Source organism: Ictidomys tridecemlineatus, unplaced genomic scaffold (genome assembly GCF_052094955.1).
Source record: "Ictidomys tridecemlineatus isolate mIctTri1 unplaced genomic scaffold, mIctTri1.hap1 Scaffold_54, whole genome shotgun sequence".
Classification (NCBI taxonomy): Eukaryota; Metazoa; Chordata; class Mammalia; order Rodentia; family Sciuridae; genus Ictidomys; species Ictidomys tridecemlineatus.
This window is the reverse complement of record NW_027523576.1, coordinates 1,185,839-1,257,927: the sequence shown is the minus strand read 5'-3', so window position 1 is coordinate 1,257,927 and position 72,089 is coordinate 1,185,839. Positions and strand designations below refer to the sequence as shown.

Here is a 72,089-nt window from a genome sequence, read left to right as displayed (position 1 = left end):
AATATGTTTTTGGCATCTTTGTCAAGAATCAGATGAGTGTTAACTGTGTTGGATCTTTTTCTGTGTCTTCTCTTCTTTCCCATTGGTCTATGTATCTGGTTTTATGACAGAGCCATGCAGTGGTTATTTCCATAGCTTTGTAGTACAATTTGAAGTCAGGTATTGTGATGATGCCTCCAGCTTGCTTTATTGACTTAGAATTGTTTTGGCTATTCTGAATATTTTATTCTTCCAAATGGATTTCAGGACTGTTTGTTCTAGTTCTGGAAAAATGACATTTATTATTATTATTATTATTTTAAATTTATATATGACAACAGAATGCTTTACAATTCATATTACATATATAGAGCACAATTTTTCATATCTCTCATTGTATACTAAGTATATTCACACCAATTCATGGGTATTTTGATGGGAATTGCATCAAATCTGTATGTTGCTCCTAAAACCAATTTCAAACATATACAATCATATTAGTAGTGATTTTAGTGTCCAAAAAGAGATCTACTAAACAATAATTACTGGGCTGGTTTGGTGACTTGTAGTCCTAACTACTCAGAAGGCCAAGCCAGGAGGATTGCTTGAGTCCAGGTGTTGGAGATCAGGTTAGGCAACATAGCAAGACCCCCATCTTAAAAATAATAATAATTACTGATGTCAAAACACATCTCAATCATTATGCTAGTCACTAACTCTTCATTGTTTTCCTTGAAACTCTAATATACAATTAGTGAATGTCAATTTAGGACTAATTGTGCTGTTTTATAGAGGAGAAAGCTGATTATAATAGTAAGTGAAATCATCTGTCATGAACTGATTTGTGTTTATTTAATCACAATTATCATGCTGATGACTCTACATATTAAGTCTCCACCTATAGTCCCCTAGGTGCTAATTTTAAAAAACGTGAGTTTTCATTAAAAATAAGAAAAGAAACCCCTCCATATGCATTTCAATAATTCAAATTGTATCATAATTTGACTATTAACACAAGGGAAAATCAATGCAACTAATTCAGATTTAAATTCAAGATTACACAGTGCAAAAGAGGGAATAGTCTTGGAAAAGGAAGTAGAAAAATGTAAGATCCCTCTTAGAGGTCAGAAAAAATAAAATAAAATTTCCTTCAGAATAACAACTGGACATAAAGCTTTCAAGAAATGTTAGCTACTAGCTTTCTTCTCTGACAATCGGTTTTGTCAGTTGGTTCCCACTAAGTTGTGGACTTTTTCCGACCAGGACCAGATATCTTGTCTTTTGATTTTCATCCACTCCCGCACCATGCTAGGGCTTTGGTAGCACAAAATGAGAATTAAAAATATGCTTTTGAATTAAATAATTTCTTCCCTTACGGATAAAGATAAGAATCTCAAGATCTTAGCCTGAAGACTAATGTCCATCTCTCTGCCCCCACCTGTCCCCGCCTTAAAAAAAAAGCAGGCCACTGTCTCCAGTTTACACCCTCACTCACAGTTCTATTCACCTTCCCCTTTCCTAATCAGAGGGATCTTGGGGTGGGGCTTCAAGGAACCTCAAAGAGATTGAAGGGGAGGGAGCCTGGAACCATAGACTAGCTGTGACAAGTCATGGGTGGGATTTGGTAGTTCAGAAAAGGAGGTACCAGACCAGGAATGGGGGATGGGAGTGATGGTGAAGTGGAGTGGGCTAGTTTAGGATGGACCAGAAATGAGACATTAAGGAAAGCCAGAAAGGACCAGTTGGCAGGGGGGGGGGGGATGGGTGGGTGACTACTAGAATCATGTGGAGGGTCGCTTGTGAGGTCACAGGAGCAAAGGCAGGTGATTGGACGAGAAGGAGAGTTCTAGTTGCCAAGGCAGCGACTAGAGGAGAAGGTCTTCAGTCCATGAGAAGGTCTTGACTAGAGAAGGACGGAGCTCCAGCTCCGTGTGTTCTCCAGTAGAGTCTGTGGATTGACCCCCAGATATCCCTGCTGAGGTGTCACCCAGGAAAGGCTTAAGCCTTCCCGGGCGCCACCCCTCTGTGCTTTGCTACCCACCCCACCCGCCCCCCTGAGCCCCGCCTCCGCCCCCTGACGCCCGCCACAGCCTACTCCACCCTGTCACCGACTCCCCAAGGTGACCACAACATGGCTGCAGCGCCAGTGCTGCTCTTCTTGCTGTTCGTGCTGTGGCTGACCTGGCGAGTGCCGGGCCAACTGGACCCGAGCACCGGCTGGCCCTTGTGGAAGCACAAACTCTGTGCAGACGACGAATGCAGCAGTGAGTCCACAGGTGGGCGGGCAGCCCAGGGTCTCCGTGGTGGCTCTTTGGGGCCGCATGGGGCTCTGATCCCCCGGTCCCCTGCCCCGTGGGCTGGGCTAGGGGGTCGTAGGATGACGGGTGGGGCGCAGGAGTGACAGAGCCTCAGGACCCTGCGTGTGTCCCCTCCGGCTCTGCCGGCGCCTCAGCCAGCCCGCTCAGGTTGCTGAGATGCTGAGCCTATGGTGCAGACTTCACCAGCAGTCAAATTCATAGACCAATAGTGAATGGAGGGCCTGGGGTTGTAGCTCAGTGGTAGAGTGCTTGTCTAACATGTGAGGCACTGGGTTTGATTCTCAGAACTGCATACAAATAAATAAAATAAAGGTCCATCAAAAACTAAACTAAAAAAAATTAGGCAAAAGCTTAAAAAAATAGTAGTGAATGGGAATCTCAGGGTTGAGAAAGACCTTAGAAGCAACTGGTCCAACTTCTTAATAACTGCATGTTGGACTCCTGCTGTTTAATCAAACGTACCCCAGGCTGTAACTCATACTGAAATTCCACCCCTACAAGCTCTCAGTTCTTACTGGAATTCTACCTCATTCACAGAGCCTCAATGCAGGTCTGTATCCAATTCCCTTTAGTCTCTCTTGATATTACTGTGTTCTTTTTAAATAGCTGTCATCTGTGCATTCAATAAATAATTGTTGAGTATCTCTGCCAGGTGCCAGATACTGTGTTAAGCCTTGGCTCATTCCACCTGCAAATCTGCAAACCAAGACTCCCTCTATTTCAGCTTTCCTAAAATTTTAAACACAAGGTTTCACCAGCACTAAATCCATGTTTGTTGAATGTGACCCTGGTCTATATATCTCTGGTTTTAAATTTTCCCTTGAGTGAATATTGTTCTGGTAGCAGTTCTATGGCCATTGAAGTAGTGGAGAGTAGACTAGAGATTGTTCATTTTATAATTGAAGGGTCTAATAGCTCTAATTAGGATTATGAAGTTTTCTTCTCTGTGTTAATTGTCTTTAGGAGAGCCAAATATTCCAGGCACTGTGACTCATATATTTAGTGAAACACTCGATGAATATTGAAACTGAAGAGAGACAATTCTTATTCTATAGCATAAAATAAAATAGCCATTTCCCCTTTCAATTTTAGAGCTACTTATAACAGAAGGTACTCCTGTTGATGCTGCTGATACAGAAAACCAACTAGAGATAAAGGTGGAAGAGCCAGAAGATGCCACCACCATACTTTTCTTGTTACATTCATTCTTGCTTTATTTGTCTAAGATGGTAAGTTTGACATAGTTTCTTCAATTAGAATGTTGATTATTTATTAGTTTTTAAGTGGCTTCTGGTCATGAAGTGAAGAACTTAAAATGTCTTTATGAAAATTACTCCTGATCCTTTGAGTAGATAGCTCCTGAAACAAAAGCCATAGGGGTGTGGCTTTAATGGCTACTTGGTTTAGCACATGAGGAAGATTTGCTGTCTACCAAGGCTGGACATTTGAACACCTATAAAAACTTGGTTCTTCCCCTCAGAACCTTTCATTCTGGCAGGGAGATAACAGCATTCACTTGAAACACAGTAAGATAATGACAGAAAGAGAGGTATTTATTCGATGGTAGAACATTATTGTCCATAAATGCATTTATTATGGTTGGAAGGGTGATCAATAAGGTCAGAAAGTGGTTGAGATGTGTTTGAAGCACAGGCAAAGGGCAAACAGGAGTCTGACATGTGGTTTGTTGTTGATTAGACAGGCTGGGGTGGTGGGGGAAGCTGGCAGTCAGAAGAAATGTGTTCAGAGAAATGGAAACATGAAGAAAGGATATTTGGGGAGGGCAGGAGAATGTGAATAGTTGGTGTTGTAAAGTGTGAAGTTGGAGGGGGATGGGCCTGTTGGAGAGGCCAGCAAATCTTAACTGAAGTCATGAGCCAAAGTAGCATTAGACCATTAATAGTGGGGATCCTTAGAAAGTTTTAAGAATGAAAAGGAATTAGGTTAGATCTGTTTCTTAGAAAGAGTCACTTAAGGCTGATCTTTCTAAAGAAAATCATGATTCAAACAAGACATTTAATCTGTCTAGAAGCTTATCTAAGCATTTTAGGACTTACCTCCCCCCCATTGGTATTTGTTGATATTGGACTTTTAGAATTTAATTATAGGAATGAGAAAGCTTTTAGAGGTTGGAGGTCCTAGGGCCTTTGTGACAGTAATCCTCCTCAACTGAAGTTGTTTCCTGTAGATTGTGTTATTTCAAGGCTTGTGTAAGAAAGATGATGTTGTTGTTTTCCTTGTAAAATGTATAGATTTTGAAGCCAGGTAGATGTGGTTTCAAATCCCAAGGTTATCATTTAGAAGTTTGGGCAAATAAGTAAACTTTTGAAAAAAGTTTTCCTCATCTGAAAAATGTAGATAATGCTTACTCCAATCATAAGAATTAAATGATTTGACAAGGTAAAATGTCTGGTGAGGTGTCTGGCATTTTGAAGGGTTTTACCCCTACGCACCCCCTAATTCTCATGTAGGCAGTCAGAAGGTGGTATAAATCAATGAATACCTGGGGAGGAAAGACCACCAGGGTGGAAAAGATGTGGTGGGGAGAAACAAATCATTTTTCAGTTGGCTCCATGTTTGTTCATGATGGTGGCAGCCACCTGGGTAAGGGGTATGTACAAGCCAGGCAGTTAGAATAATGATATTTCCAGTGATTAAAGCAGTCTTCCACAGTCATAATTTGATTATCAGAATGAATCAGCATCACTTGGAAAGTTAACAGCCTCACGATATGGAAAGGATTTCTTTATTCATATTTTTAGGTATGCACAGAGCCCTCCTCTAGGTCTAGGTCAGGGGACACGAATGTGGTGCAGGTGTGTCAGTGATTGTACGGTGATAGGTAAGACATAGACGTGAGTGGCAAAGAAGAGGCACAATGTTAAAAGACTGATTTGAAAGGAGATTTCAAAAAGGCATTTTGATGGCCCAGTATGTACAGGACATTGTGTGAGGACTAAAAGAGTCTAACAGGTGTAAGGCATGATTGTGATTTTTGAAAGCCTTAAGAAAAGGACTTAACAAATATATGCAAAAATTATGAACAAATCAATGTAAAATCTTAAACAAGTAGTATGATATCTGATAGGACTGGAGAGTAATAGGCTCTGATGTGTTTGGGAGATGTGCACCAATCAGGTTCATTGATCAATGGAATCTTAGTAGAATCTTAGTGTTAGAAGAAACCTTGGAAGGCTGTTAGTCTAGTTTCTCACTCATTGCTGTTATTTTCTTTACTGTGGCCCTGATGAGTAGTTATGAGGCCTGTACACCAGTATTTCCTAGCATGAGTCACTCTCTTACAAGGCTATATGTTCTTCTGTTGTCTAGTTCATCCTTGTATTGACTCCAAATTTTCCTCCACATGATTTCCTCTATAAAACTGAATTCTTTTCTACATAGAAATCCTTTAAATATTTGAAGTTATATCTTAATTTAAAAATTATTTTTAGTATTTTTATCATGGAAACTTTCAAATAAGAGCAGAGAGAATAGTAGGGGACTATAGGTAACCATAACATACTGTACATTTTAGAATACTAGAAGAAAAGGTTGTGAAAGTTTTACCATAGAGAAATGATGTTTGAGGAGGTAGATATATTTAACTGATTTAAACGTTACATAGTGTAATCATGCATCAAAATGTCATGTTACCTACTTCAATAATTATAATGTTTGTTTCTATGTACTAGTTAAAAAATAAATTTAATTAGAAAAGCTTTAAAGAAAAGCACAGAGAGTAGTATAATGAACCCACGGGCCATCACCCAACTTAACAGTAATTCCTTGATAGCTAATATCAGTGAGTTTTTTTTTAATTTGTTCTAATTGGTTATACATGATAGCAGAATGCATTTCGATTCATTGTATATAAATGGAACAAAACTTTTCCTAGTTGTACACAACACATTTGTATTCCTACATGTACCTCGGGTAATAAGGTTCATCTCATTCCACCATCTTTCCTATCCCTATGCCCCGTCACCTGTCCTACCTCCCCTTTGCCCAGTCAAAGTTCCTCCATTCTTTCCATGCCTCTTACCACCCACCTTACCCCCATTATGGGTCAGCATCCACTTTCAGAGAGAACATACAGCTTTTGGTTTTTGGGATTGGCTTACTTCCCTTAACCTGATATTCCCATTCACCCGCAGATGCCGTAATTTTTTTCTCTTTTAAGGCTATAAGTAATATTCCATTTCATATATGTACCACAGTTTCTTTATCCATTCATCTGTTGAAGGGTTGGTTCCACAAAACTATGGAATGCTTCACAAATGTGGGTGTCATCCTTGCTCAGGGACCATGCTAATTTTTTCTGTATTGTTCCAATTTTAGTATATGTGCTGCCAAAGCAAGCACACTCTGAGTTTTAACAAATGTAGATACCCATGTAAAAACTACCATAATCAAGATATAGAACAGTTTTTTCACTAGAAAAGGGGTTTCCTTGGGATCCTTCCCAGTGAGTTCCTTCACCACCTGTTCCAGGCAACCACTGATAACTTTTTTTTTTAAACTATAGATTCATTTTTCCTACAGTACTATTTCATATATATGCCACTATAAATGGACTCATTTATATCTAGGAGTGCAATTGCCTCCTACGTTTAATGTATGTTTTTATCTTATGTGATACTGTCAAGCCATGCTAAAAAATGACCACAATCATTTTATACTTCCACCAGCAATTTAGGAGACTTCCACTTGACTTCATCTTCACTAGCACTTGGGCCATTCTAGTGGGTATGTCTTTGTGAGTTTATTTCCTGATAATTAATGATATTGAGTGAACTTTTTTTTTCTTTTGAGATAGGGTCTCACTAACTTGCTTAGGCCCTTGATAAGTTGCCAGCCTCAAACTTGGGATCCTCCTGCCTCAACCTTCTGAGTTGCTGGGATTACAGACATGTGCCATGATGCCTGGATCAAATACTTCTTCATGAGCTTGTTGACCATACTGTTTTTGTATGTCAACTCTCTCTGGCTAGCTGGAATCCAGACTTCTCCCAGCTCAGTGCCAACTGTGGGATTGGTTAGCTTATAGTTGTTCTTGGCCCTCGCAGGTACTGCTTAGAATGTAGCCCCAAACTGAAGACCACCTCCATGCAGATTTCTGGAACTCTCTTTCTTTGGGGCTCCCATCTTTCTGGTAGTTTTCTCTACATATTTTTGGCTGCTTAATCTCCTGGAACTCTGGTCTCTCTCTCCTCAGTGAGACTGTTATGCCCTATTTGGGTTCCCCTTCCCAAACTGAGGTCTAGAGGGTGCCTCCAGGTGAAATGCTCATCTATTTGTTCTCCTGCTCTTAGGGGTGACAGTTGCATGTCCCTTGTGGCTTTCTATCTGAAAAATAGCTCTTTAAAAATATATTTTGACTGGGCATGGTGGCACATGCCTTAATCCTAGTGGCTCGGGAGGCTGAGACAGGAGGATCATGAGTTCAAAGCCAAAAGTGAGGTGCTAAGTAACTCAGTGAGACCCTGTCTCTAAATAAAATACAAAATGGGGCTGAGACTGGGGATGTGGCTCAGTGATCAAGTGCTTCTGAGTTTAATCCCTGATACCAAATATATATATATATATATATATATATATATATATATATATATATATATATATATATATATATATTCCAACTTTCTGGTTGCTTTCAGTGGGAGAACAAGTCTCATATAAGTTACTCTCTATTGATTTATCCTTTTGTTGTAACTTTTTGCGATAATTGAAAAAAATATGTTTGTGGGACTTCTAGGATATATTGTAGCTTTGGTGAATAAATGACATCCCCCTGGTACAACAATTTAACCTGTTTTCTCTATTGCCTTTTTTTTTGTTTGTTTGTTTGGTGGTGTTGGGGATTGAACCTCGGGCTCCATGCATTCTAGGCAAGTGCTGAGCTAACAACCTCAGCCTTTCTCTGTTGCTTTATATTTCTTGGAAATTGGTAGTCAGGTTTAGGTTCAATTCTGTTTCTTATGAAAACTTAATAAAATATTGCATTGACATCTGCATGTCCTCTCCTTTGATGTTGACTACTAGTCAACAGTGACCTTGGTGAGATTTGCTAATATATTACAGGTTGCAAAATAGCAATGGTCTGAGTTGCTGGGATTTTTCTTTCTTCATTTAAAGGCTGGGATGCCTATACAAATAAAAATTTATGATTGATTATTCTTTCTTTCTTTCTTTCTTTTTTTTTTTTTTTTGTACTGGGGATTAAACTCAGGGGCACTTGGCTAGTGAGCCATATCCCCAGCCTTATTTTGTATTTTATTTATATACAGGGTCTCACTGAGTTGCTTAGCAATTCGCTTTTGCTGAGGCTGACTTTGAACTTGCTATCTTCCCTCCTCAGCCTCCCGAACTACTGGGATTACAAGTGTGTGCCACGACGCCTGGCTATGATTGATTATTCTTTACACAGATATTTGGTTTGTATAGTTAAGGCAGGAGATAAACATTTGATTCCTTTTCTTCATTACTTTTCAGAATAGTAAGGTGGTATTCTAGCATTATCAAATGATACCCAAAGGGGCTTTTGAAATCTTTTTAACTTTTATTTAAGAGTCAATATGACGTCATGCATTTAAAAATATTTGGTGTGTTTAATCCAGTTAGGAATAGTAATTGTTCTTACCTGATGCTCAATTTCTCCCCCTTTTGCCTTGTAGAAGCCTCTTTATCTTGGCTCCTGGGACCCTTTGCCACCACCTAGTGGTCATTGTTACCTATTTCCCTTGCTTTTGAACTATGAGATATTCCAAGTTCATCTTAAACATTCCCTGTCCAGACCTTGAAGGAACTATTTCTCTAAAAGAACTTTGGTTCCTTTCAATAGGAAATGATATTTAGAGGCTACATTCCAAGTACTAGGATTGCTTATTGCTCAAATTGACTGTCATTTGTAGGCCTTTTTAGTGAACAAAGCTCAGAAATATGTGGGGATTTTTCATCATGTCATTTAGATAATTCCCATGAAAATTCAGGAGAGATTTTACTTCACTTCATCTATCTTAGATTTGTGTTTTCTTTCTCTGATGTTGGAGTTCCAGTTTTCAATGACATCAGTATAATTGTTTACAGTCTTGTGCCACTTAATGACATTTTGGTCATTAGTGCATAATAATGGAGCTAAAAAATTCTTGTCACCTAGTATTTTTAATATCTTTTTTGTGTTTTGATATGTTTAGATATATAAACATTTACAATGTTACAATTGTCTACAGAATTCAGTATAATAATATCTTATAGGTTTTTATCCCCAAAGCGATGATATACCATATATGAATACCTACGTGTGGAAATGGCTATATTTTCTAGGTTTGTATAAGTATGCTCAATGATGTTTACATGCTGAAATTGCCTAAGATGTGTTTCTCAGAATTTATTCCCATCATTAAGCAACACAAGACTATATTTATGTTATTTAAAATACTTTCAGGAATGTATTCCTGAAATGAAATTCTCTTGTCTTTAAGCTATATCCCACTAAGGTATGTTTGAACTAATTCATTTCTGTGGTTTGTCACCAACTTGATGTCACAGGTTGTTTCATTTTTGCTTTCAATATTTAGGTATTACTTTATAAAGATTTTTTTGTTTATTTTACAATTATTTAAATATTTAGAAGAGCCAAAGTTAATTTGTAAAAATAAGTTGTTTCTGTTTTCTAATACTGGTGATTGAACCCAGGGCTCCTATCCACTGAGCCACATACCTAGCCTCTTTATTTTTTATTTAGAGATAGTTCTCACTAAATTGCGTAGGGACTTGCTAAGTTGCTGAGGCTAGCTTTGAACTTGTGATTCTCCTGCCTGATTTTGAAAGAATTCTAGCTTTTGTCCCAGTTCTGTCTACCCTGATGTTACTCTCTTTTATAGTTAACTTTTAAAATTTATTTCATTATGTATTCTGTTATTAAAAAAATAAGCATATGAGAAAAGGGATATGTAGCTCAGTGGTAGAGCACTTGCCTACCATACATGAGGCCATGTGTTCAATCCCCAGCACCATAAAAAGAAAAAGAAAAGCAAATGATTTTTACATCTAGCTATGATAGCTTTATATAGGTACTGGCTTCACCTTCCCAACTGAAACAACTAAAATAAATATGAAAAAAAAAACCCACAAACAGATAAAATTTGAAGATCCAGCAACATTGAAGATCAAGCAACAAAGAATGATTCTGGAAACATAAGGAACAAATGCTGTGAGCTCTTTAGTTGTCCCAGCTTTTACTATGTTAAGAGATTCCCAAGCCATGACAAAGAAGGGGAAGTCAGGCAGAACCAGAGGATACCATGAATTGAGAGATGGTGCTGAGATTCCAGGAAAACCGAAGTGACTAGAATTCACAGGGTGGAGTACCAAAAGAAGGTTGCTACATTGAGAGACAATTCTGGAAATCTGTGAAAGGCTCTCTGAGTGTTCAGCAGGGTATTGATCTGCACATAAGTGTGATGAAACTGCTTAGCAAGTCAGAGAAACAATCTTAAGTGATTAGAAGGAACAGGTCCTAACACAGGGACCAGAATAGCACCTGGAAAAAACTATCTAAGGAAGTTGGGTAGAATAATCAGAAGGGCGTTACCTCGGACTGACTATTACAATTTATGTAATACCTAGCAAATATTCAGACCCAAGAGAATCAAATTGTTTCCAGTAATTTAATTGTATACAAAATATTAAGAATAGTAATTCGTAATGTATGGCATCGAATCAAAGCTTACCAGGCATGCAAAGAAGCAAGAAAAATACAATCCACAATGATGAGGAGAAGAATCATCCAATCAAAGCCAACCGAGAACTGCCGGAGATGTTAGAATGAGGTAATGGCATTTTTTAAAAAGTTATTACTACTATATTTCGTGTGTTAAAAAGGTAAAAAGAGATATAGAAGATACATTTTAAGAAAATCAGACTTCTAGAGTTGAAAATATATGATAAACACAGTGGATGGGATTAATGTCAGAATAAGCATTTGTGATGAAATTGTTAGTGAACTTGAGGACATAACAGGAGAAGTACCCCAAATGAAACACAGGGAAAATTTCTTCTGTTAAAGAAAAGTGAACCAGAGCATCAGTGAGCTGTGGGACAGTTTCAAGTTGAGGGTTGAGAGGTATTCAGAAAAATATTTTAAGAAATGATGGCCAAAAATTTTCAAAAATTTGTGAAAACTGTACATCTGCAGATCCAAGATATTAAAAGGAACTAGAGTACAAAAAGCATGAATAAAGCTATATCAAGGTATATTATATCATAAATAAATTGCTCAAAACCAGTGATAAAGAGCAATCTTAGCAGTTAGAGAAAACATTTATGTAGAGAAGAACTAAGGATGACATCAGATTTCTTGTCAGAAATTAGGCATAAGAGAATATAGTGGAGTGATACCTTTAATATATTTGAAGAGTAATAATGTTGGCCGATAATATCATGCCCAGTGAAATATCTTTCTAAAATGAAGACTTGTACTGACATACAAGCTGAAAGAATTCACCCTACACTTGCACCAAGACAGCAGATGGAAATAATGGAATAAAGGAGTAAAGAACACTGAAAATGGTGACTGTGTGCAAAAATATTTAAAATAATTTTTCTTATTTGAACATTTTAAAAAGTCATTGATTGTTTAAAGACAAACATCAGTGTAGTATGGGATTTAGAAAACATGTAAAGTAAAATACATGACAACAGTATAAATCTCAGAAGGGTAGTAACTATTGTAACGTTCTTATTGAATATGTGAAGTAATACAGTATCATCTGAAGGTATATTGTGACAAATTAAAGATGTACATTCTAAACCCTGAAGCACTAAGATTAGAAAACAGAGTTATAGCTTAATAAGCCAATAGAGGAATCACTAAAAATACCGATAGTGGTATTTCTGCAAAAGAAGACAGAAAGAAAAGAAAAAGAACAAAGAACAGAAGGAACAAATAGAAGATTATATTAAGCTTACACCTATGCACAGCAGTAATCCTATTAAGTGGAAAGTATCTAAATACATCAGTTAAAAACAGAGATTGTCATATTGCCTAAAGAAGCAAGACCCAAATAGATGTCTAAGGGAGTAACACTGTAAATAGACACAAAGAAGTCAAAATTAGAATGATTGAAAAAGGTATCTCATGTTAAACACTAGCGAAAGGAAATCTGGAGTAGCTACATTAAACCAAAAGAGGTTGTGGGGCAAAATATATCATCGGGACTCAAGAAAGTTATTTCCTAATGATAAAGGAATCAGTCAAGATTATATAATAAACTTAAATGCTTGTACTTTTAATATTAGACCTTCAAAATACATGAAGTATAAAAATTGATAGAATTATGAGGAAAATGATGAATCCTATAGATTACATTTAGAGATTTTAATATCCTCTCCTCAGCAATTGGCAGAAAATGAAAAATAAAAGTAAGATTGTAGAAAGTGTGAATGACATAATCAATCCATCCATTTGAAATTAATTGACGTTTATAGAAAACTCTCAAGGAGCTTAGTGCACATGGAACATTTACCAAGATAAACTGTATTCTGGATCTTAAAAAAATTATCAGTAAATATAAAAGTATTCAAAGTCAGGCAAAGCTTGTTCTCTGAACACAATAAAATGAGAAATCAATAATGGAAAAATCTGGAAATTTCTCAAATATTTGAAAACTTTAGTGCCAGACTGCTAAATATATATATATATATGTATATATATATATATATATATATATAAATGAACAACACAGTACATTTATTTTTATGTGGTGCTGGGGATCGAACCCAGTGCCTCACACATGTGAGGCAAGCACTTTACCACTGAGCTACAACCTTAGCCCCCACTGCTAAATAATTTTTGAGTCAAATAAATCAAAGAAGAAATTCATATTTTGAGTTCAATAAAACTGAAAACAACATATCCATTTGTGCAATGTCACTAAAGCGTTATTGGAAAATTTATAGCACTACCAGGCCCAAGATAGCTTTATTAAAAAAGAAGTCTCCAGTCATTGACTTTAGTTCCTACTATGAGAAACTAGAAAAGGAAAAATAAGTTAATCTCCAAGTAAGCAAGAAAAAAAGATATAATAAAGACTATAAGTCAGTAAAATTTTAAAAAAGGAAAATAAGAGAAAATCAATGAAACCCAAAGCTAGTTCTTTAAGATGAATAAAATTGATCAACATCTAGTGAGGGAAATAAAAGAGGAGACACAGATTACCAATATCCGCAATCAGAGAAGGGATATAACTACAGATTTCACAGATACTAGACTGATAATGGGGATATTATGAACAGTTTATGTTAATTAACTTGACAATTTAGATGAAATGAAGAAATTCTATTTAAGCCACAAATTGCAAAAGTTCACTCAAGAAAAACAGACAACTTCATAAACCTTGTTGACTATTAAAGAAATTGAAGGTATAGGTAAAAACCTTTCTACAAAGAAAAAAATATAAGACCCAGATAGCTTTATTGGTGATCCAATTCCTGTAAGGAAGAAATGATACTAATTCCTAATAGTATTAGTAATACTAAACCCTTGTAGAATATTAAAGCAAGGAAATATTTCTCCTATGAAGCCAGTGTTATCACTACACCAAACCAAGACAAAGATATAACAAGAAAAGAAAATCACATACCTCTCAAGAGATCTCCAATGAATCTGTACAGAAATTCTAAACAAAAATTTAAGTCGAATACAACAATATGTAAAAGGAAAATACATCATAGACAAAAACTAGACTGATGATGGGGATTTATGTCAAGAATCCAAAATTTATTTAACATTTGAAAATCAATGAAATTTACCACATTGATGTACCTAAAAGCTGAATAAGAGAAGCCATAGAAAATACATTATTCCATACACATATCCCATACTCTTGTTTAGCTCAAGAGATACAAAACAAGCATTTAAAAAATATAGCAGAGGGGGGAAATGTTGGGGAGTAATATTGGCCAAATTATATTGTTATTTTGTGTGCATGTACAAGTAGGTGACAATAAATCCCATCGACATGTAAAAAAAAATCAGCCCTGATTATTATTTAAAAATTTTTTTTAGATTTTGATTGACTTTTATTTTATTCACTTATTTATATGTGGTGCTGAGAATCGAACCCATTGCCTCACACATGCTAGGCAAGTGCTCTACCACTGAGTATCAACCCCAGCCCCTCAGCATTTATTATTGATGTAGAAAAACAAATAACAAACTAGGAATAGAAGGGAGCTTAAAATATCCTCTGAAAAAATGCAGCTAACCTCATACTTAATGGTTGATAATTGAATACTTTTCCCCAAGATCAGAAACCAAACAGAGATGTCCACTCTCATTACATCTATTTAGCATTGTACTGGGGTGCAGTAAGGAAATAGCTAGTATACTAAGGCAAGAAAAAGAAATAAAATGCACTCAGATTGGAAAGAAAGAAATAAAATTCTCTTTATTTTCAGATAACATGAATATATATAGATACAATCTGGTATGATCTAGAAAAAAGCTATTGTAAGGTTGACAGATAAAATTTACATCTAAAAGCAATTATATTTTCTATATATTAACAATGAATAATTAGAAATTGAAATTTTAAAGATTTCCATGTACAATAGAATAAAAATATGAAGTATTTAAACATAAACGTGGCAAAAACTAAAATGTATATATTAAAAACTATAAAATATTGCTGATAAAAATTAAAGAGAACCTAAATGGAGAGATATACCTAATTTATGAGTCAGAAGACTAAGGTGTCCATTCATCCCAGTTTAATCACCAGAGTCAACATTATTCCGATCAAAATTCCTGCAGAGTTTTGTAGAAAATGACAAGCTGATTGCAACAGACCTAGAATACGTGGCTTCAAGACTTAATCTAGGCCTGGGGATGTAGCTCAGTGGTAGAGCACTTGCCTAGCATATGCAAGGTCCTGTGTTCAATCCCTAGTACCATACGAAGAGGAAAAAAAGAAAAAAAAATATTCTAAAGCTACAGTAATCAGGATTGCAGACAAAACATTGGAACAGAGCCAAGAATTCAGAGATAGATACACAATATATATGGCAACAGTCATTGACAAAGATGGAAAGACAAGTAGAGAATGGGAAGTTTTTCAGCAAATGGTACTGAAATTACTGCATATTTATATGCAAAATATTGATCCATGCCTTGCATTAGACACCTGAATTAACTCACAGACTTAAATATTAAACTCAAAACTACAAAACCTCTAGGAAAAAAATAAGAGAAAAATTTTTGTTGAACTTAGGTTTGGCAAAGATTTCTTAAATTTGACAACAAAAGCATTAAAAAGGATTTGACAATGTGGGATTCATCAAACTAAAACCTCTGTAATTCAAAATACACTTTGAAGTGAATGAAATAGTCAAAACACAAGCTGGGAGGAAATTACTGTAAAGCATTTATCAAGACTTGCATCAAGAATATATGAAGAACTCTTAGAACTCATTAGAAAAAATATAGTCCTGTAAAATAACACTTCATCAAAGAAGATAAACAGATAGTAAATAAAGATATTAAAAATGCTTGACATAATTATCAGGGAAATGCAATTTTGAAGCATAAGAGTTACCACTACACACTTATTAAATATCTAATATTAAAGACAATTGTGCTGAGTGGTTGGAGATGGAGGAACTGGATGGGTACACAGCTGGTGGGGATATAAAGTGGTAGAATCACCTTCTTAAAAAGGTAAACATATACCAGTCATATCCAACCATTCTTTTCCAAAGAAAAGATAAGTTATATAGCAATAGGAGGAATTTTATATTTGTAAAAGCCCCAAACTGGAAAAAAATCCAAATGTCTATCAATAGATGATAGACAAATTGTGGTATGTACATATAATGAAATGCTACTCAGCAATAAAAATAGATGATAGATAAACTGATGTAGATGAATCTCAAATTATGCTGAATAAGAGAAGCCATAGAAAATACATTATCCCATACACATAAAACTTGAGGAATACAAAGCAATCTATTAAGATAGACATTTTGCTGGAGGAATGGGAAAGTGGGGGGCAAGAAGGAAGGGTGACAAAGGGCAGAATTACCTAGAGAATGAGAATATTTTTGGAAGTAAAGGATGTGTATATTATCTTGATTATAATGGTGATTTCATAATTTCATGTTAAAATTTATCAAATTGCACACTTTAAATACATGTAATTTATTGCATGTCAATTTTACCTCAAAGCTATAAGAAATAATATACTCATCTTTTTTCACTTTCTAAGATACAATTAGTATTCTACAAATATTTTTCTCTACTTCATTTTAAAAATATATATTCTGGAAACCAGCTCTTATCAGTATTTAAAATTATTTTCTTTCTTCTTTGGTTTATTCAACAACTTTCATTGATGACGGTTGTTTCAGCCTTTTGTGACCATCTTGTATTATTATAATTAATGCTTGAATAACATAGTTTTGTAAATACAAGTTTTAAACATTTGTTGTTGTATTCCCAGTATCTTTAGAAGTTAGGGCTGGGGGACTATAGCTCAGCAGTAGAGCACTTGCCCTAGATACCCTTCCCCAGCACTGAAAAAGTTAAAAAAAAAAAAGTGCGATTGTTGAGTTAATAGGTAAATATATAAGCAGTTTTGGGAGATGTTGCCAAATCTCATTCATAAGGGTTGTATCATTTTGTATACTTATCTGAGAATTTGTATTCCCCCACATTCTCTCACCTACTGAGTATGTGGTCAAACGTTTGGATCTTGCCAATGCAAGTGAGAAATGGTATCTTGGTGTGGTTTAATTTGTATTTTGTTCATTATGAGCTAAGCAGAGCATGTTTCCATATGTTATAGCTATTTGCATTTCTTTTCCTGAGATCTGTTTATTTCTTCAGCCCATTTTTGTATAGGTTTGCTGGCCATTTTATTTATAATGTTCTTTATATTTCAGGAACATGATTCTTTGGACAATAATAGGTTGCAAATATTTTTTCTCAGGTTGTCATTGTCAAACTGTGTGTGTGTGTGTGTGTGTGTGTGTGTGTGTGTGTGTGTGTGTATGTGTAGCAGGTTTAGATACAGCCAGGAAAGATTTTTTCAATGAGGCAGGTTTTGCCCACTCATAATACATAGAAAATTTCACCCAATATTTTCTAGTACTTGTTTATTTTCTATTTTTACATTCATGTTTCTTATCCATTTGTAGTTTATCTTTTGAATAAGTAGAGAAAAATCCAATTTTATAATTTTCCATGTGGTAACGCTACTTATTAGAAAGTCTATTTTCCCCAAACTAACTTTTATTGTACCCCAAGTGTCCAGTTGGTTCTGTTTCTGGATTCTCTATTCTGTCCCACAATCTCTATGTATTCTTGGGCTTGGACGAGGGTACATGAATTAATTATATAGTCTGCCCTCCCTGTACCCTTCATTGCTCTTCTTTTTCAGTGCTTTCCTGCTTATTCTTGTTCTTTTGAATTGACTATAATCAACTTGATGACAGATTTTTAAAGATCCACATATGTTCATTCCCTCCCCAAGTGAAACGTCCCCAGTTTCTTCAATTTTTAGCACGTGCTTTTCGGGGGCTATTCATGATTCTGTTCTTTTCCACAAGTCATGCAACCTTAAAATGTGGCATACAGAAATGAAGCCACCGGAGTGGGGTGATAATGACATGATTCCTTAGGGTAAGGCTTTTTAAAAAGAGTGTCATCCACAATTGGAGAAAGTAACAGGACTGGATTGAGCAGGGAAGGAAAGCCCAGTCCAAGCAGTAGTCCTTTAGAAGGGAGCAGGAGAAGCTTCTCCTCTTCTGTCTGCACTTTTGGGGCAGGTAGGTACCTGGTGTCTCAACACGTTGACAAAAGGGTTTTGCTCTGGGAGGAGCTGGGAGGCCTGACTTTCTCCTTTTTCCTAGTCTCTGCCTATAATCCCCTTTTGCTAGTTCCCTGGCTTCCTCCAGGGCCTTCTAAATCGCTGGTCCTCTCCCAGTTCCGGGGACAGGTGAGCCTCTTTCCTTCTGGAGTCCTTTCATTTGGACTCTTCTGCTGGGCTCTCCTTGCGCTGTCCCCCGCTGGGCTCCGCAGTTGGTTCTTTCCGCTCCCTGCCCGCCCCTCTGCATCCTCTGTCCTCTCACTGCTGTGGGCCCAGGGGCTTCCTCTGATGACGCGTTTTACTTGCGTTGGGCGGAAAGCGCCTGCGGTGGAGGAAGGCAAAGTTCACTCCCAGTACCCGCCCCCTGCGCTGGGTCCTACCGAAATAGGAAACGGTGAAAGAGGGTCCTGTGCTGTTCTGCATGGAAGCGTTGCTTCCACTCAGCTGTCCCTACACCATGGACTCAGTACCTGCCACTGTGCCTTCTGTCACTGCTTTCCCGGGGGACCCGGAGCTCCTGGGACCCCTGTCGGTGCTCTACGCAGCCCTCATTGCCAAGCTACTGGAGGTGACGGTCCCATTCCCAGGGAGGGACCCCAGCTCTGGCAGGCGGGTGGCTGAGTTCTGGCGGAGTGGGTGCACTGACTGTCGTGGCAACGGAGAAATGGAGTGTGTCGGGCCCAAGGCAGGCAGGACTTGAGTGTATTGTTAAGCGAGGCCGGTGAGAGTGTACTTGAGCTTTCCCCACTTGCACTTTTTTTTTTTGACGGAATAGAGGTGACAACCTCATGGTATGTTCCGAAATGCAGCCAACAATCCAAACAGCTAAGGTTACTACAGGTGTTTTCCCTACGGAGACTGCTGGGGAATTGGGCCCAAATGACAGTTATCTCCTATTACGTGTAGAGGGCGGTGAAAACAGGGAAGAGTAGGCAGGTGTTTACTGCACTGCCTTTGAGCAACCATTTAAAATTAGGCTTTGAATTTTATAGAAGGATGTTAAATTCAGAGAAGTTTAAGCCAGTTTTCAAGAGTTGTCTGAAATTACATGTCACTTATCTGTTTATATAAGAGTGGAATGGAAGTAAGATTTAAAATCTTATATCATCATTGTTTTTATTTGTTGCCATAAAATTAATTAGTTCTTTCATATATTTAAGTTTTTGTCTTAAATGAATTTTTTAAATTATAAAAACCAGGTTATCTAAGAGAAAAGAATGATCCAGAGGGATTCTAGCCAGGTGTTAGACAATGTGATGATATAGGGCCTGTTACAAACTGGAAATGTATGCTCAATTTAAAGTATTTAGATTCAGGCTGGGGTTGTGGTTCAGTGGTAGAGCGCTTGCCTAGCATACATGAGGCACTGGGTTGGATCCTCTGCACCATATAAAAACAAAACAATGTGTCCACCCTAAAACTAAAGATACATAAATAAATATTTTTTAAAAAAGTATTTAGATTCATTATACTTGAAAACACTGCAAGCCAACAAAAAATGTGAGACTGCCAGTATCCTCTCTCTTGAAGAAGCTATTGGAAAATATTGAGGAGGTTGATTTCTGATGAGGAGGTTGGTTTAGAATTGCCATGATTCTTTGTGACTGTTTTGTTATAAATTTAAGGTTTCCCATTTCTTCTAATTTGTCTGTTTCAGCTGTTTACTACATTGCCTGATGATACTCAACCTGGGCCTGATTTTTATGGACTACCATGGAAGCCTGTAGTTTTCACTGTTTTCTTTGGGATTATATCCTTTGTCATTTTCTTTTGGAGAACTGTTCTTGTTGTGAGTAAATTAACTTACTTATACCTCAGCACATAAGCACAAGGATTATTTTATATAGTCACTGCCCCCCCTTTTTTTCTTTTTCAGTTGCTAAAACACAAATTAGTGGTTTAAGTCAAACTAACCTTATAAAATAATTTAGTGTGGGTGCAGTTGGTAGAACTGGTAATTCTTACAGCCATCCTGACCAGTAGTTTCATATGTATCAGAAGTCTTAAAAGTGGGATAAAAGATGGGATAGGTTAGATAAATATCCTTTTATGTAGCATATATGTCTAGTAATCTATCTTAAAGAAATAACTATGCTTTGAAGATTTTGGTAATGTTTTTCAATGGAACAGTGTATTAGATTGAAGACTTAGCACAACATAATTCATTTAGGGGTTATTGTATGTTCAATTAATGGAATAGTAGGCAGATGTATTTATTTCAAAGCTTTGAGGTACAGAAAATGCTCACAATTAAATGTGAAGTGGGGAAAAAAAGCAGAAACTAAGATTTAAATGTTGATGAACTGTATGTTAATATAAACACATATAAACAGGGGGAAATGCTGCAAAGAAATATAGTAAAATGAGAAAAAGGAGATGAGATAATTTTTCCAGTCTTTTATATAAATTTTTCCCAGATTTTATGATTTGATCATATGTTCAGAAAATACCTTTTTATTTGGAAGTATAGATTATGTGTTGTCCAAAAATCCATTAAATGTTTTGTTCATTAAGTCTTTTTTTTTCCTGAGCAGAATTAGTCTATCTCTGTGTATATGTGTACATATATGTATAAGTGTGTGTGTATGTGTGTGTATATATATATATATATATATATATATATATATATATGTGCTTATACATACTTATGTTTGTACTGTAGGTCATTCTGTTTCATAGTTATTTAACATAATTGGAAGAAAATTATTTTAGGTAAATGGACTTTGCATATGAAAAGCCTAACAGTTAAAGAGGTCAAAAGCATTGGATACAAATCTTTTCAAATCTGATTGTTCTTTTTCTGATTTCTTAATTATATCAGACATATCATTGTTAAGATAAGTTTCCTCTCCTTGTACAATTGAGTGTAAAATCTCCTAGAAAGTATTCCCTTCTTAAATAGAAGAATCGTTTGCCTGGATTCCTGTGAGGAATTTTCTAATCTCATTGAACTTTTTCTCAGCTAAAAGGAAAAAGGAAATAGAAGGATAAAGAGAAGGGAAAAACATGACAACATTTTATATTTCTCTCTCTTGTTTCTTTCATTTCAAAAACCCTGGTACCTGTTTCTCTTTTCACTAGGTTATGTGGGATCTGGTTCCTAGCTTGTTGCTCCTCAGTTTCAGCATTTGACTTTGGAACTTTAGTCCTTACCTTAGATGACTGCTTTTATGCTACTTGCCATTTTCCTCTGTTGTCATTTTGAGTAAAAGGTTAGCAAGGCTATGACATTAAAGAAATGTTCATTTCTTTCTGTGTTGGAGTTTTCTGAATGCAATTTCCTATTACGAAGATCCCATGGATGATCCATGGACACATCTGAGTATCCCATCACCATTTATAACATTTGAAAGGACAAGTAATATGCTAAGTTATAAAGAAATTTAGTGATGTTTTAAAAAAATTTCTGCTTACGTTTTATTATCAGGTAGTTTATTGCTGTCTTTTGGAAATGATTGTTTTTGTCCTTTCCAGAATATGTTAATTGTCATTTCTCTTGTTGCTTGTGCATTTTCTTCTAGCAGTCTTCCCTTTCAGAATTCTTGCTATACATTTAGTGGTTTGCAGAAATAAGATGATGTAGCCTCTTAGTTTCTAAATTCAGCCAATAGCCAAATTTAAATTGGAGTTCTAAGGTGTTTTCTGGTGAGTGAAAGTGGCATATCTTAGTACAAAGATTATGCCTTTAATATTGTTTCCTCAGATTCCTTTTGAATAGTCATTGTTTCTAGACTTTATCCTGGTTATTTAGAATTGTCAAGTAAATGATTTTGAGTACACACACACACACACACACACACACACACACACATACACACACACATATTTACTGTGAAATAAGGTGCATATCTTAGTGTTTTTATGTCAGAGGCTATTTATGAAATATCACTACCAATTAAATTTAAAAGGCTTGTTAACCTTTACTTATTTTTAATCCTATAAATTATTATCCTGAACCAGAATGTTATTAAATTCTCACTTGGTTATGATTCTGATTGTTGTTTTAGGAATGCTGTTTCTATTGAGCAGATGTTTGATATCAAATTTAATCTTTTTTCTCTCTTCTAGGTAAAAGATAGAGTATATCAAGGTAAATTTTTAGGTCTCTTAAACTTGTAATAACCCTTTGTATTGGTGTTTGATGTGTGTTTTATGTATGTTAGAAGTAGATACAGTGACTTTTAATGTCTATTATCTTTTTTACCTCCTGAAAAGTTTACTGTTCCTAGGTTGCTAGCATGGATAATAGAGTAGATGATGATGGTTCCAACTCTGAGATAGGAGATAAAGAGGAGGAACAAATTGTGGATAGGGAGATGATAAGTTTTAATTTGGGGCAGATTAACTTTGAATATTGATATAATGCAGATGTATTACATTTGAAGAGTATTTCTATGCTAATGATTTAATCATGCATAAAGTAATTGAGTAGATAATTTAAAGAATGGTAATGTGAATCAGTATGTTTTCATTTCTGTTTTTCTTTGCAAAGAATTAAATGATTCCATTTTCTGAAAAGAAAGTGTTTTGAGAAGGGAGGAATATCAAGCTACAACACTTTACTGTATTTCCCATCTGTGAAATAAGCTTAAATTGAAATATCATTTTGGATGGGAGGGGTACCTGGGATTGAACTTTGGGGCACGCTACTGAGCCACATCCCCAACCTCCTATATTTAGAGACCAAGTCTCATTTAGTTGCTTAGTGTCTCGCTCTTGCTGAGGCTGGCTTTGAACTTGGGATCCTTCTAGCTCAGCCTCCTGAGCCACTGGGATTACAGGTGTGTACCATTGCGCCCAGCAAAATATCATTGTTCTTATATTTTTCTTAAATTTTAATAATTTTTATACTCTTATTGCTAATAAGCATAGATTTCTTTTTAAAAGCATAATAGCTATGCTAAGAAGTATTTCCTCATAGTACCATATAACATGTCTTTGCTTTTAGTAGATTGAATAATTGAATTTCATTTAGTGATTGTAATAATCTTGTATATTTCCCCCTTTTAGTCAATGAACAGCAAATTTCCAAAAAGGTGAACAATTTCATAAAAGAAAATGAAGAACTAATGCATAAATTGTCAAATTATGAACAGAAGGTATAATTATTTTTTTGTTTCTTTCTCCCTTGGTTCTAGCTTGAATCATTTCTACCTGTTTTAATTTAAAAATCGTATTTTAAAATTTTTTTCATTATTTCCTACAAATCATCCAAATTCTAAGCAGTCATGTATTAAGTACTGCTTTCTTCTGGAAAGGGTCACTTGTCTGGAAGTAACTTGTATAGTAGCACTATAATTTGTGTATCTTAATTCTGAATGCTTTATTTGCATAGGTGAAGGAATCAAAGAAACAGGTTCAAGAAACCATGAAACAAAAAATGATTCTTTCTGATGAAACAACTAATTACAAGGTAAAAATCCCTTTTTTGGGGGGAATTACATTCTAAACTCAAAAGTAAATGTAATGAGTGAGTAATCTTGACACCTATTTTTTCCAGGATAAAATGAAGCTTCTTGAAAAAGCTAATGAACTTCTGGATGAGAGAGCTAAAAGTCTTCATGTTATGTTAGAATCTGAGAAAGAACAGAAAGCTAAGAATCAGGACTTGGTAAGAGTTTTGCTGCTAAGTGTTACTGCAATTTGGCTTTTGGAATATTTTGTAAAATTGGTTAAGTTAAACTTAGTCTAGCTGTTAACTAAAGTAAGATTAGGAGCCAAGGAAGTTGAACCCACTTCTGCCCATTTTGTGGAACTTTTAAGTACTGATACAACAAATTATTTTTATGGGCCTAGGAAATATTTTTATTCTCAACCTTGGATAATTTTCATATTGCTTTGCTCTGCCCTTGGAAACATGCAGAACAACTAAAAAACTATTGTCCAGTTGAACAGTATTTGTTTACTTTTTACTTGAAAGAGTAATGAATTAATCAATTTTCTGTACTTAAAAAAATTTATTTCATTTTCAATTCATGTTTCATTTTCAATTTTTATAAGTTTCTATAATTACATAAAAGTTGCAAAAGATAGTAGAGAGTGTGTTCTAAAATATCCTACCCCCAAGTAAGCTTGATCACCTAGCTGAGGTAGTATTTATCAGATTTCTCCACTGTAAAAATTCTTTCCAATCCTTTTCATATTGTATTCTTTGGAAGTTACCATGCACAGCCCACAGTTAAAGTATGAAGAGTTACAAGCTCAGGATGCAGCTCATGGTAGAGCACTTGCCTAGCATACATGAGGCCCAGGATTCAATCCCAGGCATTGCAAACAAAGATTGCAGAGTTATATCTATTTCCTTAAGGAGCGGGTATATTTATAAATTTTTTGGATTTCTTCTGTATGTGAGATTAGTCTATTCTTCCTTAAATTTTATCATTTTTTACTTCAGATAAGAAAATTTTAAAAATGATCTTGGGAAATTTTTTTCTCTATCACTAGAAAAAAATTACTAATTTGAACTGGTTTACTTGAAACAGTAATTAATTAGTTAATTTTCTATGCTTTAAAACATTTTATTTACTTATTGCATTATGATTTTCTATACTTTGACCTTTTTTTTCTGGTTATCTCATAAACAGTAAGGTTGTGGATGCCATGAAATATTTATGACTTCATTTTCCCTCATCTCTTTCAGTTCTTGATTTTTTGCTTAGTCCAAAGCTGGATCCCCTGCATTTACCTGAAATGTAATGGGATGGCTTGACAAAAATTTTGTTGTGTTTATCTTTTTAGTATATATATGTGTGTGTACACACACACACATATATATATCAGTATTTCTACTGAAATCCTAATGCATATTTTGTGTTCTGTTTTCACCTGGCAGATAATGGAAAATAAGAAAACTATAGAGAAGCTTAAAGATGTCATTTCAGTGAATACTTCTGAACTTTCAGAGGTAAAGCTGCCAACTCTTGCTAACGGATATTAATACTATATCTTAGTTTTGTTGCAGACCAAAAATTTGAGGTGTGCTAAAATGTGCAAAAAATGAGAACTGTATGATGTGTGGTTTGGGAAAGTATAACTTTGTTTTTTCTTTGGAATTAATTCACTAACTGTAGTGTTTTGCATTAGCTTCACATTGTCCTTAATGAAGCTAAGCTTCGTGAAGAGAAGGTGAAGTTGGAATGCTGTCAGCTTCAGAAAGAAAATACCATGCTTAAGAAGAAGAAAGAGCAGGTAAATAAAATTTGATGTCATACATAAGGTAAACTAGAGAAGTGAATATCATTATCTTGTATCTTTTTTGGATCTGTTTCTGAGGTAAGGAATATTCATGTAGGACCTTTTCTAGATATGCAAAGTTTAAACAATGCTCCCCAAATTGAGTGCATATATATGGTCTCCATCTGTTTTGGATTTTTGGATTATTGCTTTTCTTATCAAATGTCAATCAGTTATTAACTTGCATAGCCTCAAAGAAACTTTTTAAACCAGAAAATTAAGTATTTTATGATCCTCTTTTGAGTAGTTACTGATTCACCGGCCAAGGGAAGATTACATGATAAGGAATCTAAATTTAGGAGACAGTCATATGTGCCCAGCCATTCCTGCTGGAGGTAAATTATTTGAATTGGCAGCAATTTTCTGGGGAATGCAATAAACAGGGTCAACTTCCTGATAGCTCTGATGTTCTTACTGCAGCTGTGAGAGTTGAGGCCACTCTGCCCTCTTCCTTAACCAAGGTCTCAACCTCCTTGATTGAGGGAGGCCACCGAGGAGTATGGCTCTGTATTTCTTTGTCTAAGTCTTGTAGTCCTGATGTATCCAGTGCAGAAACCCCTCCCTAACCCATAGGAATTCATTTGTTTTGACTTTTCAGTTGCAGCAGGAAGTGAAAGACTGGAGTACATCACACGCTGAGCTCAGTGAACAAATGAAATCATTTGAGAAGTCACAGAAAGATTTACAAGTAACGCTTAGTCTTAAAGATGATACTATTAATGTAAGTTTATACTCCAAATACATGTTTCATCTCATGAATTCTCCTGAAATCTTTGAATTAAAATTGAGAGTCTTCCAACCTTTTGCTTCTTTTCTAGGCTCTAACTAATTACATCACACAGTTGAATCGGTTACAATGTGAATCTGAATCTGAGGATCAAAGTCGAGATGAGTCAGATGAATTAACCAATGGAGAGTTAGCAGGTAAGATCAGTCTCAGGGAGGTTGAATCCTTTTTTGCTTTCCTGTCTTTAATTAAGTATACAGATGCCACTTTTCAGCTGGCTGAATTTCTTCTTAAGCTTCAGGGTTGTAGACACATATCACTGGATCTATAGATATGTCTGTTGCATTGGCAGAGGTGGGTTGCTGGGGTATAATGTAGCAATAGGCATGTGAAGAACACTTGACTTTTTCTATCCCATTGAAAACTAGTAAGTACACTGCAGCTACAATAGTCACATCCTAAACCTCTAAGTATTGAACATTGTACAGTAAGAGAAATTTATTTCTTAACTTATGCAGATGATACTTGATTTTGATACTCATCATCTCTATGGCTCTGTGGTTTTAAGTCCACAGTCAGTCTTAAGAGTCCGGAGGTAGTTGGAACCATAAACTAAGGCTGTGAGAACAGAGGCTAGAGACTATCAGAAAGCTAGAGAGGGAGTGTAACAGTGTTTACTGATGAGGAAAATATTTCCAGATGTTTTCTCCCAAGTTGGATATTGCTTACATAGCAAGTATTTCAAACCACACCTGGTAGTAGATTCAGGGAGAAAATAGAGGATTGAATCTTTCTAAACAAGACACTTACTTGCCCAGGTGAAGATAGATCTGAGAGAGAAGAAAAGCTTTTATCTTACAAGAATAACATAGATAACATTTTAGTTGTGCAAACTAGAAATTCACCTTTTTTTTTAAAAAAAACAGACACAGTACTTTTATTTATTTTTATGCTGAGGATCAAACTCAGTGCCTCACACATGCTAGGTGAGCACTCTACCACTGAGCCACAACCCCAGTCTGAAATTCACCTCTTTCTTTTTTTTTTTTTTAAATCTAAGCTTGCAATTCTCTTAAAAGTCATTAGTCTAATCAGTTTAATTATTTAATTGATTTTTTTTTCTTCCGGTGTTTGAACACAATCATTTTTTAGTTTGGGGAAGTTAGGAGAATATAGAGTTAAAAGTAAGGAAAGGAAAAGCTAAAAGTCTTTTGTTTTTTAGGTGATCGGAACGAGAAGATCAAAGATCAAATTAAGCAGATGATGGATGTCTCTCGGGTATAGTTCTTTGTAAGAGTCCCATAGTGCCTGTGAATTCTTCCTGTGCCTCACTTTTAAGAATACCTCTCTTTTCTGCAATTTTTAGACACAAACTACAATATCAGTAGTTGAAGAGGATCTAAAACTTTTACAACTTAAGCAAAGCACCTTGATGTCCACAATATGTAATCTAGAAGGTGGGTTCTTCTTGAGAAGAAATTGCCATGTTGAAAAGACTTAAAATTTTATTGGAAAGATAAAGAATGGCTTCTTGCTTTCATGCTTCTTACTTTTCTTGGCACTACTCCCTCAAACAAGTTCTTAAGTCCTTGTACACATATAGAGATAAGCTGTTTTATCCTTTACAGACCAAATAAAGAAATTAGAAAGTGACTGCAATTCACTACGGTCTTCTAAAGCTGAACTGGAAGAGGAATGCAAAACTCTTAGGCAGAAAGTGGAGATTTTAAATGAACTCTACCAGCAAAATGAGATGGCACTCCAAAAGTAAGATTTTCATTGTTTGTTATTGTTATCACTGTGTGAACTAACAGATAATTTTATCTTTTCTTAAGATTATTTACAATTTTTTCTAGTTGTAATAAGTAGAGATTTGTCTTTTCTCCTTTGTGTTTTGTTTCCTATAAGTTGCATTTTTCTTTCCATCATCAGTCTTAAGAGTCCTGAGGTAGTTGGAACCATAAACTAAGGCTGTGAGGACATCGTAATCAATTGTCAAATTCATATGAAGGCAGGAAGTGGTAAACTGGTATTAACAGTCACTGATGTGGAAATACCTCTCAAAAGATCTAGGCCCTTTCTATGATCCCACTATTTATTTTAATTACCTTTCATTGTGATCAGTTATGTAATTCTAATGTTTTGAACTTTTATCTCTAACTCTGGACCTTTAAAAATACTGAGTGATTTGGAATGACATGTTTTAGTAGAATAAAAACTTCAAAAAGGAATAATATTTACTTATTGATGGTACAAGTTTTGGACTTGAATATCTCAGATGTTCACACTAAAAATTGAACTGTGGCAAGGACCTTAGGAGTTATGATTACAGAAGTACTTGTTTGTAGTATATATTTATATATTAATCTTCTCAGTGTGGAGCTAGTTATTTTTTGAAAGTTCATTTGAAGTTTTTAATCCACAAAAATACTTGAATTCTCTAAAAATAGGTTTTTTGTGTCAGATTTTGTTTGTTTGCACCTGATTTTACTCTTCGGCATATATATATATATCTTGTTAAAGCAAAGACAGACCTTCTTATAGACCTAACTATTTTTAGGTATTTTGACTTCTGTTGCCTAATTAATGCATTAAATATTAAAACCTTTCCATTAACTTTTCTAAAATTCTGTGATCTCCAAGCGACCTTTTTAGAATCTCAAATTTTTGTTCAGGCCAGTTCTAAATGCCTGGCCTGTTTCAAAGAAACATTTCTCATTTTATCACTTTTTATTTGAGAACACTTGTTTTCTCTGTCCCTACTAGTAATATGAATGACCTAAATGGCAATTAATTTTCTTTGTAATGCAGTTAAATTATAGCACTATTTTTCTCAACTCCTCCAAAATTCATTCAGTCATCATCTGTGGTTTGTACTCTTTTTACTCATCCCCAGGTACTATGTTAGTTCATGCCTGTGTCATCTTTTCTGTTTCTAACCTAGGTCATCTGTCTTCATTCTCCATTATTTATATTTTTATATAATTTATTTCAAATTCTTAGTAATTTTCTCTATAGCTGCTTGAGTGGACTTTCTAAAATATGTCTGTCCATGTCAATATGTGCCTGTGGTTTATGAAGAATTTGATTTCTATTTGATGACCTGTTCTTTTTTTCTTCCTTGTATCTTTTTAATAGTTTAAATATTTTTAATTATTTTCCTCATCCCCTGTATAAGCTTGATGTAATCATAAATTATAATGGAATTATAATTATATAATTGTAATTATATAATTATAATTATAATTTTATTCATCTTCTCATAATTTAAAGGCCATGGTATATATTCTGGATTTAATAAAAACCTGACATAGATTAATAGGTTTATTATTTTTTTTTTATGGGCTTTAAGTAGCTCCCGAATCAGATAACTGTTGTGGCATTGTATGTTAGTACTTCATATACTGTGAACTCCATAAGACATTCATTCAATTTATACACATATTTAAAGTTTCTGTAGTTCTGCATTCTACACTGTTGGTTTCATATTTGAAATTATTTTCATTCTATTTGAACATTGTCCTTTAATGATAGATTTGATTAGTGTATCAAAGTAGTACAAGGATAAACAGAATAGTATTTTATCCACTAAATATTGCTACCTTTATAATCTGTATTAGGTTGACATGAACTTCATGATTAGAGTTAAAACCAGTTTCCATTTTTAAAGGATCTCTCTTTTGGCTACTGAATTTTGACTGTTACTTAGTTTTAGCAATTTAAAAATATCCAATTAATTACCATCTGTTCTAAATTTTTTCTTTAAGGAGTCCATTATCATTGTTGTTTGGTCTTATCCCTCCCCTAGTTCCTGTAGTCATTTCTCTGGTTTTTTAACAGTTTTATTGGGAAGTGCCTAGGTGTAGTTTTACCCACCCCACCCACTTTTTCCTCTTGCAGTTATGTTGTTTGGGACCATTAAATATTTCTTGAGTCTTTTTTTAAATGTTGATTTTACCTCATTCTCTCGATTATAATAATGCATATTAGAATTTGATTTCCCCTGCCTCCTACATTCTGGATTTACTTCTTCTGGATATTTTCTTCTGACATGTCTTAAAAGCGCTAGGATTTATTTTACTTCCCAAATCTGCTGCTAAAATCATTCATTGAGTTTAGGATTTTAAAAAGTTCAGGGTTTAAAATATTATTTTAGTTGTAGATGGACATAATATTTTATTTTATTTTTTATAGAATTTTTTTAAGAGAGAGAGAAAGAGAGAATTTTAATATTTATTTTTTAGTTTTTAGCGGACACAACATCTTTGTTTGTATGTGGTCCTGAGGATTGAACCCGGGCTGCATACATGCCAGGCGAGCGCACTATTGCTTGAGCCACATCCCCAGCCCGACACAATATTTTATTTATTTTATGTGGTGTTGAGGACTGATCCCAGTGCCCCACACATGTGGGGCATGTGCTTCACCACTGAGCCACAACCCCAGTCCTATTTCAGTACTACAGCTCAAACCCAGGACCTTGAGCCATGTGCTCTACTATTTAGCTACCTCCCCAGACTCCTTGCTCTTTCTCATAAGGGACTAGTGTCTTACTGCTTTCCAAGCTATCCTTAATCTCATCATTCTGCCTCTGCCTCCTGAGTATCTTCGATTGTAGGTAGGTCACCACACTCAACTATTTCTTGGTTTTATAGTTTCTAATCCTTTGACAAAATTCATAATCTTTTTTTTTTCCTCTTTTGTGGTGCTGGGGTTTGAACTCAGAGCCTTGTGCATGCAAGGCAGCACTCTAACAACTAAACTATATTCCCAAACCTGAAATTCATAATCTTGACTTTACTTTTTTGAGTATATAAAGCACAGTGATTTTAAAACATGTGCGGATAACCCCATTAGGTGGTTTCCTTTTCTGTGGGATTTTTTTCTCACAGAATTTTGTCTTATGGAGTGCCTGATCAGTTTTGATTGGCTAACATTGTTTTGATAATTATAGATGAAATTTGAGGACTAAGATGAAGTTATCTTTTTATAGAAAAGTGTTGAGGTTACTTGAGTAAGATTGTCTGTCACTTTAAACTTAGTCAGCAATTAAGATAATTCAAAAATGACTTGTCTTTTCAATGTTTCAGTATTATTCCTTTTGGATTTTTTGCCTGTTCATCACTTAAGTGTGCAGTACTTTCTAATCTAAACTCAAAGGCTAGGGCTTTTATTAAGGGTCCCTTTATTTGTAGCCCCAAACACTTGTTTTTTCCCCTAAGCCCAGGAATTTGATGAAGGCTTAGTTCAGACTCATTATATCTTTGTGTTATCTTCAATATGTGAGTAAACCTAGGAGAAAAGTACCTTAAAGTGCCAGCCTTACTTGTAATTCTGAGATTCCTTTTTCTAATGGATCTTGGCCACATACATATATCTTCACTGCCTTTTTAGCTTGGATCCTTTCAAACACAATTTTATATTCTTATAAAGATGTTTTGATTGTTCTTAGTACTCTCAGACTAACTCTTTGATAATTGGAAACAAAATTCTCTCTGTCCTTCAAGATTCAGTTTTCTCCATATTCCTTCTTAAGCCAGTGGGGAAAATTATTATATTCCTTTAGGTGTCATTTGTACCTGAAACAGTGAGCTCTTTTATTCTTTAGCATCTTACAAGGTAACTAGTATATTATAGCCACTCATAAAATACTTGCTGAAGAATTAAATGAGAAGCTATATAAGAATATATAATCCCCTTTTTCTATTTGGTATCAATAATCCTTTTTTACTATAGTTCTTCTGATTTATGGAAAATTAAGTTTCAATTTAATTATCTTTTGAATTAGAACTATGGCTAAAGTAATACAAGGATAGCAGAAAATAGTATTTTTTAAATCATTAAATGTGGCTACCTTTGTCTCAGTAGATGAACATCTTGAGTTTCATGATCAGAGTTAAAACTTGTCAGTAGATAATACTCTGATCGTGGGTCAGTTTGGCTTCTTTTCAGACATTATCAAAACTCAGATTTGTCTTTTTGCTTAATTGCAATTCTTTTGAAATAGATATCTAAAGTGTGAAAAATGTTCTGACGTTAATTGCATAGCTAAAAAGACATATTCTAGAAGATTTTTTCTTTGACTGACTATATCTTTATTATGGTACCAGTCTTGGATTGAGAAAAGAGTTCCTCCATGACAAAGATATACTTAGTGTCCTACCCATGGCAGAAACAAGAAAAGAATTATCCCCTGCTTTATCCTAATATGTTTAATTATGTTAGGTTGATCAGTCCTGATCTTCCACATTGAAGTAAAGTAAAGTGAGTTTTTATTATCTTACACACAGGATACTTGCCCTTGGGGCACATGTTGTTTTCACATTTATTTTATTTACTGGTAAGTAGAGAATTAAGAGGAGAAGTTAGAAAATGTAAGTGATTTGCCAGAGTTTGATTTACGAAATTGCAGGTTTGAATTTCTATTTTATGTGCCTAAGCATTTTATAGAATTGTGGGAAGTGATATTTACAAAGAGAAACTTTTGATTTGATAACTGGCTTTATTTTAGGAAACTAAGCCACGAAGAATATGAGAGACTAGAAAAAGAGCAGCGGCTGTCAGCTGCAGATGAAACGGTGGTTTCCGCTGTACAGGAAGTTAAAAATTACAAGTGAGTTCAGTTTCTAAAGGAGGGTGTCAATGTCTAATGATCTAGTGTTAGCTTTCTTTTTTAATCTTTTTTTACATTATGTAGATAGAAGAAAATAGCATGGAAGTATAAATAACGAGAGGATATGAATACATTCAATTCACACAGGAGAAAAAATAAATTTCAACTTTACAAATGAAAAATGTTAACAAAAAATTTACTTACACCCAATGGGAAAGACCATAGGGAACTTGGTCAATGCAAACAATTCTGGGGGTTTTGATTGTTGTAGTAATTCTTTAAGAAATCAGTTTGCTGTGTGATGTATCAAGACCCACAAAAGTGTGGCATTTGATAGACCTTGGAAATCTTCTATGGATATAATTTGAAAAAAATAAAAAATGTTTTAAGGAGGAAGATATTTCTAGCAGAATTACTTGAGAACACACTGATGAACAGTTACAGAAATTATAATTTATCATTCAGAATCTTTAGCAATTAAATGATAAAGAAGTTATTAGTATTAGGTTTTTATTTTATTTATTTATTTATTTTTGGTGCTTTACTACTAAGCTACATCCTTAGACCTTTTTTTTCCCTTGAGACAGGGTCTCAGTTGCATAGGTTCCCACTTAATTGCTGAGACTGACCTCGAACTTGTGATCCTCCTGCCTCAGCTTCCCAATCATTGGGATTACTGGCATGTGGCATTGCACCTGGTCTGTAGTATTAGTTTTGATCACACTGGATTCATATAACTATAGAAATGTTTTTCTTATGTATGATAAAGTCTTTAAAAGTATAGCTGATGGAATAAAGGGAAAATGGTCAGAATGTTTCAAATGTTATTCAATTGTTGTAATTCTTAGGTGGAGAATTGAAGAACTGGAAGAAGAACTACAGAAAACCGAGCGCTCATTTAAAAACCAGGTAGTAATTAATACTGTCCTGTAGTTGCAGAATTCTTTGTATCTAATACAGACAATTATAGGCTATTATAATGAGTCCCTAAAAACATATTTTTTAATGTGTTGTCTTTTTCAGATTGCTGTGCAGGAGAAGAAAGCTCATGATAATTGGGTAAGATTTTTTTCCCCCTTTTCTTCATTTTGTGCATAGCCTACAGCAACTGAATTTGAATATTTTCTCTTTAATAGCTCAAAGCTCGTTCTGCAGAAAGAGCTATAGCTGAAGAGAAAAGGGAAGCTGCTAATTTGAGACAGAAGTATGTGATTTTGGTATCTTACTATATGTTTTATAGTGTTTTAAGGTTATGCTAGATATTATCTATGAAGGAATAGATTGCTGTTTCATAATTCAGCCCATTCTTTCTCAATATTCAAGACTATTGGAAATGACCCAAAAGATGGCAATGCAGCAAGATGAACCCATGATTGTAAAACCTATGCTGGGAAGACCAAATTTACAAAATCCTCCTCTGAGAGGTAGGGGGCACTTTGTAAAAGGAGCTATTTTATTTCTTGGTGCAGAATGTATGTAAATTACTTTTTATTTCTGTGTGTAATGGTTATGAAATAATCTGAATGATTTGCTAAAGCAGGAGGTGAGGGTTGGTGTCAGGGAGAAGGCTACCTTAAAGTAGTAACACGGCATTGTTGTCTTTAGGTCCACTGAACCATAATGGCTCTTTTGGTCCATCGCCCGTGAGTGGTGGAGAATGTTCCCCTCCACTGACGGCAGAGCAAGCTGGAAGACCTCCTTCTGCTACTCTTAATCAAAAAGATATGCCCAGAAACGGATTTGGTGAGCATTCACATGTTGCTTTATAGTAAACTGCTTCAAGGTTTTGTTTTTTTTTCCCTTTTGAATATTCTAATAAAAACATAGAATTTGGGCCTGTACAATACATAGAAGATAATTTCTTACGTTATCTTTGTGAATGTTTTCTGTAAAATCTGTTCTAGAATAGAAAACATTTTTTTTTTCCTGGAGGTCCCTGTATTGTTTTTTTCTTTTAAATTTTACACTGTGAAGTGTAAACCTTTATCTTTAAATTAAATCTCTATGGTGTTCCTTTCCAAAATATTATAAAAGTAGCCTTAAACTTTATGTAGCATACATATTTCCAACATGAAATACTGAGTCTTATTTCCAATTCTAAATAGGACTGTAGTCTTGGTAAGATTGGAAGTCAGGTTATACAGACTAAAGAAAAAACAGCCTACACATACTTCAAGTCTATAGCTTAAAGTTTAGGACCAGTACTTATTAATCTGCTGTTCTATCAACCCAAGGCAGTTCTTTATTTTACTTAAGTCTCTTCATAAATTGTGATTTATGTATTGGGCAACCCATTTTTATTAAAAAAATATTTTTAATTGTAGATGGACATGATATCTTTATTTATTTTTTAAATGTGTGCTGAGAATCAAACCCAGTGCCTCACACATGCTAGGCAAACACTCTACAACTGAGCTATGACCCCAACCCCTGGGCAACCCATTTTTAATGTTGCTTTCCAGTTATTGTTGAACCCTGACCTATCCACCAGTGGTTTATTTCTTCTGAAAAATACATACAAGGGCTCTGATCTTTCTTTCCCAAGGGTCAATGGATGGACCTTTACCTCGTACTGGTCTTCTGAGGCATCTGGGAAACCCGTTGCCTCTGGTAAAGGACCAAGTAATTTCAAAGAATCTGTAATTGTGGATGGAGGATTTTTATTCTTTTCATGTTAGAATAAGTCGGAATCCATTCTTTGATCTCTAACAGACCCAGGATGTGGTCCAGCTCACATGAACAGCAGCTCCAGAAGTTCTTCTCCAGCTAAGGTGACGAATGAGGGCAAGGTAAGTTTTGTAGTTACTGTGAATCATGTGGTCATGCAGGAACATGTAGCTTTCCTACAGTACTTTCTCTTTGCTTTATCCTTCTTTGTGTTCTATTTGTACTATCCCATTTGTTTTTTAAAAAGCAAACTGTTCCCCAAGAACCTGAGACCCCCTCAGTCTCCACCATTACTTCTTTGACTGAGCATCCAGTTGGAGTAAGTACTTAGTGGTTGAGAACTGAATTGGATTTTATTCTGTGCATTTATGGGAAGGATATTCAGAGCATGACACTGATCTTGTTTGCTTTAAACTGCATGCAATATTGAGCTTACTTTTCTCCTTAACTTGGGAATGTTGCTTAAGTGTGTACAACTATAATGAACTACAGAATGTAAAAAGTTATCACTCTAACTTTATATGGTGTTTTGTGTTGAATCTTCTAAGGCAAAGTAAATTCATTATAAATTATATAATTCATCATTTTTATTTTTGTTTGGAAGAATGTTATTTAAGAATTCCTCCATTTGTGCAAACCCTATTTTGAGTGATTTGAATTAGATTGGTATCAGATTTTCTGAAAGTGAAATACTGTTTCAGTGAAACAATGATAATCTGAAATGACCTCTTGAGCCAGTCCCAAGCAATGGTCTCATTTGTTCACATAAGTGTATTCTCTTGTAACTGTGTTGCTATTATATCTGGTAGGTCTTCTGAAGCTCTATAATAAAATAAATTTTTAATTGTTTAGTTTAAAACCCACTACTCATAGGAAATGATAAATCAATATCTCAAATGGTGTACAGTAAATGAAAGTAAATATTAAAGCCTTTTCTTCCTAATTTGTGTATATAGCACTGTGATGGAAAATACTTCTCAAGTTCCAGTGTATATATATTCTAGGAATATACATCTCTGGAGAAATCTAAGGGCAGCTTAGATAAGACCCCAAACCCCTTTGTAGTAGAAGATTTAAAAGAGAGCAAAGACCCATTGTTAGAGAGGAGTAGAGGTGGGAAAAGCATGGCTTGGAGGCAAACCTGGGATTGAGTTTCTTTAATATGCAGTGTGGCCTTCAACAAATTATGATATTCCATTTGCTTTTGTTCCCTCTTATTTAAAACAAGACAGTCTACTTAAAGATCTCAGAGGTTGAATAATATATGAAAGACTTACCGAAGATACTCTGAATAGTAGCTATTATTACATGGGTAGAGAATGGATTTTTCATTTTATTCTGTTCATTCTTAATATGGAAGTAATGAGCTATTGTGATGAAAGGGAAGTGATGGGGAGGGGGGAGTCCCTTTGAAATAGATTGTAGTGAATACAACATGACATACTGGTCAGAAATCACCTCTGTTAACAACCTCTGCCAGTCCTCTTGCCTTTCCCTTTCCTGTGCAGATATAATCAGTAACAAACTGGTCCCTCTTGTGGCATCCTTCCAACTTCTGTAAGCTGTCAGTGGGAATACACAGGAGGGGTGGGTAGAGTTTTGTTGCACTGATGGTGTTCTCTGGACAGGTGCCTGTTTTGGGTTTTAGCTTTTATCGGTGTTGGTACTTTGTCTTAATACATAGGAATTTTAAAACTTTTAACTTCTTTCAAATCTTAAATTGCAGGTTCATATGGCTATGAAAGGGCCCCCTCCTTTCTCAGGGGTACCCTTCATGGGCCCCCCCATGGAACCCCCAATGGGATGGCCTCCACCACCTCCCATTCGGTATGGACTGCCACTTCAGCTCGGTGGGCCTTTTGGGCCTCAGCCAATTCCTCCACCTTTTGGTATGATGATCTGAATAGTAGTGATTGACTTATAAATCACATTCATCTTCCACTTCTATTGCTTGCTAAAACAGTTGGTTGCTATCTCAGGTCTTAACAATGAAAGGATAAAGCTGAGTACATTTTAACTTTTCCTCCAGTTTTCTGGCACATATGGGACACTACATAATCTTATACTGAGATAGGCAATAGCTATCTCTCATAGACAAGGATAAGGGGCTATATACAGAAAAGCCAGAAATATTACTTCTGCAGATGTTTGTTGAAAATCTGTTGATATGCACTGCAATAGATGGAAAGGTGGATGAGATGCATGCCATAACTTAAAATTTTGTCACAGATATGAAAATCCTACAACATAAAGTTTGTAATCACCCATAATGGAAGCATAAGCAGTAGGTTATAGAATATAGAAAAGGAAAAGTCAAACCCTCCTTACCTTGAGAAAAGTCAGAGGGAAGTGTTAAAGAGGAGGATTTAACAGTGATCTAATAAATGTTGCTGATTTAATTAGGTGGCTGTGGAAGGCCTTTTCCTGGAGGGCCTGCACCTTGATTCTGATGGCATGTGTAAAGTCCATGCTGAAATACTTCATGAATTTTTAATGGATAGAGTAATAAATAGTGGGATTTCCTTTTATCAAAATTTCTTTGATGTAGTAAAGTTCTTATTTCATAATCTATCATCTTTTCATGGTAATATAGTACTTCCAAATATAAATGGAGCTCTTGTGAGATAGAAATAATTCTGCAATTATATAGTAGGAAAAGAAAAACGACAAGCCTGGAGCTAGGTAGAGCCATATTTAAATCCTTAATATGTTGCTTCATGGCTGGTTGGCCAAAGTCTATAACCTAAACTTGTTCCATTTCAGTTTGCCTCATCTGGCAAGTCAGGATGTTCACCAGTTGATGTTCTAGGCTTGAGAGAAATTAAAGACTATAATATCAACATACTTGAAATCACCCTAGTTCAGAAATTTCTGGGTATTTACATAACTTCCTTTTTATTTTCCAGGTCCTGGTATTCATCCACCAATAGGCTTCAGAGAATATGCACCAGGTGTTTCACCTGGAAAACAGGATTTGCCTTTTGACCCTCGTGATTTTTTTCCAGAACCTGCACCAGCACCATTTAGACCTTTAGGCTCATTTGGCCCAAGAGAGTACTTCATTTCTGGTGCCCCATTACCACCTCCAACTCATGGTCCCCAAGACTATGGGCCACCACCTGCTGCAAAAGACTTAATGCCTTCAGGCTTTAAAGATGAAGCTCCACCTACACCTGATTCTCAGGTGTGAGGGATGTTCACAGGCCTTAAAACAGGGCCTGTAAAATTAACCTCTGACACTTAGTCAGAAAATGGACTATGAACTATTCATCGAGTTAAAGGATTATTGGCTTCAAAATATAAAAGTTTATTTTAAAAGATTTATGTTTTTAGAATAAAGCTGCCTTGGCGCAGTATACATTTTGAGCCAAAATATTTTCCCCCTAAATATCCCCACTTAAGCTAGAGTATTCTTCCAATTTTAAAATGTGCAATAAGGAATATCTTTGTTTTAGTTAATGTAGCATATACAATTGCTAAATGATTTAGAATGTCATAATTATGGACATTTCTTGTGGAAATGCTTTAAGAACATGTATTTTCATTATCCTATTTTTAGTGTATTACAGTTGATAACAGAGAAATGGTGTTTTATAAGCTTGATTTTTTTCTCTTTCAATATCTGGTCGCAGAGACTGTTACGCTAAAAATGTTTACTCAAAGATCATAAACTTCATTTTCCTTCTTGCTGAAGTTCTTTGTTGTAATAGTTCATAAAAAATTGTTTATTAATATTTCCCAAGTGTCTGTTGATTCATTGGATCGTCATGAGACTTTGTGCCATTGGGGAAGCATGTAAACTCACTCTCAGAACTGAAGATGGTGACTTGGCAGCATATTCCCTGTTGCTCACTGTTAAGGAGGCTGGACCTTGGTCAACTGTGGACTTCTATAGAGGATTTCTTTTACTTGTGAGAAGTCTTGTGGCTCTATTTTTGTAGCACATTCCTGTACTTTTTTCTAACCACTGTCTATGTGAGAATGGTTTTCTGAGAATGAGTTTACATTAATAGCAAGAGTTGTTTGACCTGAAGTTCTACTGCTTTTGCCATTATTGCATTATAACAGTAAAATATAAGGTGGTATGTTGTGTCTATAAAATAAGGAAATTTCTTTTTAAAAATGTACACAACACACTCTTCTCTTTCCCATACCTTGCCACTGATTTTCAAGGAATATGATAAAAAAATTAGAAAAGTATAATCCTCTAAGAATGAATGAAACTCATAAACTTATAATGTCTATAATCAGCAAATATGGGCTGAATTAAATTCTTTTTTTGATAGATACTCAAATATATTTTATTTAAAAATCAGTTAAAGCAAATCCTGAATCTGTAATTACTGTCTTTAAAACAATGTTTCTAAGAACTAGCTCTCCAGAACTGTAATATTAATTACGGCAATTTTAACAGTACATTTTAAGAGGTTTAAGATTTAAATAAAATTATAAAAGCCTAGTACTTTTTTTTACTGCTAGACCATATTCTTCCATTCTTTTAAATTCTAGAAAGTAATAGGATTGTTAAAACCTAGAACATAACATATCATTGTTCTTTTTATGTCCCCTAAGTATTCTCAAAATAGGGGCAAAAGCTTCAGTGTGAAACAAAATCTCTAAACTACTGAAGATAACTCAGAATAAAAAGAATTTGAGTCCTTTAGGAAGAATTCAATCTACATAACCTCCATTTAATATTAGAAGCAGCAGCTGTGTGTGTAAGAGGAAAACCATATAATAGCTTATGCCATTTTTAACCATGTAAAATAAAATTTAAGTCACAAACACCAATTTTGAATGTATCTTTCAACCTCTACAGGACACAAGGCAATGCTGAAGTTACTAAAACTTCTAATTTTAAAATAGCATTTAAATAAAGGTGATGTCAGCTAGGAAGATAGATTTTCAAGGAAAGGCAGATTTATTATTTTATTCAAAGCAACAGTAGTTTTCCCTCTAAAGCCTTTTTTGTATTTATTCTATTAGTAAGTTATAATGCATTCTACGTAGTTTATCTGAGCAGTTCTGAACCCACCTATAGTTGCCTCTCCTTACATCCATCTGATTGTACCACTTCTGTAGCAAAGCCCAAGGTATCTGCCAATATACAGGTTGTGTAGAGAATACTGTCCCCTGATTCAATTATACTTTTGTATCTCAAAAGTTTTAGAAGTCCTCTCCAGCAAATTGTGTTTCAGTTTAGTTACTAAAATCATTTAATTTGTGAAGCAGTAGTGTTTCAACCTGAAAGTATTACTGCTATAGTTGTAATTATTGTCCAGTGACTCATCCCCTCCCACACTAGAAAGTAAATTTAAACAACTAATTTGTGAGATACAGATTGCTTTGTGTTAACTGCTTCAAGATAAAATCACCTTTTTTTGGGGGGGGTTGGTCAATCAGGTCTGAATTAAAGCTAAGCTGACGACAATGTTCAATTTAAGTTTGTTTAATGCTGATGAAAGACATTCATATAAAGCATCCTCTTTTTTTTCCATATAACCCCATTCTTTGGTGGCAGCTGGGGTTGTGGCTCAGTGGTAGAGTACTTGCCTAGCACAGGCAAGGCCTTGGGTTTAATCCTCAGCACCACATAAATAAATCGAGGTTAAAAAAAAGCATTCTTATGTGAAGGATGCTAAATATTTCTTCATATAAATTATCACTTTGAGGGGCTGGGGTTGCATGTGAGGCACTGGGTTTGATCCTCAGCACCACATATAAATATAAAGGTACTGTGTCCATCTACAACCAAAAAAAGTTTGTTTTTTTTAAATTATCACTTTGATATACATATTTTATAGTATGAGAAAACAGAACAATGTATCAGTTTTGCTACATTTTAATAGTAGATTTTAAGGGAGCAACATCAAACATCAGTAACATCAAACAAAAAGGTACTGAGCACTCCACAGGGTACAGAGTAGAGTGCTGCCAAGCACCTTGGAAAGTTTACATGACATGGAGAAGATGAGGCCCTTCTCTTGAGAAGTTTACAGTCTGGAAATTTTGACTACTCAGAGTTTCGGTTGAGTGAACATTTTATTAAGGCAAATTCTTCATTTCCTAGAACTACTGTATACTGAACTATTTTTGCACTTGTGAAATTAACCCAATCCAGATGAAAGAAAAGACTAAATTTGGTTGAGAATTCTTTCAGGCTCATATAGTTTTATTAACATTCATCTAGTAAACAAAACTGACCTAACAGACAACTGAAAAATTAAAGACTAGATCTCTTGAAGTGCAAGGGCTAAAATAACTGTTATTCATTTTAAAAAGCAAATTGATGGTATGATTAGGGTTTACACTAGTTTAAAAATAGGTCAAGTATTGCATTCCCTTCATGCATTGTTCATTTAAAATAGTGAATATTAAAATACATGGGTTCTAGATGTAACCCACAAAAAAAGCTCCTCACAAATCTTTATTTTCTGTGTATCAAATATCCACCTTGTGTACTATGACAGTTTTATTTATGTCTCATCAAGTTAAAAGTAATGTAAATAGTGAAATTATAATAGGCTAATAACCTGCATATTTTCATATGAATGTCAATATATCTAAATAGGAAATAAATGGCAGTCGTATCTACCTATATTAAAAAAATAGAATATCTTTCCAAATTTTGCATACTCATCACTTTATAAAGACAAGGTATGCAGGTTTTAAGGTTTCACAATCAGTTGTCAGAAAAACAGCAGTTGTTCCTGCAGTATCTCATTAGCATCTGACTCAATTATTTTTAGATGACATGATTTAGACGACGTAAACCCACTCAAAAATTTGTAATTATTCTGAGAGAGATAGTTTTAATGTTAACCCTAGAATCATTTAATGTTAACCGTAGAAACAATAGCAATGTGATATAGAACAACTAATCAACATGACTAAAAATATGCTCACTTTCAGAAAAACAATCTGGTCATCTGGAAAAAAATCACAGCTACAATCTGGGGAACACTCCCATATAAGATATTGATCTGATCAAGGCACACTATTTCTAAGTAGAACTATCAGATGAGGGTGAATTTAGGCCAGCTCTAAGGAACAGCCTAAAAGACAGACCATAACTGATCCAATTTCCTTTCAAAGCAATCTAGTACTATCCTACCCACTTCAATTCAAAAGTTTGAAGTTAATTCAAATCAAAAGACCATATTGGAGCAAAAGTGAGCAAATGTGTAAACTCTAGCACATTCTTATTGCTGTATTAAGTTTGAAGATGAGCATACCTACCACAGCAATATTGTTCCAGGAAGCAGGGTAGGAACAGTGGTAAATTAGGAAACAGACTATTAATTGCACAATTAATAGAAAAGTAAAAACAAGTTTCAAAATCTACAATAAATCTGTATCTAAAGGAGTCATAACAATGAGGTGCTGGACTTTAGTTCTGTGGTACAGCTTTGCAATGGACTCACTGGCCTATAGATATGGTTCACTTCCTGCCTCCTGAAGGATGAATATGCTACACAGAGCTATGATGGTTTCTACTGAGTGGTAAAATTCACAGAAATTCCACATTACTCATGTCAGAATCATTCCTTGTGCAAAGTTTGATGTAGATGAAGATAAAGTGGTTTCTTGGTCAATAACTGCAATTTCTTTTAAAGTCAGTGGGTTTCTTGTATCTGTAACCACAATAGATTTAAAATACTTTGATGATTGATCTACTCCAATGTTACATTCTCGATAAGAGGGACTAAGAAGAAACATGAACTAGTAACCATTAGAACAGTATGAATCCTATATGTATATCACTTACAGTTCTATTACAGTTGGCCCAGGTTTAATCTCATCCATCTCCATGAAAGCAAAACACTTGATGCTGGTAAACCTTTTTTAGGCTTGTAGTGTTTGAATTCAAAGAAGATAGCTGCACCTAAGGAATTAAAACAAACAACATAAGCCAGAGACCACACATTTCTTATTTGTCACCAGAAGCCTATGATTTTACAAAGTAACATGTGTCAAACAGTCTGATGACACAACTGTTGATAACTCACTGTGGCTGTCACTCCAAGCTCTGGTACTAGCATGTCTGAGTGACATTTCTCCATATCATTTAATTCTACAAAGTACAACAAAAATGTATAGCAAGAATGTAAGTTATGTACACAGGTAGAATCATAAACTACCAAAGAATATAAAATATTAAATACCACAAGAAAAACAGAAGTTACTTAAGTATCAGCAGTACCTATAGAAATGGTTTCAATAAGCACCTGTATTAGATAGAATAGAAATTTAAGAGTTCCTTTAAAAAAAAATCTACCTTATATCATTTCTCTCCCTCCTGAAACCACGCCCAGATTGTCCTTTCCATATTCTTACAAACTAACTGCCAGTTATAGTATCTTTTTACCCAATGCATCTTATTGAAAGAAAAAAAAATAATTCTTTAACTGTTAGAAAGTAATCATTAGGTTCCTAAAAGGACTTAAGGTAATTATTAGGGAACCTGCTTCCTTAACTCTGTATTATGAGAAAAACTTCCCTATCAAATAATATTTAACCACATTTATTACACAACTAGATAATGCAACTGCTAATTCTCATATTTAAAAAAAATTTTTGATTTGACTTTAAGTCAATATTCATAACTATGTGACATAAGATCTTGTGTTAAGTATACTATGAACACAAACCCAGATAAGTACTGTGTCCTTAAGAAGTCAGTAACTGATAATTACAAACCTTTGGTTAATTTTTCAATATGCTTCTGGAGCTCAATGTCCACATTAAAATGAACATATGTATCTTCTTTTCTTGAAGCCACAGGAGTATCTTGCACAGGAGTTAAATCTATGTCATTCAGATCTGGAGAAACAATTAAGTTTCTGCTTATGAGCATTCACATATACAGACGGAAAATATAGAAACTGCAAAGGTTACAGTTCCTAAAGAGGCATGGAAAGAGCTGAGAGGAGATTCTCAGGCTAAGAGATTCCTATTTGGTGTGAGCAAGTATGTGAGAGTTGTTAAAGTTCATGGGGTATGTGGAGATAAATGAATATAGACTGGATAGGAGACCTCATGAAGGGGACAAGGAAGCCTTTACATGGCCCAAGTGGACAAAACTTGATCTTCATAGTGAAGTGGTAGGAAGCCTTTACATGGCCAAGTGGACAAAACTTGATCTTCATAGTGAAGTGGTAAAAAGAACAAACATGTTTTTTTTTTTCCATAGGGAATATCCCACTATATATTTCTATGCCAAAAAAAATCTGGAGTATATAATTTGCCACAATGGAGCTCTGCCACCAATTTCTAACTTTGATCAAGTATATGACTTATTTAGAAAAGCCTTTAAACCTAACCTTATCATAATTTCCCTGTTAAGAACCAAAAATGGATGAGAACAGCCAACAAAAACCCTTTGGTTAATGAATAATTTTTCATATATATTATCTAAATTCTGGTTATACTGTTTACAACATACCCTGAATTTACAACAACCAGATGGCACGTTATATATAGTTTTAATTTTCCGGGTTTAAAAATCTCAGTTTAGTCAAATTCAACATGGACTCATTTAATAACTCCTCAGTGTTTATGTGTTATTCATTTATGTGTCTCAAAAAGCTCAAAAAACAATTTAGTACATTTAATAATTAAAAAAATATTTACATAAAAATATTTCAGTATAACATATGCAAAGGTAATTTAACATTTACAACATCATTAAATATTTTTGTGTTTTAAGTATACTTTCTCAATGAGTATGCAGTTTTATAAATGGCCTATCAAACAATGTAAATATTTTCCGGTACACTATATATTTGATAACTGGTAACCTCGGAATTTAAAAGTGTACCAGTATTAGTGCTGTGGATTATGTTCTTTAAATAAATGTTTTTCTTTGTGGTCATATTTTTCTTTTAATTAGCACTAATGAACCCATGGATCTGACTTTATTTCTGCAATTGATAAAAGTTCCTCCATTTAATTTCAGCACCGATCTGTTCCTTTGGTGCAAAACTACAGATTAAAATAAGCCGTTTGTACTAACTATAGTTATTTCTGTAAAATGGTATAATTTATTCCTTAATCACATCATCATCCCACGGGATTGCTTTCAGGGCATGGATGTTATGGTTGCACCCTACTTCCCTGTCCCCTGATTTTCATCTGCCTCTGTAGGATTCACCTAAGTAGATACCTCAGTAGCACAGGAAGAAGAAGGGGCTGAAGCAGGAGAGATGGGAAAATAGGAAATGGGGCTTTGTGGAGAGAAATGAATATAGACTGGATAGGAGAAGGTGAGGGGTGCTATTGTTAATCTATATCCTGAAGACTGTAGCTGCTGTTAAGGACAATGTGTATGTTTAGTCTGCACATTAGATGGAATCTGAAGAGCAAAAATCTATACAAACTCAAAAGCAAAAGTGAGTGTATAAGTAGGAAATATTTTTTGTAAGTCTTTCGAACTATGTTCTGTTATGATCTCTTCTAGGATTTTGCCTCATTATAGAATGCATTAAAGTAAGTTGTCACATATACAAGACCATCCCCTGTCAAAAACTTTGTCCCATATGAGAAAAAACATAATGCAATTTGCCAGTTATTTACCCTTTATACTAACTGTAATATAGGGATCGATGCACTGTCCAGTGTCTTTCAGACCAATTTTCTCAATCCTGATAGTGAGTAATGTCATTCCCGGTTCTGATGGCAACCTTGGTAATAAAGTACCTGGCAACAGAGAAACCTCAGTAAAAGTTAGCTCCACCAACAATTCAGAGTAAATACTTTGACAAACAGAAGATATAGCCTACCTCTTAGGAACTAGCTAGGCATTATGTATTTTTATTTCTGAAATTCATGAACATCTGATGTTATACTTTTTTAGAAAAATATTTAATTTTACACATAATATATCTGCATTTCCCAACCATAAATCACCTTTAAGCAGAAATAATCATTTCTATAATAATAGTATATAGTATGTATAATAAAAGTATGTTAAAAAGATTACTTGAGGAAGCCCAATTATACATAATTGTATAATATGCTCACATAATATTTATATTCCATATGTACTTCTATATTATACTCAGCATCTTAATATGAAGTGGTAGAACAAAGACGAGAAAAGCTTTTAAAATACTTGTTATACTGTTCTAAAGTCTGAGACATTTAATATCAGAGTTGATCAATACATTCTTCTCTTTAGTTACTCCTAATAAAGAAAATAATTTACAATTTGATATTTATGTTTTAATTTAACTATATAGTCTAACTTCTATTCTTCATTCTATTTTGTATGAGTTATTCTCTCAGAAATTAGTACTATAGAGACTGCCATATAAAATGGCCATTTGTATAACTGAACATTTTCCCCAAAACCAACTAAAATTTTTAAAACTAAAAACCTACCCAGAACAACATGACAACATTCACCCACCAAGGACATATGAAGGAAGAAATCAACTGTTCAGTATGTTCCCTTTTTTGAAACTAGCAATAGAGAACAGATGCAAATAAGCTGATTTTAATCAAGTATGTATACAGAACCTCAAAATACACTTAACAAAAGATTTTTGTTGATGTTTTTCAAGTTTCTATTCAACAATGTGTTATGCTACTTTTAATGATGAGTTATTTGAAATACATGAAGCAATAAACACACTACATTTGAAAATACACATTTGATTGATGGCAAATGTGGCTTGAGAAAATTTTGGGAGGTGATGGGAATGTTCTGAACTTGTATAGTGATGACAGATGCAAAACTCTATAGAGGTGTCAAAAATCGATGAATTTTATACTTACAGAAGGGAAATGTTATGAAATGCAAATTATACCTCAACAGTGCTGTTAAAAATGTATTACTTTCTAATTTAAACAAATATGAAGACAATACAGACAAATGCAATAATGGGAAGGCCTGGAGGCTGCAGTCCACTGTTGCATTAACAAACCTAAATGGGCTCAGGCTGATATCATTAAATATATACATAATACCTTTTATGCATCTTCTTTGATTGACAAATGAGGGTACTTTTAGAAGAGGGGCTTGTACCTGGACATCTGGGATGAACTTCAGAGAGTTAAAAAACACCTCTGAAATTTTATGAAAAATGTGAATATGTATACATTTATATTTATATACATACATATTCACATGTATGTATATCATATATGAATTTTTCTGCAGAAAAGTTCATTCTATTATGTAGTACATGGCTGTATAAATATGCTACAGTTTATGTACACATTCTTGTGTTGATAGACATTTGAATTACTTCAAGTGTTTGGATATAGTTAACAAGGCTATAATAAATACTCTTCTGAACATCTTCTGGTTCCCATAAGCACCCATTTCTGAAACAGAGGAATCACTAAGTCACCTGGCATGTTACCTCCATACCTACTATGTAATGACAATCCATTTCCCAAGGTGGTTGTGCCAATTTTTATTCCTAGCCCAAGTGCAGTAGTGTTCCCATTGCTCCACATCCTCACTAGGTACTGTTTTCTCAGATTCTTCATGTTAGCCAATTTTGGTATAAAGAAATCAATCATTTGAATTTGCATTCCTCTGAAGATTAATAAGGTTGAGCACCTTTTAGAATAAATCAAATATATGATTTCCTCTTTTCTGAAGTGTGTTCAATTATTTTGCTCGATTTTTTATTGAGATATCTATCTTATTGAGCTGTAGGAGGTCTCTATTATTTTGCTGGACAAATGTTTTACAAATAGCTTCTTAGTACTTTTCCTTTATAAAGACTTTTTGTTGAAGTAGAGCATATACATTTTAAAATGTACAAATTGTTAGTACAGTTTTCTGAACTTCCACAAAGTGAATACACCTGTATAACTAGTATCAGATCTAGGAAAGATATGATCAGCCTCCTGGGAGTGTCCTTCCCCCCACCATATCCAATTCACTCTTCCAAAAGATAGCAACCATTGCTAACTTCTAACACCAAGTATTAGTTTTGAATGTTAAGAATGACTTTTCTCTGCCATGGTGTCTTCTGATTATGGTAAATACTTACTGCTAGTAATATCAAATTTCTTAATATCTTCCTTTACTATCAGTGCTTTTTATGTCATATTTAAGACAATTTACCCCACTCCAAAATCATAAAGGTATTATCTTGAAAGCATTTTATTGTTTTGCCATTCACACTTAATTCCATATGTCACACAGAATTATTGACTACAGTGTATAGTAGGGGCTTTAATTTCATTCAATTTCACATAAATACTCAATTGTCTCAGCACTACTCATTAAAAAGACTGACATTTTCCACCACTGATCTGCAGTCCCACTTCAATCATAAATCATGTGGCAATCACTTTCTGAGTTTTCTATTCTGTCTTACCGGACTGTTTATCCTCTTACCACTAATACAGTATCTTCATTCTATAGCTGCAATAAAAATTCAGATGAGTTTCAGAAAGAGTCTATCTTTATAAACTGCTTCTTCTAATTTATGAACTAGTATATATCTTTACATTTTAAAAATCATTACAATTATTTAATAGAATTTTATTTGACCTAAAAGCCTTCAGAAATAAAGACCTAGAGATCCAGGGAAAACTCCTGTTTTTATGTTTATGTTCCCTGAAGAATGGATGGCCATGTAGAAATGACTGGAAAAGGGGGTGTGAGCTAATGGTAAAAGGCTGCCAGGGTCCCAGCAAGCCCTGTCTGGTCAGATTCTTCTTGGCCTCTCTGTATAGCCTTCTTTCCTTCTGGACCTAAGGCAGGTCCTGTCTGGAATGAGGGTTTTTAAGAGAGGGGGGAAGGGAGGGTAGGGGGACAGGAAGGGAATAGCAGGGAAGGAAGGAAAGAGAGAGGGAGAGAGAGAGAGGGAGAGAGAAAGAGAGAGAGAGAGAGAGAGAGAGAGAGAGAGAGAGAGCGAGCACTTTCTAGGTTTTATGACTGGCTTTGGGAGAGAAGGGTGAACGGACAGGAGGGCAGGAGGAGAGCAAAGGCTTTGCTGCTGAGCTTGCTTTTGAGATTCCAATCTCCTTCAGTTAGAAGTTCTCAGCAGGCCAAACCCCACCCTTTGGGTTATCATATTCTGATCTGACCCTGCCCAACTTCCCCCTCTCCCTCCCTCCTCCTCCCTTTCTCCTTTTAAGAAGGGAATGTGTAGATTTTTCCATCTTTTAAGATCTTCTTTGATTTCTCTCTTAGGGTTCTGTAGTTTTTATTGTATAGATCTTTGACTTCTTTAATTGATTCTCAAGTATCATTTTTTTGAGGTTATTGTGAATGGAGTAGTTTTCCTCATTTCCTTCTCAGAGGCTTTGTCACTGATATACAGAAATGCCTTTGATTTATGGGTGTTGATTTATATCCTGCTCCTTTGCTGAATTCATTTACTATTTCTGGAAAGATCTACCTTGCTCTTGGATAGGCAGAATTAATATTATCAAAATGACCAAACTACCAAAAGCACTATATAGATTTAATGCAATTCCAATCAAAATCTCAATGGCATTCCTCATAGAAATAGAAAAGGCAATCATGAAATTCATCTGGATAAATAAGAGACCAAGAATAGCTAAAGAAATCCTTAGCAGGAAGAGTGAAGCAGGGAGTATCGCTATATGAGACCCTAAACTATACTACAGAGCAATAGTAACAAAAACAGCTTGGTTTTGGCACTAAAACAGACTGGTAGACCAATGGTACAGAATAGAGGACACAGAGACTAACCCACAAAATTACAATCATCTTATTTTAGACTAAGGTGCCAAAAACATGCACTGGAGAAAAGATAGCATTTTCAACAAATGGTGCTGGGAAAACTGGAAATCCATATGCAACAAAATGGAATTAAACTCATAAATCTCACCATGCACAAAACTTAACTCAAAATGGATCAAGGACCTAAAAATTAAGCCAGAGACTCTTCGTCTAACAGAAGAAAAAAGTAGGCCCTAATCTTCATCATGTGGGTTAGGCCCCAACTTCCTTAATAAGACTCCTATGGCACAAGAATTAAAACCAGGAATCAATAAATGGGATGGATTCAAACTAAAAAGTTTTTTTTCTCAGCAAAAGAAAATAATCCGTGAGGTGAACAGAGAGCCTACATCTGGGAGAAAATTTTTACCCCTCACACATCAGATAGAGCACTAATCTCTAGGGTATATAAAGAACTCAAAAAGCTAAGCACTGAAAAAACAAGTAACCCAATCAAAAAATGGGCCAAGGACTTGAACAAACACTTCTCAGAAGAGGATATACAATCAATCAACAAATATATGAAAAAAATTTCAACATCTCTAGCAATCAGAGAAATGCAAATCAAAACTAAGATACAACTCCAGTCAGAATGGCAGCTATTATGAAGACAAACAACAATAAGTATTGGAGAGGATGTGGGGAAAAAGGTACACTCATACATTGCTGGTGGGACTGCAAATTGGTGCAGCCAATCTGGAAAGCAGTATGGAGATTCCTTGGAAATCTGGGAATGGAACCACCATTTGACCAAGCTATTCCTCTCCTTGGACTATACCCAAAGGACTTAAAAACAACATACTACAGGGACACAGCCACATCAATGTTTATAGCAGCACAATTCACAATAGCTAAACTGTGGAGCCAACCTACATGCCCTTCAGTGGATGAATGGATTTTTAAAAATGTGGCATATATACACTATGAACGTTTTTTAAAGAGAATAAAATTATGGCATTTGCAGGTAAATGGATGGCATTGGAGAAGATAACGCTAAGTGAAGTTAGTCAATCCCCAAAAAACAAATGCCAAATGTTTTCTCTGATATAAGGAGGCTGACTCATAATAGGGTAGGGAAGAGGAAAATGGGATGAATAGATGGATTTTAGATAGGGAAGAGGGGAGTGAGGGAAAGGGAGGAGGCAGGGGATTAGCCTCCTAATGAATGTGGAATGAATGTGATGGACATCATTATCCAAAGTACATGTCTGAAGACACATATTGGATGTCAACCTACTTTATATACAAACAGAGATATGAAAAATTGTGGTATATATGTGTAATAAGAATTGTAATGCAAAAAAAAAAGTATATGTATAACGTGAATTGGCATGAACATACTTTATACAAAGATAAAAAAATGTGCTCTATATGTGTAATAAGAATTGTAATACACTCCATTGTCGTGTATTTAAAAAAAAATAAAATCAATAAAAGAAAAAAAAGGGAATGGGGAGTGGGTAGGGAAAAACTGTGGAATGAAACCAAATTAACTTTTCAATGCACATATGTGAATATACTACAATGAAACTCATCATTTTGAACATCTATAACATACTAATTTTAAAAAATGTAAATAAATAGATCAGTAAAGTAGATGAAAGGGAACAGTGGGAGGGAGCATGGGGAGGGTGAAGGGACTGAATTGAAGCAAATTATATCCCATGCATTTATAATTAGTCCAAATGAATCTAATGAACAAATGAAAAAAAGAATAATGACTTCACTGTTTTTCTAAAATGCATTCTCATAAACAATTCAATTGAGAGAAATGAAAAAAGTAAAAGAGAATGTACAATTCAACATCTCACCATCCATAACAATTATTAAGTCACTCTTCCATCTTTTTCCCTAATTTCAAGATTGCTCCAGTTTCCATTTTCTTTTTGATATTCTTTTATTTCTTTCAATAAAGGTTTATTTTCTACATAAAATTCTTATATTTCTTTTGTTGAATTTATAATAAGGTCCTTGATATTATTTAATACTACTATAAATATTATAATAGTTCATTTTCTAAGCAACTATTACTTGTTTGAGATAAAATTGATTTGTCTGTACAGATTTTCTATCCAGGAACCACATTATCTTATTAATGAGTTATGAATAGTTTTTTTGCATATATTCTCTATATATTCATAAATGTGCAAATAAAGAACATCCCCCCTTTTATATTTCATTTTCTTGTCCTAGTGCAGTAGCTAGAGCTTCCAAAACAATGCTGATGAAAAGAAGTAATAGACACTCTTGTTTTGTTCAAATTCATGATTAAACGATTTTGGGCTGTAAATGTCATGTAGCCATGTTTTATCAGGTTAAGGATGTTTTTCTGTTCTTTGACAAGAATTGTTTAAAATCAAGGCTGTATTTCAAACTTAACTGAAAACTTTTTCTGCATTGTTGACAACTTTATGAAATCTTTCCCCTTAATCTGCTAATGTGAACTACCTTGATAAATTCTGCTAACAATAATTTGAAAAATCACTCATTAGTTCATGGAGATTTTCTGAATTATTTTCTACAGCATCCTATGTTTATTCAGTCAATCTTCATATGGCAGTTACTTTATTTCTAACTTTTTATCATTATAAAAAACACCTAAACAGAGAATCTTGTGTATATGCAAATGTTTCCTCCTCTTTTTCCTGTATTTTGGGGGTGCATCTTCAGAGTAAATTCTCAGGAATGGGATTGCTAAGGAAAAAATATGTACTTATATGTTGTTAGAGAATGCTCAATTCCCCTCCAAAGGAACCTCACCATTTTTCTGTTCCCACCAGTGATTAATAAGTACCTATTTCCCCTAAGACTCACCAACAGTAGCTTTAATTTCTGTTTTTTATTAAAAATAAAGTTGAGTATCTTTTTATGTTTAACGGATGTTTTTTAAATGTGTGTGTGTGTGTGTGTGTGTGTGTGTGTGTGCACGCTCGTGCGCTCGCTCATATTGTCTGTTCCTCTCATGTATTCTGCTTTGGTTATTACAATTAAAATTTTTCTTTATATATTAAGAATGTTGGGTTGGGATGTAGCTCAGTGGCAAAGTGTCTGCCTTGCATTTGCAAAATACTGGATTCAAACCCCAGTTCTAAAAAAGACAAAAAAAGAACCCACCCCACCCCACCCCCCAAAACCCCCAAGAATGTTACTTCTTTTATGTATTACCTCTTTACTACCTTTTTTGACATTCAAAAGATGATTGCTTTACAACTTTCAAAGTCTTTTTGATGTTAAGATTATTTTTTTCCAAGTTGATATTAAACTTGTTGTTACTTTGGGGTGAGTCAATTTTATAACCTGTCATCATCTAGGTCTTTCAGTTGAAATGGTAGGGCTGATGCTACATTCCTTACCAACAATCTTTTTGCCTGAGACTACACAGTAAGGTTTAATGTAATCATTATGCTTCGAATAATTTAATATGGAGGCAGTGATTTCAAGTCTGAATTTCTTGTTTAATTCAAGGTAGAATGTCAAACATTGTGTTCCATGATGAAGGAAGCTGAGTGTAATTAAGATCATAGATTACATAGAAAGGTGCCTATTTAAGGTGTTTCAGAATGGTCTATGATGTGCTCTCTCTCTCTGCATGGTCAACTCCTACATACTCAGTGAGTCCTAAATCTGGCTAGATTTATTGAACTCCCTCAGCCCTTCTTTTTTGCCAACCTATGACATTGGTGCACATCTCTAATCATAATCATGTGCTTTTGGCTCTGTCTTGCTGACTACACAATAAGCATCCTGAAAGGTGTGGGAACTGTTCCTTTTGTAGTATGCACAAGGAATAAACAGATCTTTGTTGAAGAAATATTTTATTGAATGAATGACTGAATTTCCAGTTCTAGAGGTTATCATGCTCTAGTAAACAAATGGCTAGAGAATCTATATCAATGAGTGAAGAAATAATAAACATAAAAGAAGATCAAATGCTAAAATAATACCATACCATCTATATGCATGTTTTTGCATCAAAGATAAAACCATGATAGTTGTAAATTGAGCCAATGCATTAAAAGGAAGATTTCTAAGTGAAGAATTAACATATCCAATTACATAGTGTAATATGAGAACAAGTCAACTACATTCATAAAATTCGAAGACTAACAAGGATAAGAAAGAAATCACTACACACAATCCAGTGTAAACTGTGCTATTCCAGCTAGATCATCTGCTCTCAGATCTAGAGCAAAGATCAGAAGAAATGTTCTTCCACATGGAATTGCTATGTAAATAAGAAATAGCTAACACTTGTGAGTATTTGTGATGTGCCACATACTATCCTAATCCTCTCATCTAATCCTCACAACAATAGTTTAGTTCTATTTTTCAGAGGTGAAAAGTGAGGCATAGAAAAACAAATTATCCATAATCACACAGAAGTTTGGCTACAGAGTCCATGCTTTTAACCATCATGTCTCATTTTAACATCTTTATTTTAATTGTCCCTAAAGCCTTAAAAAGAACTGCAGGAGAACCTCCCCATCTCAAGCTTCTGCAAAGTTCCTTTTGCCATGTAAACATAACAGTCACAGGTTCCCAGGATTAGAATATAGACATTTTTGTGAGGCCACTATTTATGCCTCATACTTTTAAATATGGAAAACTCTAAATGGCTACAGCTGTCCAAACCAAGTTTTCAATAACATCCCATGGATGTTATTGAGCTGTCACTAAGAACTCCAAGTAAGGGAGTGATTAAAAAAGAGTAAGATTTGAACTTTGTACACTGGGCAATGCACATTCACAGGAATGGACAGAGACTGAGCAGCCCAGATAGCAATATGATAGGTCTTTAACACTCATATAGCAGTGAGCAGCAGGACTGTGTTCATTTGGTTAATTCCACTTTCAGTTTTTACTGCAAGACAAAGGAAGCCATTGGTAGCTGGTGAGCCCCAAGTTGTACTGAACACAGAAAGCATGTATTTTTCTGACTTATCTGCCCCCAACCACCTCTTATGCACCAACCAGAGCAAGCATGCTCTCACTGGTGTCAAAAAGAGTTGGAAGGAATTACTCAATTCAGTGTGATTTTCTGCGAGAGGAAGATTCTAAGCCTAAACCTAAAGACAACTCTGATAAAGTAATGACAATGAATTAGAAGGTTTGGAACCATTTTACCACACTACTGTAATAGGGGATACCAAAAAGTCCATCTTGTTGATGGAAACTGTTTATTAACAGGTGGTACTTGGGTAAAAACTCAAGTTGTTCTATTTCATTGTGCTTCATCTGTGGAAAACAATTTGTGAAGGTAGCTATGGATCCCCCAAATGGCTGTTTGTTAAACATAGACAAGTTCCCTCAAGAATGTTTAAAAACTGTGTAAAAGCGTCTGACCTAGCCAAGAATGTTAGCATAAAAGCGTCTGACCTAGCCACTGCCACTGTGGAGAGGAAAGGGAATTGTGCAAGTAAGGCCTCTGCCTCTGCTGGGCACCCCACAGCACTGACACAGACCAAGCAATGAAGCACCACTCTACCTGCAACAGGTACAGAAAAACAATGGGAGAACATCTGAAGCCCCCCACCCCCAGCCCATAACTTCTTTGTTCCAAGAGGATGCTGAGAAAAATGAAGGTCTAAGTATCAAGTAGGATGGCCATAGAGATCATGGAGAATCAGACAATGAAAGGACCACCAGCCTGAGGATGAGTCTGGAGTGACATGGATATGAAGGTCAATGGGATCCTTAAGACCCTGTCCTCACATGCAGAAGAGGAAGTCATTCTTTTCTTTCAACTTTTTTATTTTTGCTTTTTAAAAATTTCTATTGTTTATATCTCATATCATACTATAAGGACAATTTCTAGTCCAAAATTGGAAATGGCATGACAGTCTTTGTTCCAAAATAGTACATCATTGTCTAGGTCAGAACATTAAAAGAGGAAAATTACCAAAGATTATATTTTTTAAAACACTGATTTGAATTTGCTTTTTACATGATATTGTACAAATGTTTGTCACAGGCATTTACTTCAATAAGAGGTGAGTCAGTCTTCATTTTGCCTTGGTGCTTGGTAAATTAAATGTCATGAATAAGGAGTACAAAATTTGTTGTCCATACTTTTAGGACAGAGATGAACCTGATATCTAAAATGTAAACTAAGCATTATCATATGTGTGTGATTATATATTTATGTCTTCTTTGTTTTAGATTTATCATACTTGTAATTAAATTCAGATGTTTGATACTACCAATTCAAAGTCTGTCACACACATTTTTTAAGTGCACATTTCTTTGTAATTTTAGAATCCAATAAAAATGATATATATAAAATAATATTTTCTATTATTTTGGGATAATTTTAACATAATTTAAAATAATGGTATTATCAAATCATTATTTGGTCATAACATTTTGTAAATGGCACAAAACATGAAATGGGTCTTAAAAATCTAGCAAGAGAAAAATTTTGCAATTTGTACTGCACATCTGCAATTTGTACACACATACAAATTGTGTGAAAATATGAAAACACATGCACAATTTCTTTTGGTTGGTAACTGATTAGTAGTTGAGAAACTGGTCCAACCTTTCAAGATAAAGAGTAAAATCATAAGAAGTTTGTTCACTTTGAAATTATATTAAAAGTTTGATAAAAATCTTAGGGGTCTTTAGCATTCAAATAATAATATTTCTAGGTCTGTGAAAAATTATACCTGATTAAAGTTGTTTGTATATATGTTATATGAATATATTCTTGTTTTTATTTTCTTTATTGATTGGTACTAGAAATATGTATATTTCTGTGTTCAGAAATATGTGATTTGGATAATGGCTGAATTCTTAAGTGTAACCATCATATCTGGAAAAAAATAATAAATACTCTCAGAAAACCTAAGATGAATCAGTGGGTATATGCTTCATACACAGATGCCATTTAGCATGCAAGGAAGAGTTACTACAGGTGTTGGGTTAAAAATTTGAGTGGCCAGAGGACTTTCAAGACAAAGCAGGCCAGATGTTGCTTAGAGCCTTGATGAAGAGCATACTCAATAGACATTTCCTATAAATCAATTTCTGCAAAGCTCTGGAGAAAACCTTTTGACTTCAAGTGACAAGATTCATGGATTAAAAAAAAACTTAGCCAGACTTAGTAGTGCATGCCTGTAATCCCAGGAACTTGGCAAGTTAAGGCAGGAGAGGCCAGCCTGGGCAACTTAGCAAAACCCTGTTTCAAAATAAAAAAAAAAATAAGTCAAAGAGCTGGGGATGTAGCTATGTGGTAGAGCACCCCAGACTTCAATCCCCAGTACTACAAACAAACAAGAGAAATTATAAAAAAGAAATCTTAAAATGTTTCCAAAACTGCTTGAGAGTAATAGAATATTAACAAGCCTTAAAACTATTGAAAAATAGCTAGGAGAACTTCCAGATAACATTGAATGGTATTTTCCTTTCCTTTCAATATAAGTACATGACTGGATGAGGGACTCTGGCTGTGACTGTTCGGCTCAGTCTGAGAATTTGAGACTTTGAGAGAAAGGAAGTGCACAGAGAGCCAGAGTTTAACTGCACACTTTGGTGGTATTTACTGCTTAACCCTAAATATATTCTGAAATTCTGTGAAATAAGGATGCCCTAATATTCATGGAACAGCAATGAATATTTTGTTGCAGTTTTCAACTTCCTATATGCATGAGTAAGAAAAACACTGCACTTTAGCTGAAAATGAAATCCATATTTGCTTAACTCTCAAGTTCAACTCAGAATTGAATATTTATGCAGGAAAGAAACAAGTACAGGCTTGATATTAAAGAAGTAAGATTCACTCTTCATTTTGAGTTTCAAAAAACAGTTTTTGTACATATCTAAGACTATATAAAAGATGAATAACCAATACAAATCTAGAATAATTTTGAGATTGCTAGGCTTATGTTTAGGTCACTCAGAAATGTTTTTTTAAATTTTGTCTAAAATTGTGTCATGGCTATTTGTGCATGTGGTACTAGGAAACAAATGTAGGGCTTCACACAGGTGAGGCAAGCACCCTACCACTGAGCTACATCCCTAGTTCTTTCTATTTTGAGACAAAGTCTCTCTAAGTTGCCCCCACTGGCCTCATATTTGCAATCCTCCTGCCTCAATTTCTTAAGTAGCTAGGATTATAAGCATATAATCCTGATCAGCTATTTTTTTATTTGTATTACTTTGGTTTATCATTTAGAAGCTTTAATATTCAACATGATAAATAAGTTTTCAGGTAATAAATAATAGGTTATAAATTTATATCCTCTATTTAAATGAAATCTACTGAGATTACCTTAAGAAAATTAAACTTCTATTTGTACTTAAGCCAGTTAGTGTTTAAAGCAGTACACAAAAGTTACTGTTTGTCTTATGAGAATTGAAGGCTTTGAAAATGATATTAATGTCAAAGAAAGGTTTAACAATTTTTTATTCTTTTCAAGAAAGGTTGGATAAAAATTCATTTTTAATTTTAAATGGGAATAAACTACTCTTGGTCATACCACAGTCATATATTATACTTCATCTCATTAGCTTAACAGTAGTAGTGTTTAGCATGTGTGTTTGTCAAAACTCATAAAGCTGCACACTAAAAAAAGATGCCTTTTATATATGTAAGGGACACCTTAATCAATATTTTTTCAAAAGATCATAATAAGCTAGATGCTATGGCACAAGCCTGTAATCCATGTGACTTGGGAGGCTGAGGCAGGAGGATCCAAAGTTTAAGACTAATCTCAGCAACTCAGTGAGGCCCTCAGCAACTAAGTGAAATCCTGTCTCAAAATGAAAAATAAAAAGGGCTGAGGATGTGGCTCACTGGTAAAGTACCCCTGTGTTAAATCCTCAGTACCAAAAAAAAAAAAAAAATACAACAAACTTACAATTATATAAATTACATAAAATAAAGATAATAAAAATGTTATAATTCTTAGGAGCACCCTGCCATGATAATATAGACACAACAGCCTTATCATGAATGAAATCTTCGATGTCCACAGTATAACAATTTTCCCCATTCTACAATTAAGTTAAAGGTCAAATTGTCCTTCAATGACATTTTTAATTTTATAATGACACAGGCCTTGGAAAATATGATCGAAAATCAAATATAGCCAATTGAACTATATGTACTCTTTCTTACTTTGAGGAAAATAATTCAGGGAATAGAAAGGTTTAGTGAGCTTTCTGTATCTCTGAAATAAAATACCAAAATGCTATATCAGAATACAAAAATCTAATTACTTTGGGCTTAATCTTTCATAGCAAATAGACTTAATTTACAGAGTTTCTTTTCAACTCAGCAACCTGAAACCCATAAAGTCCTTAATCTGTCCATTTCATGACTTACATCATCTGCTTCAAGGATCTTGTTTGCTACAGAAGTATAGCTAGTGAACAAATAATCAAACCAGAAACTTATAGAACTGGAATCTATTTCAAGTACAGCATGTGGTTTGAAAAGGAAATAAAAAATACAGAAAAATTTTAGCAAATTTATTTACCTCATCATCTCAGCAATTTTGAAATTTCCTACAAATATGACAAGTAAAATATAGCTCTTTCTTCATAAGGACAAGCAGATTGGAAATAATTACCTTGTATCAAAGAAACACTAACAATAACATTTTATAGTGACTGTAATTTTTCCAATAACCCTATGGTGTAGGACTGTTAGCACCATTTAGAAGTGATAATGAAAATACAGTAGCCACCACTACCCCAGCAAATGAAAAGTATCATGCCAAATGCTTTGTATGTGGTGCCTTAATTTTCATTGTAACCCTATGAATTAGGCATTGTCAACATCTCCTTTTATAAAGAAAAAAGTACAGTCACTTAACTACTGATTGGCAGATGTTAGACTTAAAAGCGCAGGTATCTTGTTTGTCTAAGCCTATACTGTTTATATTTCAAACGTCTTCTACCAAAGAGTATTTAAATTACTGGAATATGACTTTAATTATGAAGTTTTCTGGATGATATGTATATTATATTTAATTCTACCATAAAGCATAAAAAATGCATCACAATAGTACAGTGTTATTTCCACACTTCCAAAAAGTGAACTAGTTCATCAGAAGTAAAAACTGTGCACTGTATAAGAACAGAAGAAATTATAGAAGTGGAAGAGGCAAAAAATTCACTCAGGGTGCTTGACTAGGGTATTTTACAACCTTGTCAAGATCTTCCACAAATAAAAAGAACTTGCTATGTATTCTTTATTTCCCTGTTAAGGGCAACTGTATAATATCTGTTCCTCCAGGTCCAGGTTTCACAATCATATATGATTATTTAAAGAACAGCTAGATATATAAAGAAAAGAATTAACATAGCAAACAGTTACTCTAGAAAGCCTACTTACAATGTTGGTCCATGGCTAGCATCTGGGAACCTGGAATTCAGCAGGATTCCCATCATGCCCTGTTAAGAAGATCACTGTGCCTAAACCGTCCATGCAAACAATATGGTTTGTGCTGAACACTTGCTTTCTTCCTGGAGTCTGTAGTTTTGGTTCATGCTAACCCCAATAAGTGTCTTGTGCACTGAATCTCTACAGTGTTTCCCCAATAGACAATATTTTTCATTTTACAGGTGTGAAATAATGTTGAGAGAATCAAGTACATATTTGACTCTGCTGGGAGAGGACTCTTAGAAGTTTGGTTTCCTCTGGAATTTGCCTGTGTGCTTTTACCCTTTGCTGATTTTGTTCTTGTGTTTTCTTGTTGTAATGACTCAGAATACAACTGTGAGTACAGCTATATGCTGAGTCCTGTGGGTCTTCCTAGCCAATCACTAAACACGGGATGTTTTGAGGATCCCTGACAAAAATAGTAAGATACTTTCACAATAAACCATTAGCTACTGCTATCAGAATGGCCATGATAATTTGCTTAAGATTGGAAAACCTGGAGATGTTTTACCCACCACTAACAAGTACAAAAGTAAGTTCCAAACACCTGACCTTGAATTATATAATGTACATTTTTTTGTACCCACCAGGCACTCTAGCAGGAAAAGAATCAGGAGACCCTGCTCCAGCACCACCTTCTTCTTCATCTTCTTCAAATTCCAAATGCTCTTCCTCACCAGGGGCTGAAATTCTCCTATATAAAAAAGGACAGAAAAATTAGTGAGCTACTCCACTTAATACACCAGCTAACCCTCATAGCCACTAACTTCCCAGATAAGATGCTGATTATTAGGTTAATGTTGATATAAATGTCAATGTCAATCATCTCATTGCTACCAATGGTATCAGCCATATCACCAATACCAAATTTGATAGGGAAAAAATACAGAAATATTTGAAAAACAGGCATAAAATAGATAATAAAATCAGAAGATAAAATATGGATGCTTATTTATTTACCTTAATGGGACAGGCTGAACATCAAATGGAAATTCTTTATTATATGTGAGAATATTCTTTAGGACTAGAAAAAATACATAGACCAACATTAGACTTATATCATAATCTTAGACTTATATATTAGTTAGTCTTATATGTTATATCTTAAATTGATACTTTTAATCATATTTTATAGTGTATTAACCACACATTAATATATGTATTTTAAATTCCGAGCTTCACTATCATTTCAAGACTCTGCAATTGACTACTGAATGTCATAGCAAAATAAAAATGTCCATTGAGGACTGCAGGTACCAGTATTTTCAGAGTACTGTAAGATCTCCAAGGAAAGTCTCAGAGCCCTCATAGAAAATGAACCATAAAATAGTTCTCCAATGTACAAGGTCCTAGGTGATATGAGGTACCAGTGAAAGAGAATACCTCTTCTCCTGAAGTATTTTAATTAAAAGATTGATACTGAAGATGACTAATTAAAGAGAAATAGATAATCACATCTTATTCTTTATCCTCAGTAGATTTTCCTCAATACTTATCACACTGGTAAGGTTTGTAGAAGCAAGGTTATAATTCTAATATTCCTTTTATGATGAAATTTATTGTATATGTGTAAATACATATATACATGCATATATATATATATATATTTTTTACACGTGTGTACACACACATACACATACACACACACACACACACAGCAGACTTTCTCCTCAGGGAAGTCATCAAACAACATAATGCTATCACCTCTTGTGTCCTGGTTGATTACTTTCTGGCATGTAAGCCTACAGACAGATGTTCTACAATTCTATCTGTATCTGGAAAAGTATTTTATGAAATTTATTGTTTCATTCCCCAATTTATGGGTTCCTAGTGACTACCTGCAATTATTTCAAGGTGAATATTTAGCATTATTAATTGTGCAACCCATGGTTTTTACTCTAATTACTCAGACTTTAATTTTGGAGTCTTGCAGATTTGAGTTAAAAGGAGTATGGCATATTGGATTCCTAAATAAGGAAATTCAAAAAGAACAGGTTGTAATTACATAACTTATTCCAATAGGAGTCAATCATCCAGTGAGAAATAAGTTGGAAACTTGTACCTAGATTCTCATTACTCACTCTTATTCTCTCTCCCTTTAGCTCTTCCTCATCCTTTATCTCTTTCTTCATCTCAATAAATGCATACCGAGTACTCACAATGTTCCAATCACTGTTTTAGGTGCTAAAGATACACACAGTTATCAAGAACTCATATCTGGACCTTAGACCTTACTAAGGAAAAGTAGACAATAAATATGCCAACAAATAAACAAGATAATGTAAGATTGATTAGTGGTATGAAGGATACAAACAGGATGCTGTGTAAAAGCAGAGAGAACTTGGTGGAGTAGCTAAGGTAGACAGGGTGCCTTTCAAAACTATACTATAAGAAGACATTTGAGCCAAGACCTGAGATGAGAGGAATCATCCACAAGTGGCTCTAGCATAAGGGCTTCCCAGGTATTAGAGAACAGGCTGGAGCAACAACAAAGTTTCCAAGTAGGAAACAGTTTGTCTTATTCAAGGCACAGAAAGGACTGTGGGAACTTAAGTCTGACAAGCAAAGGGGAAGCAGCAGGAGATCAAAGTAGAAGGTTTAGATCAAAACCTAGCCCTACAATTACAACAATAACTTCAACATTTACATAAATACTCTAATCTTCCCAGTTCTAAAATGAGAATGCTACTTCCTTTACAGGCTAATGAGAGAATTACAGCCTAAATAAATTTATACAAAATGGCAAGGGAAAATCTAAAATGGACATTCACTCTCTCCATGACCTTCTTGATCTAGTTGACTAGAATCCTAATATTTCTTATCTCACTAAGAAATACTGTTTATTTTTTAATATAAGAACATCTTTTCTATACTTCTGCATGATCATTGTTACTAAACTGTTAAATCAACTCAATATTAATAAGTAATATTAATAAATATTGATCACTTACACAACAATGGAATAGATACCAAGAATGGGGAGCAGGTAACAAAAAGATCATGTCTCACTCATATCAGAAACAAAAACACAGAAATGATCATATTGTAATAAGAGTTTAATGAAATGGGCAAAAAAATCAACCATTAAAAATGTATATAACAAAAATTTTTAAAAGTTGATCCTGTTATGGTAGCATGTGTCTGTAATTCCAGGTACCAAAAGCCTGAGTCAGGAGGACTAGAAGTTCATCTGCCTAAGCAACATAGGGAGACCCTGTCTCAAGAAGCATCATGATGGCCCCCTGGTTCTGACAAGGTTCACATGGGGCCAGGAATGGACCTGTCCCAGGTTCTTCTTCTAGATGTCTGGGGCCACAGATCCATTCAATGGTTATTTCAAATTCTCTGAATTTGTAACTGAAATGAATCATCCATGGACTTAGTGAGTCACCTGTGGAGTCAGGGATACCCTAGTAGAGAGGGTCAAGTACAATCTTCTGACACTACTTTCCCCAGACCAATATGTTTAAAATAGTATCCCATCCTGGAGAACACACATTTGTCCTCTACTAAGTGTATCACTTCACCTTGAGCTCACACCTGTGGCTTTAGAAAGTGTACCCTATAATCCACATGAACCGAAGAATCCACTGGGCAGCAAAGGGTGTGAGTGTGGGTGGGGGTACAGTAGGCCTCAATCTACAGGAACCCCTCCTAAACACCAGACCATCTGAAGCCACAGGAGCATAAAATATGCATCTGCAGAATCACTTGGGAAAGACAGCATAAGGATGGGCACCAACACTGGAGACACAGGAGATACCCTAATCTAGGGTGAGAAAACTAGGGCATAGAAAACTATGCCAGTGCCCCATTCATTGGCATGTAGTCTTCAGTTGCTCTCATGAGTACTTCATATAGAGACAGTTATAGTGTGGCCTGCAGAGGCCTGCCACCCCTTACTATCTGCCTTTATGGAGAAAGTAAACAACTTGTGCCTACTTCATACCCTTATATGATGCTGGATCCTCAAGAGTTAGATGAGGCTAGGATCCAAGGTCAGAAGTCTATAGATGCTACTACAGAAATGTATAGATGTACCATTACTGTTAGGGGACAGACAGATGAGGAGGGTGGGAACACACGTTTAGAGAATAATTCTATGAAATGTCCCACTGTGCTGATTCCCACATGCTTTCTTCACCCCCACATGCTTTCTTTGCCAAAAACCAATTTACCTGCAGCCCTGACTAACCAAAGTGGAAAGAATATGTCTTATTCTTCAGCAAACTATTATCTACAAGGAAATTCAGGCAGGAAGTAACATTGACAAGAATAACCCAAGTTATGTGTCCCTTCACAGACCAGATTCTGGAAGATAAAGATAATTCCTCCTAACCATAAAACCTGTAAAAATGATTAAGAATCCAGATAGAACCAGTCAGCATGGGCCAAGGTGACAGAGTTGTCATGGCAAAGCAGACTTGAAATTCTGATGTCACCCTGCTGTCAGTCAAGAGCCAAGAGGTCGGCCTGGTGGGACTCTCTGGAAACTTTCCTGCCCCCACCCCCCAAAGAAAGAACTGGAGCACAGGAGAGTGCTCTTTGTCTCTCCCCTCTGAGAGGACTCACTCTCTCCCTTGAGAATGTCCCTTTTCCTACTTTGAGCAATGTCTGAAACCTTTCTGAGTTGATCAAAAGAATCAGGGTTTGAAGATGGGGGTCTTCCAGCTGCCTCAGTTTTTAGGAAGACCCCCAGCTGTATAACATCACCAGGGTCATTAGAGAAATGGGGCCCCTGCTCTTGCTTTAGGATCTTGGGTGAGGTGGGGGATGTTTGCAGGGTATGTCCTCAGGCAGAGGCATATGGTGCCAGGTGGTCCTGGTGGAGGTTAGGGTCCCTAGGAGGAAGGGAACTAGGGAGGCCCTGGATGGGACGTGGCTAGATGAGAAAAGGAGTGAAGGGAGATGAGCTGGGTGGTGGCTCACTGAATCACAGAAAAGTGATTGTGGCTGTTGGCTGGTGAGGCTCTGTGGGCGCATGTGCTGAGATCCCCAGGCAAAGTGTGGTGGGAAGTTCAAGAGTCAACAGCCTTGGGATGCTGAGGGTTTGCAGTGGGTCAAAGTCTGTAGAGCAGAGCTGGGTCTGGGAGTGTCTGTTGTCCTGACCCTGGGGGGATCACACCCCTGTGCACGACCACACCTGGTCCTGGGGGTTGTGGCTCTGGCTCCGCTTCCTGGCTGCGAGATGTCACCAGAGACTGCCAGCCTGTGGTCTCCTTCCCTATTGTCTCTCCCACCTCCTGCCCTTACTATTTCTTTTCTTTCTCGCTCCTCTCGAGGGCCTCAGGAGAAGAGCCAGGCACTTGCACCAGGTGGGACTGACCCCGCGGGGGGCGGTGGAGGGGCCTGGGGAGGGACCCAGGCTCAGTCCCGTGATCTGGTGTCTGGACTGGAACCCTGTCCCAGTGATCCTCTGCCACACCCCTTAAATTGTAATGTGGGAACTCACCGGTGCTGACAGAAAAGAGCCAGGTGAGGGTACCCACATCCATATCTGGACTAGACAGAGCGCAAGAGGGTGCCGAGGTGTGCGGGCCACGCGCAGAACGGGGCGCGTAATCCTTCTGTGCGAGGGAGAGGGGCAGGCCGAGGTGAGGCCCGAGGACCGCGCACGGGACAGGGGCGGGGCAAGGTGAGGCGCGGGGACCGCGCCCGGGACAAGGGCGGGCGGAGGTGAGGCGCGTGGACCGCGCGCGGGACGGGGAGCTTGACAGGGCGGGGTGAGGTGAGGCGGGCTGGCACGTAGACCCTTGGTGCGCAGGACAGGGGCGGGAGCAGGGTGCGGGGCCGGTCGCAGGTCTGGGAGGCCTGCTGAGGGCGGGGCAGGTCGCGGAGCGGAGCTTCCCGAGGCTTCTCCTGCCTTTGTTGCAGAGGTTTGGTGATAAATTTCAGACTTTTTATTTAACGGACAGAGGCCGCTTTCCCTAGGTTTCTACACCCGAGTTTCAAGTCTCCCCCCTTTTCTTTCCATAGAAAATGGTTTTATCAAAAACATGTTTTGCAACTTTTTTCCAATCGAGTTTTGCTGCTTTTTTTCCCCTTCATTTTAAACGTGTGTTTAAAAAAGCACAGGAGTTTTGTGTGTAGTGGTGACGTCTTGTCGGGTAACCTCTGCTGTACTGGGGGGGGTGGGTGGACGAGGAGAAAGTGCTCATTTCGAGCCTGGAAGCTGGATCAGGCGAGCTGGGGCGGAGAAGTCGGCCCTGCTTAGTCAGGTCCAGCACACTCCCAGCTGTTTGCCACCAAAGCAGAGACTCCTTCAAGCTTCCGGGCTGGGACTGTGTTTTTGTTCTGATCTGACAATAAGATTGATTGACTGTTGGGCACTGCAGAATCAGAGCAGTAGACGACTAGTACATTTATTTTTCTGCAATCGGACAGGCAAACTCGGAATAGGTTATAGGAACAATGTTCTCACTATGAAAAGGAGAGCTGGGTTAATGCTTATTTTCAAAGCAAATATGAGCCCATATACATTCAATTGTTCTCAGTTTATATCTTAAAATAATACATATTCAAGATAGTCCCAGACCATCGCGTTGTACAGGTACTTTTCTTTTTAACTCTGTAAGGCAATGAATGGAATGACTGACAATTTATATGTAACTAGCTGTCTGTTGATGAAGATAAAGAAAGTCTCCTGTTAGTTATTTTAACCAAACAAAAAACAAAACTTTGGAATAACCATATGTGTATGAACCTCTATACAATTTCTTAGAATAAATTGCTGTGCAAATTGATCCAATTTAAAACTGCATCATTTCATCGGGGCAATTTTTTGTAAAAACTTGTAATTGTTAAGGCCCAGCTTTGGAAAGGGAAGTGGAACTGTTACTATGCTAGGAGTGCTAACTGGTACAACGATTTTTAACAGAAAAGTGACATTATTCATCAACTTCCGGGGGGAGGGGTGATACATTCTCATGTGCTAAGACTTCCTGGGAGGATTACAAAAATCTAATCAAACTTTATCTTGAGTGTGTGGCTAATACCAGAGGATACAGGCTTGCATGGGGGAGACACTTTATGCATACTATAAGTTATATTTTAATTGTTTGCTCATGAAATGTGAGGATGTGATATATATATATATATATATATATATATATATATATATATATATGTGTGTGTGTGTGTGTGTGTGTGTGTGTGTGTGTGTGTGTAGCAGGGATTGAACCCAGGGGTCGCTTAACCACTAAGTCACATCCCAAGCCCTTTTAATATTTTATTTAGAGACAGAGTCTCACTAAGTTGTTTACTTAGGACCTTGTTAAATTGCTGAGGCTGGCTTTGAACTCACAATCCTCCTGCCTCAACTCCAGAGCTGCTGGGATTACACGCATGCATCATCACACCCAGCTTTCTTTTTTATTTTTAGTTGGCTGAGCCTTTAATTTTTATAATTTTTAAAAAATGGATAACATTGTATGTATTTTTATGTACAATATGATGCTTGAGGTATGTATATTTATTTCAGTTTTCCTAGTTAACTTTGTCCTGTGAGTTTTTCCAAGAGGCATTCAATTCAGAAAGTCCCATCAGACTATCTGGATTGGTCTCTCTGCTGCAGCTGTTGAACCACTAGTGCCGCTGTATGCCCAGGATTGCTACAGCTGCCCGGTAAATATTAAAATTTTATAGTGTTCCCTGGGCCAAAGCATAGGCCAACCACCAAGATATGCACATCTTTTGCTGTGGGCTCTTTTTTTTTGCTTACAGTTGCTACAGTTAATCCAGTTCTGCAAGTTCTCCCAATTGTTTTGGGGGGGGTGGCAAGAGAGGGGCCTGCCTCTTGTGAAGAGCCCCAAAATATCAGTGAAGCTGAATGTCCACCTCCACCTCACATTTTCCACTGTAAAAGCTCTTATGTGTAGGGGGATATGTGTGGTTTCATTCCAGCTGGGGGACGGACAGCATGGGAAAAGCTGTTTCACTTACCCTTTGAATCCTGCATTTCTTGAGAAACGTTGTCTAGGCTCACTCCCAGGGTAATGTTCTTGTCTTTGGAAATTTGCTGGGTGAATTTGTATGAATGGGGCAGGATGAAGCTGAAGCACTCCTATTTGTCGATCTTCCTGATGCTACCCATACTAATTATCTTTGAGTAGTTAACATACATGTAAGTTTGTTTGTTTGTTTGGGGTACTGGGGATTGAACCCAGGGGCACTCAACTACTGAGCCACATACCCAGCCCTTTAGACACAGAGTTTCACTGAATTACTTAGGGCCTCACTAAATTGCTGAGGCTGGCTTTGAATTTGCAATCCTCCTGCCTTGACTCTTGAGCTGCTGGGATTACAGGTGCCATTGCACTTGGCTATATATTACTGATTTTCAAATGGTCTGTGTTATGGTCTAGATGTGGTATCCCCCCAAAGCTCATGTGTAAGACAATGCAAGAGGGTTTGGAGGAGAAATGATTGGGTTATAGCCTTAATCCAGCCAGCGAATTAATACCTGATGGGATTACTGAGTGATTACTGAAGGACAGTGGGGTGTGGCTATGGGGTATATATTTGTTTCTGGCAAATATTTCTCTCTGCTTTCTGATAACATGAGAGCTGCTTCCCTGTGTCACACTCTTGTGCCATGAGCTTCGAGGAATGGAGCTGGCCTTCTGTGAAATAAGACCTTGGAAATTGTGAGCCCTTAAATAAACTTTTCCTCCTCTACAGTTGTGCTGGTTGGGTCTTTTAGTCATAGCAGTGAAAAAGCTGACTAAAACAATCTGTGATCAGTATGAATCAATTTTGCAGTCAGAAATTACAATAATTAGTTATAAACCATCCCTTTAGTGTCTGGTTCTTTCCATTTTTTTCTGATCACCATCTCTTGCTTCAAACTGGGTGCTCCTTTTGTATTGACATTCATGTTTGTCAGCTTCAAGCACTGAATGATTTTCTGCCTTACTTCAGTTTGAACAATAATTCTAGAGTTCAGCCAAAAGGAGTGAATCTTGGACTTAGAGGAAGAGAATAGACCTGATAATAGGAGTGCCCCTGGGGAGAGCCAGGATAATGACAGTCCTCAGTATTCTAGTAAATTCTAATTTCCTGTGCAAATAAGTTCCATTCCTGGGCTCTGATGAATGTGCAGACAATAAGATTGGCCACTGTTGGAACTGTGTTATGTGTTAGGAGCTATGTGTGAACTGTATGCAAACTGTACAATGTTGGAGCCATTAAGGCAGGGAAGTCAGTCTTCCAGGACTCCTGGGTAGAATTCTCTAGTTGGAGATATCCCAGATCATGCTGGGATCCTGACCTGGCTCTAAGCTCCTGTTCAAACACAGCCACTGGAAATAGGAATAACCTGCCAAGGATAAACAACCTGTTTGTCTCCACTCTCATCCTGTCCACCTTCCTGCCCCAAGGAAATCTCTATCTATCCCCTTTGTTCTGTACCACTATAAATAAGCAAGCATGGGCTTTTTCTTTGTTAGAAGTCAGACCCCTCTGGTCAGCTAAACAGGTCATGACATTGCTTTGAAAATATATAATTCTTGCCTTTTGCTTTTATTTCACAGCAGTCCATCCCTCTGATGGGTACCCACTTCCTCACCCAAGGAGGATGTGAGCGACGTGTGGTAATGTGTTATGGGCAATGGGCACAGGCAAGTCCAAATTCTGAGAGATTTCTTAGCCTGATAATTACTGCCATTTGGGCCAGATAGTTCGCACCCTCTACCCAGTTGTAATAGCCTAATTTGCCTCCAGAAAGTGCCAAATGTTCCACTGATGGACAAAATCATCTGTAGTTGAGAAGTGCTGGTTTAGAGGAGAGTTCTAGAAGGACTACCTAAGTCTTCTTGTTATGAGACTTGGAAAATATAATTTTTTTGTAAAAGATTCTTGAACCAGTTTTCAAGACAAATTGTGAGAACTCCAAGAGGAAACAAGTGTGCTCCTCCAGCTCTTAAATAGGCTTCCTATGTTGGGTGTACAGGGGCAACAACATTTACCTGTTCAGATGATCTCATGTGTTTCATACTGACATGAATGGTAGACTAATCTTTTGAACATATTAGGTAATATTTACTTATACAATTTTACTTTTTATTAAGAAATAGAAATTTTTGATATTGGAAACTGAATCCAAAGGCACAGTACCATGGAGCTATACTGCCAGTGCTTTGAAATTTATTTATTTTTGATACAGTCTTCCTAACTTGCTTAGCCTCACTAAGCTACTGAGGCTGCAGGCTGACTCACAATAAGGGGAGGTTCTCGGGATTAGACACAGGTAAATGGGGAAACAGAGGGGGGTGGGAGAAGGAAAGACAGTATGAATCAGACATAACTTTCCTATGTTCATATATAAATACATGAACAGTGTAACTCCACATCATGTAAAAACCGCAACAATGGGAAGTTATACTCCATGTATGTATGATATGTCAAAATACGTTCTACTATCATGTATAATTAAAAAGAGCAAATAAAAATACTAAAAATAAATAACTAAAACAAAACAAAAATATTATAAGAAAAAAAAGATGCCATTTAAAAAAAAAGTTGCTGAGGTTGGTTTTGAACTTGTGATCCTTCTGCTTCAGCGTATCCAGTCACTGGGAACTTCACTGGTAGTTTTAGAGAAGACTGAGAAGTATGCATTGGGAAGGGGCATTTGTGTGGTGAGTTACTCACTGGCCATGCCAAAATAATACAGAATAATGATTTGGAGAGCAGTGGTGTCACTCTAGGTCCAATTGTGAAACTAAAACTAAAGTAATTTATAGAGGCAATGTTTAGTATGAGGAATCATTAATTCTAACAGTGATTATCTATTGAGAGGGAAACAGCTCTAAAGATTCATAGATGATGTGTCTGGGGAGCAGCCCTTATCCCCAAGGCTGCGGCAGAGCCCTTAAGGAAAGAATATCTGAAAGAGCCTCCTGCCCACCTCCAGGGCTTCAGATCCAATCTTCCTCGGACAGAACATGCCTTGTTCCTCTGGGTTGCAATGAAGGTTGCTAAGAGTCTTTTGTGCCAGGTGTCACAACAAGATGTTAATATATCCACATGTCACTTCACTCTATGGCCTTAATCATTTGTGTCATAATATCTAGTGAGTTAGCAGAGTTGACTTGTGGTTTCTGTCCATCAGTAACTTAATTATATACAAAAATAAGTGTGAATACATAGATAAACCTCATTAAACCAAGATAAATATCCTTTTAAATCATCTTCCTCTATAAATAAGGAAAATGTCTACAGGCTTTCCAATTCCACTCAAATGGAGGAAAGTTTGTTGGAAAGAGTGGCAGAGTAGAGACAGTCATCTAAGGACACTTCTTGCCACCAAAAGTGGTCTGATGATGTTGCCTTCCCATGGTCCACAGAAGACATAGTAGCTGATGGAACAGCTTCTACACATTAAGGAAAACTATTAACCTGTGTTATATTTTCCCAGAGAGCAAATAACTCCTCAACCAAAGATCTGGAGCCAACACCCACCAGATTCTCCAGATCTGAGACACTGCCCCACTCAGGAGGAGACTCCTATGTGTCCCTCCTCTCACTGCACTGCTATGCTACCTACAGTGGCCTCCTCTACTCAGCAGCAGTCATTCCAGCATT

At 35.8% G+C, this 72,089-nt stretch overlaps 1 protein-coding gene, 1 non-coding gene and 1 pseudogene across 3 annotated transcripts; 1 reads left to right on the top strand and 2 right to left on the bottom strand.

Moving 5' to 3' along the window:
* Positions 1 to 6,552: 6,552 nt before the first annotated feature.
* On the bottom strand, positions 6,553 to 6,659 carry LOC144373996 (U6 spliceosomal RNA). Its single transcript, XR_013433527.1, has one exon. It is a non-coding gene; the product is annotated as a U6 spliceosomal RNA (small nuclear RNA).
* Positions 6,660 to 18,584: 11,925 nt separating this feature from the next.
* LOC144373952 (transport and Golgi organization protein 1 homolog) lies at positions 18,585 to 39,137 on the top strand. The gene is made up of 22 exons (XM_078036899.1): positions 18,585 to 18,731; positions 19,821 to 19,952; positions 22,232 to 22,253; positions 23,174 to 23,262; positions 23,499 to 23,576; positions 23,664 to 23,774; positions 24,996 to 25,067; positions 25,247 to 25,351; positions 25,995 to 26,117; positions 26,215 to 26,320; positions 27,346 to 27,401; positions 27,490 to 27,580; positions 27,752 to 27,890; positions 32,635 to 32,736; positions 33,585 to 33,645; positions 33,760 to 33,795; positions 33,873 to 33,940; positions 34,060 to 34,160; positions 34,342 to 34,479; positions 35,449 to 35,525; positions 37,130 to 37,292; positions 38,310 to 39,137. Exons 1-22 carry the CDS (start codon positions 18,585 to 18,587, stop codon positions 38,591 to 38,593), a joined length of 2,301 nt encoding a protein of 766 aa, XP_077893025.1. The 3' UTR covers positions 38,594 to 39,137.
* A 2,092-nt stretch (positions 39,138 to 41,229) lies between these two features.
* Positions 41,230 to 61,555, bottom strand: LOC144373953 (axin interactor, dorsalization-associated protein-like; annotated as a pseudogene). Its single transcript, XR_013433501.1, has 6 exons — positions 61,467 to 61,555; positions 61,094 to 61,200; positions 45,979 to 46,101; positions 44,104 to 44,226; positions 43,172 to 43,288; positions 41,230 to 43,037 (listed from the first exon to the last, which is right to left on the bottom strand). The product of XR_013433501.1 is annotated as an axin interactor, dorsalization-associated protein-like (transcript).
* Between the last annotated feature and the right edge of the window lie 10,534 nt (positions 61,556 to 72,089).

Excerpts from the sequence above, each read along its gene's own strand:
- LOC144373952 (XM_078036899.1), top strand. The coding sequence starts at position 18,585 with ATGGAAGCGTTGCTTCCACTCAGCTGTCCCTACACCATGGACTCAGTA. Across the intron at positions 19,953-22,231 it reads TTTGGAGAACTGTTCTTGTT|GTAAAAGATAGAGTATATCA; the intron begins GTGAGTAAATTA and ends TCTCTCTTCTAG. Across the intron at positions 27,581-27,751 it reads CACAATATGTAATCTAGAAG|ACCAAATAAAGAAATTAGAA; the intron begins GTGGGTTCTTCT and ends TATCCTTTACAG.